The sequence below is a fragment of the Chrysemys picta genome, chromosome 4, assembly GCF_011386835.1.
Source record: "Chrysemys picta bellii isolate R12L10 chromosome 4, ASM1138683v2, whole genome shotgun sequence".
Taxonomy (NCBI): domain Eukaryota; kingdom Metazoa; phylum Chordata; order Testudines; family Emydidae; genus Chrysemys; species Chrysemys picta.
Genome location: NC_088794.1, coordinates 54044134 through 54105081, shown reverse-complemented (window position 1 = coordinate 54105081; position 60948 = coordinate 54044134). Strand labels below are relative to the sequence as shown.

At 48.7% G+C, this 60948-nt stretch overlaps 3 protein-coding genes and 1 long non-coding RNA gene across 6 annotated transcripts in view; all 4 read right to left on the bottom strand.

Moving 5' to 3' along the window:
* Positions 1 to 3306: 3306 nt before the first annotated feature.
* Positions 3307 to 25559, bottom strand: LOC103307006 (myosin-11-like). 3 transcript variants are annotated; one of them, XM_065592275.1, is made up of 6 exons: positions 24758 to 25559; positions 11964 to 12580; positions 11088 to 11241; positions 9130 to 9250; positions 8889 to 9012; positions 3307 to 4527 (listed from the first exon to the last, which is right to left on the bottom strand). In XM_065592275.1, exons 1-5 carry the CDS (start codon positions 25067 to 25069, stop codon positions 8894 to 8896), a joined length of 1323 nt encoding a protein of 440 aa, XP_065448347.1. In that variant the 5' UTR covers positions 25070 to 25559; the 3' UTR covers positions 3307 to 4527; positions 8889 to 8893. The 3 variants fall into 3 exon arrangements, with proteins under 3 accessions (XP_065448347.1, XP_008175125.3, XP_042700036.2); XM_008176903.4 differs by lacking the exon at positions 8889 to 9012 and having other exon boundaries at positions 24758 to 25553; XM_042844102.2 differs by lacking the exons at positions 8889 to 9012; positions 9130 to 9250 and having other exon boundaries at positions 4156 to 4527.
* Positions 25560 to 29373: 3814 nt separating this feature from the next.
* LOC135982736 (uncharacterized) lies at positions 29374 to 32022 on the bottom strand. Its single transcript, XR_010600281.1, has 2 exons — positions 31815 to 32022; positions 29374 to 31070 (listed from the first exon to the last, which is right to left on the bottom strand). It is a non-coding gene; the product is annotated as an uncharacterized LOC135982736 (long non-coding RNA).
* A 10137-nt stretch (positions 32023 to 42159) lies between these two features.
* IGFN1 (immunoglobulin like and fibronectin type III domain containing 1) lies at positions 42160 to 49049 on the bottom strand. Its single transcript, XM_065594066.1, is given in 6 exon segments — positions 42160 to 42686; positions 42688 to 42776; positions 43441 to 43569; positions 44493 to 44683; positions 46376 to 46694; positions 48830 to 49049. Coding segments are annotated over 6 exon segments (1200 nt in total). The 3' UTR covers positions 42160 to 42434.
* Positions 49050 to 60531: 11482 nt separating this feature from the next.
* The window catches only part of LOC135983385 (glutathione S-transferase 3, mitochondrial-like), a 4033-nt gene continuing 3616 nt past the window's right edge, over positions 60532 to 60948 (bottom strand). Inside the window, exon 3 of the mRNA XM_065594967.1 lies at positions 60532 to 60631. Coding sequence (XP_065451039.1) covers positions 60547 to 60631 — 85 coding nt within the window. The 3' untranslated portion in view covers positions 60532 to 60546. The remainder of the gene's footprint in view (positions 60632 to 60948) is intronic.

The following is a 60948-nucleotide window of genomic DNA, read 5'->3' as shown; positions in this document are numbered from 1 at the left end:
GATGCAGATACCAATTTTGAATGGGCGCAGGGCTCAAAGGGGATTCAGGGCAACGCAGCATGCAGGCAGTTATTTGAGAAGAGAAGCAGTTTGCTAGCCATACAATTGGTGTTATCAATGCTGAGCTCAGTTTTGCACTACGGGTACACAGCAGTAGGACAGCAACCTATTTATGCACTTAGCAAGACAGCCACATTCAGCCTGCTCCTGTACCCCAACTATACAAGGCCTGATTCAATACAAAAACATCTAAGTACTTGGTCCTTACAGCAAACCTAGGTGTGCATCAATTCTCCTCTCACACCCCTTTAAATCAGGAGCACCCTCACTGAGGGCAACCGAGTTCCTGGCACACAGAAGTATGAGATCAAAATCAGGCCCACACTAAGCAGCCTAGCCCTTCACTTGGCTAGGCAATTGTAAGATGTTTGGCTGGCTGGCTTCAGCCCTTAACCTATCTCAGGCCCAGTTTGCAGCCACATAAGTTGAGACAAAGCCAATGGGAAGCACAAGCTAAAAAACTGGCTCAGAAAGAGAGGAATTTGATGTACATGCAGCAGCAGCTCCCACGGCACAGGACTTGAATACAGCCAGCTCTGCTGCATTCAGCTAGTGACTTTAGTTTTCTCTTAAAATGTAAAATGGAAACAGACCCACTCCATTAGATATAGCAAATGCAAAGACATTTAACTTTTGGGTTAGATGCTGCCTCAAAGAATCTGTGCATGGACAAGCCTTGCACCAAAAGCAACTTGGCATTTGCCTACACCCAGCCGTTGCACTGGTTAATTATGGTTAAACTGGTAGAAGACTGTGTGGGGTGGAGGCGCAGGCACTGGCATCAGTTTAAACCTGGCTTATAGGGGTTCTGTTTGCACCTGCAAGTTAGGTCCGTAAAAACTAGGCTAAATGGAAATGGGACACAATCCAAAAACCAGAGGGTCTCCACACCCAGCCTGGCCCAAGAACCACCACCCAGTTAGTTTCTTGGGTGCCAGCTGGGCCCTAGGACAGCAGGGTTTTAAAGCTGTACCAGACTTACCCCACCTTTGGCTTTCCTGCTTTTTATTCAGTATTTGCAGAAAAGCTTCAGCAAAGGACTTTGCTGGCCTTGCCAGCACGAGAGGAGCCAGGGGTCTGATCGGAGCCAGGCTACATACGTGGACATTGTAGAGCTACTCGGAATTAACGTTAGGCCAGATTCCATGTTCCCCACAAACTTGCTTTGGCTTGCTTTGTTACAGGCTCAAGTACTTCACCCTTAGGCAGGGGAACCCTATGGCAGGAGGAGCAGCATGCCAAGGAGGGTGGCCGTGGTCCCAGAGGCTCTCAAGCCCAGGAGAGGATTGATGGTTTGCATACAGCGCTCCCTGTTCTGACCCACCAGTTTTTTTCCCCCCCCATTCCATCCCACAGAGCAGCCAACGGGGCCTTGAAGTTGGAAGGTGTCTTACTTTGCACTCCGCCATTTCAGGGCAAGTGCTTCCATTTCGCATGAAGCCATGCGAGCCCACACCTGAGCAGAAAACCGGTTTAGAGCAAGGCACGCTGGGGACGAGGCCAAATATTGCACTGCCAACAGAGATCCACCCGAGGGAGGTTTTGGTTTGTGCCCATTTGCTCAGTTTCTAAAACAACTTTGGCAATTCAGCACTTGCGGCCTCCTGAATTGGCAGCCAGCTCCGTGCCAGAGGCTGAAGCACACGGCCCACAAACCTCGAGGCCTCCACGGGGCTGAGTCACAGACGTGATTCCTGCAGCTCAGGCATGAACGAACAGCAGCAGCTCTTTTGCCTATGGACAGTCACAGAGCAGCAGCTTCCCCCTGGACAGGGGAAAGTCTGCAGTTACATTGGGCACATGGAAGCAACTGGAAAAAACCCATCATTTCCTGTCTGACTCTGGAGGCATTAGATGTTTTGCACAGAATCCCACCACCCTTCCCTCTCTCCTTGGAGTCCTCAGGCGCTGTCAGTACACCCTCTGCTGAGGAGGGCTGAATACACACATGATCAGCATGGGTGTGAAGAAGCAGCAGGCACTGCTCAGGCTCCCAGATCCCATTGCCAGAAGTCACTTCAGAGTCTTAGTTGTGTCCTGTAGCCTGTCCTGAGAGTTCTGGATGTCCCCACTCATCCAGAGCGGAACATCTGCTTTGGCCCCTCTCTCTGCCCTCCGACAGCCTGAAGATCCATTTGCCATCCCCCCCACATCATACGACTCCTAGCTCGACCTTTCAGTGCACCGCCTCCTTTTCTGCAGCCAGCATCCTGGTGAGCCGGGGTAGCAGCAGTCTCGTCAGCGCAGTTCAGATGATGAGACAATGCTGGAATGTTCTGGATCCCTGCGGGACACTTCAGGCATTATGGGAAAGCATCTGCCATGTGTCCCAGCTGATGGCACCAAGTGAGCTTAAAAACTGTAATTGGCACTAGAGATGGTCATTGGAAAATAGGTTCACGCACACAGAAACTTTTGATTTTTCCACCAAAAATAGACCCAAACCCCAAAATATTTTGACTGGTAAATGCAGCCTCATATTCCCTCTATAGAGGAGAATGGGAACAGACATCTGAACTACAACTCCCATAAGGCAGGGCAACCCCATTTCCAAATGACAGCGTTTCAGTTTGCAGAATCTGCTTTTTCAGGGGAAAAAAAATCTCTACAGTTTTCTGCAGACAGCAGGCATCGCTTGGTACTTTACAAAGGCCAGGTGCAGAGGGCAAGCCACCTGCCAACGTGTGGCAGAGCTAGGAACAGAACATAGATTTCCAACATCCTAGTTCTGTGCTTTAACAAGATTGTCCTTTCCTCCTTTCAGTCAGCGCAGAGTGAACGTGTGGAGGAGAAGAGGACAATTTAGGCAGACTGTCTCCTGTGACTCTAGAGTGGAGCTATCCTAGCACCCAAGTCACTCCAAACCCCCACTCCCACATTAGCCAGCAATCTGGGGAACACTCCCCCATATTCTGACAAGAAGCCTCTGTGTTCTAATCTTCAGCCACAGAAGGCACTATGCTCAACCCCAACCCTGCCAAATTTGAGACCCACGCATCTCCATGGGGTACATATGTAGCACTAGCTGAGTGTCTTTCTCTACCCACCACCACAGGACACAAAACCTCCAAACTGGGATTATGGGGGTGGAATTGCACACACCTCCCATCTTTGCAAGGTGTCTCATGGTGGACCCATAACCTGCTTTGCAGGCCCCTCTCCCACCCTGGGGCCTGCTGTGTTGAGAGCTCCAGTGCATCTTCCAGTGATTTTGGGGGGGGCGGGTAGGAAGGAGAGGAGAGAGAATAGGGGAACAAATGTATTGTGCATAGGTCAGCAGGCTGGACAAGCCATTAGCAGCCCCAAAGCCTTCTTCTGAGAGAGTTGTATACATTAAAATACAGCTGCTTCCCTTCCGCAGAATTAGACAGACAAGCAAGCACACCCAGTCTGAATGCTCTGGTGTTTCACTTGGTGAGATAGGTCCAGAGAAGGCCAGTAGTCTTAACCCACCTTGCAACACCACAAGAAAGCTTAGCATGTCTGTCCATCTCTTCCAGGGTAAGGCTCAGCGTAGACGCCATAGCTCTGTGAGGGATGAGCAGCCCTGACTAGCAATGCCCTCTGCCATGAGAAACTGGCTCAGCCAGGAATTTCCAACTGGACACACGCACACCTCCCCTTTGGTCATTTGGCTGCATCCAGCCATTAGCATCATCTCTGCATAAGTTTTAACACTTCTGACATGCAAAGCACTGGGTAGAATCCTAAATGGGCAGCAGGAGAACATTCCAACTGTTGCTACTGAAAATAATAAAACCAAAAAATTCCTAAATAAAGAGGTTTACAGGCCAACTTTCCAGACCCAGGTGCTCAACTTCCCTCACAATTAGCCTTGTGGTGCATCTTTTCGTGCGAGTGAGACACACATCTGCAGATGCAGAGTGGCTGAACGCAAACAAACAGTTGCACGTGCATATAGCTGGTGGTTCAGTTTAGGCGCTTAGGTTTGGAAGTTTAAGACAGATCTTGTCAGTTGCACTTTCCAGGAGCCTTCAGCAAGGCCTGGGGCTGTTCAGCCTGCCATTAAATGGGGATACACAGCTCCCAAGAAAGGGGCTTATTCATTGGGATCCCATCTACATGGACTCCTTGTAAGCTGTAATTACTTTAAAGAAAACCAAAGCACACCACAGTTGTGTCCAAGTAAAGCAGATGCCACCAGCTCAGTAACCCCTGCCCCAGGGGCCGCATCACAGCTTTCCATCTAGGCACACAGCATCCAAGAGACCCTGGCACTGGTCAGGCTCTGGTTGCCCATGCTGGCGATGTGTATTTTGAAGCCAGAGTCCGTGACGTCCACAGCTCTCACCGAGATGCCCACAGAACCACGAGCGCTCAGCCCCACCAGCCCCAGCATAATCGCGGGCTGGGTCGGGACACGGTGCGGGAAGCTGATCTCGTGCACATGCGGCCACCCACAGCCATCCTCAGTCTCACAGCGGGTCTGTACTTCTCCTGAGAGACCTGGTGGGGGCGGGGGAGAGAGAAGGGAAACAAGAGGTTAGTTTCCTTTCCTTCTGTTGAGGGCATCAAGCCAGTCTTCCCACTGACCCAACACACCGTCCCATTGCATGATCCATTTCTGTATATCTTCTGTCACCATGAGAGGCAACCCATAACTGCAGAGCCAGAGTTAGGCAGCTGTACAATGCCCTGGAGGAAGATGTATCAGAGATACAGTCCCGTAGCTTTAAATTCCCACCAGTCCACCACGAAAGAAATCCATATTAGTTAATAGCATTCCCCTGCAGGGGGGAAGAGGAACTTTAGGGCAGCAGGACTGTATCGTGCTCTCCGGTACGGGGCATAAGCACTGCAAAGCACAGTGCGCTGCACCCTCAGGGGACATCTCATTTTTACAAGTATCAGAGAGGTTGCCGTGTTAGTCTGGATCTGTAAAAAGCAACAGAGTCTCCTATGGCACCTTAAAGACTAACAGATGTATTGGAGCATAAGCTTTCAAGGGTGAATGCCCACTTCACATGCATCTGACGAAGTGGGTATTCACCCACCAAAGCTTATGCTCCAATACATCTGTTAGTCTTAAAGGTGCCACAGGACTCTCTGTTGCTTTTCTCATTTTTACAGGGACTGGAGATGGCCACTGCACAGATCAGAGTCAATTTCAGTGCCTTCCAGAGAGTCTCAGTGAGCCCACAGGGTGGAGAACAAGCTGGCAGAGATCTACCATGAGACTGCAGAGACAGGAGTCATTTAGCCTGGCGAAGCACCCACAAGGAGCTGGAAGGGGACAGCCCTGAGCAGAGATCAGGTATCACAGCACAAGATCAAGGGAATGCTTGGCACACCACAGGGTAAGGAACATGCCATTACTAGAGATGAACGCCCGCTCCTCCAGGAAAAGCAATCAGTGCTGTGACAATTAGAGAGACTCCTAATTAACGCACAGTGACAGGCGGCACATTCTCACCAACTAGTGTTCCACGGGGAATGGGAACCACAGCATCAGGGAACTACGCCTGGAGTGGAGAGAGGACAGGACAGGGGATGGGATCCCAAAAAAACAACCCGGGGAGAGGGTGTAAGGAGCCCAAAGCAATTCAGATCTGCTATAACCCAGGGCTCTGGAGTAGCAAGCTCTGGCTGGACTGAATGGAGCCAAACCCAGAGCAGTAAACATAGGCACCACAGCTCTAGTGTGACGGGGAGACCCAGTGGGCCTGCGGTTAGGGTCTCATCTCATTCCCTGGCTGGGTGCCTGGGAGAGGAACATTCAGCCCTGAGTGGGGCAGGAAGGCAGGCAGATGGCAGCGCCACAGGGAGCAATGTCCAGCTCTCCTCGGGTGAAAGGACCCTGCAGGCCGAGGAAGCCCTGGGCTCAGGGGACAGCCTGCCTCAGGAGGGCAGAGACCCATTTCTGCTTACCCTGACGTGCCTCACTTTGGGAGTGAAGAGGAAAAAAAACACTTGCATGGCAGTTCCCAGAGGCTCGGTGGTACAGAATGGGGCACTTCTCATCCACAGAGAACCCCTTACCCCCGCCATGTACCTGGAGAAGCCCCTAAGGACTCAATCAATCAAGGCCCTTCCTCCCATCATCAGGATTTCCAGGGACTGAGATCAGATTTGATTTTGTAAAGAAACCCCTGTGCTGTCTTCCCATGCAAAGAGCTTTGAGCACTTGCAGTCCCACAGCGCCCCCCTGTGGACATTACTGGATGATAAAATTTAGCTGCAAATTTGGATTAAGAATATGGAATGTCACCTATCTCAGATGGTTCAGAGACTCTTACCACACCCCACCCAAGCACACTGTCCCTGCAGGGTTGGCCATGTCTCGCTCACCACAGCTCCTCATTGGCTCATGGCCTGGAACATTTTTATCCCAGTTGTCTAACTGCAGCTGCTGCTCTATTGGTGCCAGTGTCTAATCCTTTGGGGGAAGTGCATTCAGCCAGTGTTGTCCTGCAACAGTGGGTCCCAAGGGTTGGTTACACACTCCATGAAAATTCCCTGTTAGCTATTTTAACATGCACTGCTTCTGAAATTCACTGGGGAGTCCCCTTATTATGCTACTGGGGAACTAGATTCCACCACCTCCCTAGGTAACCCATTCCAGTGCTTCACCACACTCCTAGTGAAATAGTGTTTCCTAATATCCAACCTAGACCTCCCCAACTGCAACTTGAGACCATTGCTTCAGGTAGTTGAAGGCTGCTATCAAATCCCCCTCTCACTCTTCTCTTCTGCAGATTAAATAACCCCAGTTCCCTCATGCTCTCCTCGCAAGTCATGTGCCCCAGCCCCCTAATCATTTTCGTTGCCCTCTGCTAGATTCTCTCCAATTTGTCCACATCCCTTCTGTAGTGGTGGGACTAAAACTGGACACAATACTCCAGGTGTGGCCTCATCAGTGCTGAATAGAGGGGAATAATCACTTCCCTTGATCTGTTAATGCTCCTACTAATACAGCCCAATATGCTGTTGGCCTTCTTGGCAACAAGGGCACACTACTGACTCATATCCAGCTTCTCATCCACTGTAATCCCCAGGTCCTTTTCTGCAGAACTGCTGCTTAGCCAGTCGGTCCCAAGCCTGTAGCAGTGCATGGGATTCTTCCTTCCTAAGTGCAGGACTCTGCACTTGTCCTTGTTGAACCTCAGAAGATTTTTTGGCCCAATCCTCTAATTTGTCTAGGTCACTCTGGACCCTATCCCTACTCTCCAGCGTATCTATCTCTCCCCCCAGTTTAGTTTCATCTGCAAACTTGCTGAGGATGCAATCCATCTGCTCATCCAGATCATTAATAAAGATGTTGAACAAAACCGGCCCCAAGCCCGACCCTTGGGGCACTCCGCTTGATACTGGCTACCAACTAGATATCAAGCCGTTGATCACTACATGTTGAGCACGACAATCTGGCCAGCTTTCTATCCACCTTATAGTCCATTCATCCAATCCATACTACTTTAACTTGCTGGCAAGAATACTGTGGGAGACTGTATCAAAAGCTTTGCTAAAGTCAAGATATTTTCACATTCACCGCTTTCCCCACATCCTTTATTGGTATCCAAAATAGTGAAACTCCCTACTTGCATTGTGAGCTCCCTCCAAGGAACAGGAATGATCAGCTCCCATTGTCTAACCTAAACAACGCAACTTTGGTAATACTCCCCTGAGCCATCAGTTTACCCATAAACAAATCTAGTGTTCTCCCTTGAACCATTGTTCTTTCTCTACAAAAACCCCTACCCATGCTCAAGTAAGTGTTCTGATGCCTGGATCCAAAATCTGCATCAGTTCCATTGGGACTTCATCTTCTCCTGACTGATCGTGGGGGGTAGGGGTGCGCTCTGCCTGTCTCCAGCACTCCGGACCCTCAGCTACCACCCCACCTGGGACCCCCAATTGATTCAAGCTTCGTGGAGTGGTGAGAACCCAGCTCTCTCTCTAGGTGTAGCCTTCTGACCCTGACTTGTGTGATCAGTTATAGTTTTCTAAACCTGACTTTTATAATCAAATGTCTGTTAGATTTAATACTGTAACTGTTTTGTTTGTTTGGCTCCCCTTGTATGGTTATTACCTGGCAATAAATAACTTCCATGATTAAGCTGGTTGCTTCTCTCTCTCCCACCCTTGTGGGTATTTTTTGGCTTCCCCATTCGCTCTGCAGCAATGCTCCTCAAAACTAAGCTACAGATCCCTTCAGTGCCCAAAAATCCTGTGGGGTTTACTCATCAAGTGGGTTACTACCTGGGATATATGAGGGTGGCAGCTTGGACGTGCTGTTCGACTCAGCCTGCTGAGTCCAGGGGCATAGAAGGGGTCAGCTGGGGAGTGCTGCTTAACCCGGTCAAGAGAGAGAGTGTGTGAATGTGTGTACAAACCCAGCCCTGGGGTACAGAGGTCCTGCAGGATAGCTCCATTGGGTGGGAACTTGCATCAGGGAGAAGCAGAGCTCCGTATGAGAACACCAGTGATAAGCAATACATTGATGGAATTACAGAAACCCCCCTCTCCCCAGAAGAGTAACCTTAATAAATGAGTGTACCCCAGAGTAATGGACAAATCTGGTAACAATGGACACGTGCAATGGGGACCTGCTCCACAAACACCCTGTTAGACAGACAGTGACGGGAGCAGTGTGGGCTTAGACAGATCTCAGCATCTTCTCTGCTAGTCAGAAATCACTCCAATTGGGTGTTTTGAGGGCAGGGGGTGGGTTAAACAGAGCCTGTGCAGGGATAGCCAGAGGGACCTGCTGGGCTGGCATCAAAGCTCACGGACAACCCGACTGCCGCAATAACAGTGCGCTCTATAGTCTATGGACTTGCTTCCCCTCCCCCACCCGGGGGCGAACATACCCCAATCACTTGGGCCATTGAAGTCTGCACAAGGTTGAGCCACCCAGCACTGGAAGAGAAGAGACAACTGGCTTCCATCTCTGGTTCCCAAGCAGCATGCAGAGGGGTGCATGCACGTGCCCATCTGATGAGCAAGCAGAACATGCGGCAGGGGTGGCTTCCAATGCCACACCCAGTCGTTCAGTCTGTGGGTTGTCCCCCCACCCCACCCCCCTGCTCCAGGAAGGGATTTTGCTCTTACATTGCTGCAGGCTGGTGCCCAGGCTGCTCTCCAGATTGGCCATCCCAATCTTTAGACCCTGCAGCTGCTGCTCCACGACACCAGAGAGCTGTGTGTTCAGATTGACCATGCCCAGCTCCACCTGAAGAGAGAGAGGAAATCCAGGGCATGGGACAGACTCTTTGCCCCAGGCACAGCCTTCCTCAGAGAGCAGCGCATGGTGAGAGTCACGGTCACATGCCGTGACCTCCCTGTGGGGCTGGGAGCTACCCCAGCTTCCTACCCAAGGACACACCCCTCTCACCCTGCAAGGGGCTCTCACAGACCCTGGCAACCACATACATGGAGCTTCCCTGCTTGCAGATGGCACTGCTGGAGAGTTCCACTTCCCGCAGGGTCCAGGGAGGTGCCAGGTAAAGGGCTTTGTAGCAAAGGTCTGTGTGCGAGCACGTGGGGCGAGATCAGTGCAGGCGAGAGGCACTGGAGACTGAAAGCCTCTGCTTTTGGTTCGAGACCTGCACATCCTCCTGCACTGCAGGGAGCAGCACTGCCCACATCTGCACTCTTAGGGCTCCTAAAGCCCAGTTCTGGCGTTCCTCCTCACTGCAGGTATTTGCTTTGGTGGGTTTAGGCCCAACCCAGAAGCTCATGTGACTAACTGTACTGCAGAACCCTCTCCCCAAAGGATATCCGGGTACTGAGCTGTAACGCTTCCCCCCCATCTCCACACCCAACAGCTGAGAAATTCTGCTGGGAAGTAAATCCGGGGGATTCTGCTACCAAAATAACGTCACATTCCATGAGTCCAGCCAGCTCGCTACAAGCCGATAAACCTGCAGGGCCCAGAGCCCAATGCGGACCTGTGATGCAGAAGCCCTCACTTGTGCGTTTTGCAGGACACATCTTTAAGACCCACCTCTGTGGATGCAGACTGCCCTACACCGCTTGAAGTAACAGCATTTTACAGTGATCACAGCATGTCAGTTGCATTTGTTTTTAAATCTGCAATTCCACATCTGTCCCCCACATATGCACTGACTCTGTGGGTGCTCCAGCCCAGGAGCACCCACCAGCAGGCAGCTCCCCCTTCCTCCTCCCCAGTGCCTCCTGCCTGCCCTGTCAATCAGCTCCTCCCCCTCCTTCCCAGCACCTACAACCCGCCACAATCAGCTGTTTCACAGTGTGCAGGAGGCTCTGGGAGAAATGGGGAGGAGCAGGGATGAGGCATGCTCAGGAGAGGTGATGGAACTGGGCAAGAAGAGTCAAGGAAGAGGTGGGGCAGCGATGGGGACTTGGGAGAAGGGGACAGATGGGGGCAGAACCTAGGGCAGAGCGGTGGGTTGAGTACCCTACAGGCCTGGAGAAAGCCAGCACCTATGTGTCCCCCAACATCCCTCCAGCCCTTCCAAGATCAATAGCCAGACCTGGCCTGTTCTCATGGGTAGCTCTGTTTCCCCTCACCCTTCATCATGTAAAGGGAATCATTCTCATTCCTCGAACCCCTTAGCCAGCTTTGTATCTCATCTCTGAACTCCTATGACACCTGGCCAGCGTCTCCCCCTGGCTCTAACAGGACAGTAGAACACCAGAGTTACGAACCGACCGGTCAACCACACCTCTCATTTGGAACCACAAGTACACAATCAGACAGCTGAGCTGTACAGCAGAGTACTGTGTTAAATATAAACTACTAAAAAAATAAAGGGAAAGTTAAAAAAAAAAAAAAAAAAAAAAAGATTTGGCAAGGTAAGGAAACTGTTTCTGTGCTTGTTTCATTTAAATTACGATGGTTAAAAGCAGCATTTTTCTGCTGCATAGTAAAGTTCCAAAGTTGTATTAAGTCAATGTTCAGTTGTAAACTTTCGAAAGAACAACCTCCATTCCCGAGGTGTTTGCACCTCTGAGGTTCTACTGTACTGCTTGTTCCTCTCCCTAGGCAACAGTGGAGTGACCATAGCCTGGTGGCCCAGAGTCCTCACCTGAGTCACATGGCCCTGAAGAGCATGAATAGCCGTTTCCAGCTCTGAGATCCTACCCTGCAGCTCTCTCCTCTGGTCAGCAATGCTGTGCAGCGCCTCGCTCACCCGCTCCTGCGTGGCCGATCTCTCCATGTGCAGCTGCTGGATCTGCACCCTGGAAGGCCCAGAGAGCAGAGTCAAGACCCACAGGTCCCCATGGAGCTGGCTCACATGCCACTGGGCACTCACACACACTGAGCAGCAGTCTGAGATACAAGCCTGCAGTGAGTGCAGAGAGGTGATGCCACGAAGCCAGAGGAGGAGGCAGACTGCTTTCTAATGGCCTCTGAAGAATGCTACCGTTCACTCCAGCTCTTCATTCAGCTGCACAAGCTTCAGAGTGGGCTAGCAGACAGAGCCCCAGTGGCTTGTAGTCTGGTTGCTAGGCTGTACTGAAGCCTATCACTGGATCTTCACTACTGTTACCCATGCTAACTAGATTAAGCTAGCACCAGCATAGCCACCCAGTTTATTTGTGTGTGTCCCAAGTGATGGCGTGAACACCATCTCCCTCCAGAGGCTTCTCCAGGCAGGTCTCACTGTCGGGAAGCCTCCCTTGTATTCAGGGCAAATGCTCCTGCTCTGAATTGCAACCCCTTGATTTTAGCCATGTCCCCTCAATAACTCCACCCCTGCTTTGGTGTTAAGCCTTTCAGACATGGCACGTGGCTCTGCTCTCTGTGACAAGGGCTCTGCAGGGCTCCGCTTGGCCAGATGTGTTCAAATCCCATGCTCCGGGGCAGGGACCATTTGTACTGCACCTAGCACAATGGGGCCCGGCCTCTCAGCGCTACCGCAATACACGTAACAAACATCAGCCTCAAGTGGCCATCATACCTGAGGTTCTCCAGCTGCCGAGGTTCAGAGCTGTCGCTCCCGCTCTGATTTGCTGCCACTTCCTGCAGTCCAGCCAGAGCCTTGCTGTTCTGCTCCAGCTGCAGCTGCAGGGCGCGTGCCAGCAGTGTGGTGCGGTTGAGGCTTCCCTCCAGGATGAAGGTCCGGGCTGACAGGGAGCCAATGTTGTTCTCCAATCTCTCGCCAGCCACCTTAGCGTGCTCCGCTTCCTGCTGCATGGCTTGCAGGCTATGAGCTTTCTCTTCCAGGCTCCTCTGGGCACTGGTGAGGGAGCCGGTCAACGAGGCCACGCTCTGCTCCAGCCTGGAACCCGACGACAAGAGCCCGGCCACCTCTTGCCTCAGCATCTCCAGCTCGGTGGTTCTCAGCTGCTCCAGCTGGCTCTGCAGCTCAGCCAGCTCGGTCCCGGAGGGGAGCTCTCCTCTCAGCTCGCTGATGGCCTGCTTCACTTCCGCCTGGAAGGCGGCAAGCTTGCCGATAGGGTCAGAGGCCACGATGCGCTCAGCAGCGACAGAGGCTCGCTCCAGTTTCTGCCTAGACAGCATCTGGGCCAGCTCCAGGTCAGAGAGTCGCCGCTCCAGCTCTGCCGTGTTAGACAGCTTGAAAGGAAAGAAACAGTGTGAGGAGAGTGTTCTGGAACCTGGGGACAGCCAGAGACACAAGGCCAGGCCTGAGACACCTGCCACTGGCCACCAATAGGGAAGGCACAGGGTAAAGCCTGCCACATCCTCCTCAGTGGGAAGAATGGGTCGAGAGAGAGAGCAGGGACAGGAGGAGAGGAGATCCCAACCCCTCCAACTGCAGCCAAGTCCTGAGAGGAGGAGTAATAGGCACCACAGCACCAAGAGTCTGCTGCCCCTGCCCCCCTCCAGTCACAGCAGCTGCTCATGAACAGTGTCTCTCTAACACCTAGGCCGAGAGAGGTCAATCGGAACGTGAGGCATTTGGGCCAGGATTAGCCTGGTCCTAACTACAAGGGTAGTAAGTGTTAATCGCAGGCACTTGTGTGGGTCCCCCAACACCACAGTATCCAAGCACCTCACAATCTGTAACAGATTTGCTGTCACACACACCCTGGGTGGGGGCAGGTGTGGCACAGCGGGGAACTGAGACACAGATCTGCACCGGTATTAGGTACCTAAAGGTGCAAAGAGACACCTCATGGGGTTCAAAACTCAAAACCGGGCACCTCGCCTGCTTCAGGAGCTTTTGTGAATCCCATGAGGCACCTAAGTACCTTCGATGATCCGGCCCTGGGACGTGCCCAAGATCAAACAAGAAGATGGCGGCAAAGCAGAAAACTGAACCAGGTCATCCGAGTCCTAGGCTAGTGCCTGAACCACTGGCAAAACCAGCAGAGCAAGCTTAACTGAGAACCAGAAATTTCGAGAGCAACTTTGGCTGCCCATCTCAACGGCAATGGCCGGCTCGCTGCTGCCAGGGTCACATCCCTGGTTACTGGGAGCGCCTTAAAAATTATATATAGCTTGCAATAAGGATTTTGCAAGTGTGTGTATGTCTAGACATCAAAGCAGCAAAAATGCAGTAAGGGCCACTTCTAGAAGTTTTATTGATCCTGTCTGCACAACATGGGGATCCACTGAGCACACACTAACTCTGGCAGCCAGCGTTTTCAAGAGAGAGTGGTGACACCTTTTGAAAGCCAAATCTCACACCCCACCGACTTCCTGCCAGAACTGGGGGTGCTCAGCACCTCTGAAAATCAGACCCTGGTGTCTCAAGCTAGGTACCCAAAATGAATGTGCTGCTTTTGAAGCTTTGGCTGAAACATCCCATCACAACATGCATTAGACCAATGTCCACCCCGGGAAGGGTTCTCTGGGGCCCTCTTCTACAGTTGTTCCAGAGTCACAGGCAGGGAGCTGGAGGGGTCTCTGTAGAGCAAGTGCTCAATGGAGCCATCAGCTTAAAACTTGTTTGTAAGCAAGTTCCTTCATCTCTGCATTAACAGTCCCTTAGAATGATCATTGGATGTGACACTGTAAAAATCCAGCGCTGCCCCTGGTTCCCTCCACTTGGATAACAAAACAAACAGTCAGTTTTGCTTTTACAGGCCACGTCCTTTCAGACTCTCCCCGAGGTTACATTTGGTTCCCAACAAGCAGGGAATATTTAGACATTTAAAAAAGGGATTTTTTTTTTTTTAATTGTGAAAACATTTTACAAAACTACAGACAAATCAACTAAATATCAAGCCAGATTTCAGTGTGTCCAGCCATAGTACAAACACCCTGCAGCCAGCCAGGCTATCAACCCTGCATCTTGGGAGGCGTTAATCCACAACCTGTGCCACTCTCTCTCTGGTATTGATACTGAAACAAGCAACATACAACAGGGTCCAAAAAAGATGCAAATAAGATGCAAGGGGCTGCTCAGTCAGGAGGCTGTAGCTGCTGGGGCCAGTACACAACATTCAATGTCAGGTTTCATTTACAGGGTTTAGGATTACACCGGGCAAATCCCAGAAATGAGCTGCAAAAGACTTTAGCAGCCTGTCACCACTCACTAGACCAAGCTATGGCTCTATAGATAATTGTAGGCTCTAATGGACTCAATTTTTTCCTAAAATAGAGCTGCCCCACCTTAGCACAGACATCTATATTACCATCTTGCAGGGCTGAACGCTCATTAAAAGCAAACCTGTCAGGAAATCAACAGATTTTTAAAAAGTCCCCCTGAGAAGCAGTTTCTGTTTGGGGTTAGCCGTCCCCTAGGAGGCTTGCTGCTCTTTGCTTCCGTTTCAAGGTTCTCGTGTGCAGGTAGAGGCTATTCTCAGGGCAGGAGCTGCGGGAAACACACAAACACTCAGCATTAATGGGGGAAATTGAAGGGACCTCAAATTAAAAACATACCCAAAAACCTAAACTATTTTTAACCTGCTATCAGTACAAACAGCCAGGAGCACCAGAACCAGGGAACTCTAGCTTTCAGTGGGCTGACTTTGGCTATAGATAAAGTGCTGTCAGCTGCACAGCATCTCCATCTTGTTTGGATGGGTCACCAAAAAAAAAAAAAAAATAAACACAAACCCACAGAGTCCTTGCTTGTTAAACTGGAAAATGAAGATTTCCCTTTAGTTAAGCAGTGGAAGTGCATTTTCCCACACTAATACATCTCAGTCCTACCCTGCAGGGAACTCCTCTGGGGTTTGGCTGCCTGGTGGTCTATTGAGTTTTCAGCCTCTATGCAGAAATTGCCAGCAAAGAGGCCAGTTTAGGGAGTCTACCTTGGTAACATCATGGTGGTATCCCAAGGCCTTGCTGGATTCTTTTGGGCAGATCTGCCCACCCGGTCCTGACCTGGCCCCCTCACACATTTCACATATGTGAAAGCTGAGAGCTGGCAATCACTTCTGGTCACTACTGATTGAGAATGGAAGACATTACCGAACTGGCTAGTCCTTCCTGTCAAACTGATAATCTGTCTGTTTTTAGGTGGGAGAGATCTCCCATCCCATTGTAACACTGACAATCAAAGCAACTTTGCAGATGACACTAAACTGGGAGGAGTGGTAGATACGCTGGAGGGTAGGGATAGGATACAGAGGGACCTAGACAAATTGGAGGATTGGGCCAAAAGAAATCTGATGAGGTTCAACAAGGACAAGTGTAGAGTCCTGCACTTAGGATGGAAGATTCCCATGCACTGCTACAGACTAGGGACCGACTGGCTAGGCAGCAGTTCTGCAGAAAAGGACCTAGGGGTTACAGTGGACGAGAAGCTGGACATGAGTCAACAGTGTGCCCTTGTTGCCAAGAAGGCTAACAGCATTTTGGACTGTATAAGTAGGAGCATTGTCAGCAGATTGAGGGACATGATCATTCCCCTCTATTCGGCATTGGGGAGGCCTCATCTGGAGTACTGTGTCCAGTTTTGGGCCCCACACCACAAGAAGGATGTGGAAAAATTGAAATGAGTCCCGTGGAGGGCAACAAAAATGATTAGGGGCCTGGCGCACATGACTTATGAGGGGAGGCTGAGGGAACTGGGATTGTTTAGTTGCAGAAGAGAAGAATGAGGGGGGATTTGATAGCTGCTTTCAACTATCTGAAAGGGGGTTCCAAAGAGGATGGATCTAGACCGTTCTCAATGGTACCAGATGACAGAACACGGAGTAAAGGTCTCAAGTTGCAGTGGGGGAGGTTTAAGTCAGATATTAGGAAAAACTTTTTCACTTAGGAGGGTGGTGAAGCACTGGAATGTGTTATCTAGGGAGGTGGTGGAATCTCCTTCCTTAGGAGTTTTTAAGGCCTGGCTTGACAGAGCCCTGGCTGAGATGATTTAGTTGGGGATTGGTCCTGCTTTGAGCAGGGGGTTGGACTAGATGACCCCCCCCTTCCAATCCTGATATTCTATGAAGCTGCTTCTGGTAACACTGCAAAGTGCCAGTGACCAGACAACAGGCTTTCAGATTAACAGTTCCCACCAGCTGGCCCACTTCTCCTTAGCCTTGAGCCCTCTCAGAAAGGAATTCAAGAGGGGGCTGCTGGAGCAGTGTTCAGCCAGTGTCCAACAAGTTATCTGCTAACCAGGTTCAATGTACTGTATAAGGGTTATCACCCAAACCTTACCCACAGCAGGAAAAGCTCCCTTAATAAATATTTAACTAGCAAGGGAAGCAAGTAACCGTGTTGGGACAAAAGACTGCATCGACAGAAAGAAACAGAGAGCAAGTGAAAGCCCTGTGGACAGGTCAGAAGTCAGCTAGCTTATCTGTCCTCCTCCCCCAGTATGTCACTGACTGTGATAAGCATGCAGGGATGGAATGTAGAGTTATGCAAGGGAACAGCAGCAGAAGTAGCACATCTGGGGTTGATTTAGGACACTTTTGTGCAATGTGCATTTCTAAACAAACAGGAATTCTTATAAAGGGACAGGAAATTCCTCTGAGAACCTGCACTAGTCCTTAAAGAAAGGCCTCAACAAATCTAAACAGCTGAAGGCAAATGCTTTCAGTGTCCAGACCAGAGAACTTAGTTCATTTTAGTTACATTCAGAACAGTGCAGCTGGCTGGAAAGTTACCGGTGTACTCTCCAACCACAGAGAGGGGTCAAACCACCACCATACAGAAGTCTCTAGTAGTTAAACTAGGGAGACCACAAGTCAGGATTGAAGGGTTTTAATCCCAGCTCTACCACTCCATCTAGCCTTTGGCTGAGTGACAAGGGGCCACTGATTTTGGCTGGGGGGGCGGGGTGGGAACAGATCCCAGGGATCTCAAGTTGGGCACACAAAAAAAATCAGTGGCCACTTGGGAACACATTGTTCTAGCCCTTTCCCCAGGTATAATACGCTACGACAGCAGCCCAGAAGCACATTGGGCTGTGCTCCAGGGGTAGGATACCAGGAAAAGTGAATGTAAACAGAGAATTGTAGGTGCTTAGTTAAAATGATGGACCACTTTGGAACTGATTATGTGCCAACTGTATTCACTTTAATTCTGTGTAGGCATTTGTCATAAACATACAGCTAATCCCTCTTTACCCTGTAAAGGGATAATTCATCTTTTACCTCTAAAGGATTAAGAAACTCAGATAACCTGGTTGGCACCTGACCAAAAGGACCAATAAGGGAAGAAGATACTTTCAAATCTGTGGGGGGAAGGTTTTTGTTTGTGTCTTTGTTTTGTTCTCTCGGAGTCAGCAAAGGAACCAGGGCAGGGTAAATACATCTCCATAAGCCATAACTGGACTAAGCATCGCGTATTGCAGAAATAGTAAGTAACAGCAAAGAAATGCATTAGATTCTCTTTTGTTTTAGCTTGTGAATTTTCCCTGTGCTAAGAGGGAGGTTTAACCCTGTTTTTGTAACTTTAAAGTTTTGCCTAGAGGGGAAATCCTCTGTTTGGAATCTTTTTGTTACCCTGTAAAGTTATCTTCCATCCTGATTTTACAGAGGTGATTCTTTTATCTTTTTTTAAATAAACTTCTTTTAAGAACCTGATTGTTTTTCAGAGTCCTAAAGACTTAGGGGGGTTGATCTGTGTTCACTTTGTAACCAATTGGTTAGAATATTATTCTCAAGCCTCCCCAGGAAAGGGGGTGTAGAGGCTTGGGGGGAATATTTTGGGGGAGGTAGGGCTCCAAGTGGCCCTCCCTGAACGTTTGTTTAAATCACTTGGTGGTGGCAGTGATCAAGGACAAGGTGGAACTTGTGCCTTGGGAAAGTTTTAACCTAAGCTGGTAGAATATAAACTCAGGGGGTCTTTCATGCGGGTCTCCGCATCTGTACCCCAGAGTTCAGAGTGGGGAAGGAACCCTGACAGCATTGACTGGTTATGCAGAGTTACGCAAATACAACTGCGCAGTCACTGCTGGATTGCTTTACATTCCAGAGTTTTGGTGAAACTGAACAAGCAGATGGATATTATTAGTAACCAACAGCCACTGAATGGCAGGAGGTTGAAAATATACTTCTCTCCTCCCAGGCATGAGCGGGGCTTTCCCACGCAAGTTTCAGAAGAAGGGGAAGAGGTTACATTCTGTTGTCCCGATGCTATGATTTTGGAGTCTGTGGCCAGCATACCCCATCGCCATCTCAGGCCAGGGGGGATGGCTCTGAAGTCTCTGATTCAGCTGTGAAACATCTTCACTTCTGGAACTACAGGTTCACATCCCAGCAGGACCAACTCTGACCAGTCAAGATAGATAAATACAGTTCTCGGTAGTTTCCTGCGCGTTGGGCTTTGAGTGGAGACCAAAGACCTGTCTGAAAGCAGGAGTTTGCCCCACTGGTCACTGGATAATTAATATTCCTCCCACCGTCTCAGCTGTGTGATTGACTGTCCACTAGTCAATTGCTATCCTCTACCCCAGGTGGCGCTGCATTCTGGCAGTGTTAGGTGCAGGTAGTTCGCTTTGGATTAAGGGAGACCTATAAATGCAAGATAACAGCATGGTTACATTCACTGAAGAGTCCCCGCAGACACTGGGGAGCGTGCACGGTGCTGGGCTTTTTGAAAAGCCCAGCAGCTCCCACGGTGACATTTACGGTTACATTTTCAGGAGATCTCAGCTCCCAATATGCCAAGCTCGCCTGAAAAACTGGCCCCAGTTGTGGGTGCTTCTGCCTTTCTGCAAATTCTAGCCACGTGGCCTATCAGTGAGGAAGAGTGCTGCCCACACACCCACACAAGCATAGACCCCTAGTAACGCAGAGTCACGCCACAGGGATTAGACCTGCACACTGCTGTGGATTCATCAGGCACACGAGCAGTCACAGAGCTAATGAGAATGGGTTCATGTTTGGGTGCCCGCCCCTTGTTAGAAAACAACATGGCACAGCTCCCAAGGGCTGCATCCCTCCTTCCAGCATATTCAGAGACTTGGATAGACAGCTGTGAACAATGGCCCAGATGTGAAATTTCTCACAAGCATGGTGCATGCACACGAGTCTAATCACACATGGGCTGGGTGGGGGGAGAAGAGGGTCTGGCACAATGACACCCCCCTCAATATGGCAACTAGCACCAGACATACACCTTTCATATCTGTTGCCTCCTCTATTGTTAGAGATTAGCTGTATTACTGCAGTGTCTAGGAGTCCCAGGCATGTCCTACTAGGCACTGTACAAAACAGAACAAAAAACGGTCCCTGCCCCAAGGAGAGAGAGAGGCAAGCTGGGGGGGGGGAAGGAGGGGGCTGGTAGCACAAGGAAACAATATCAGTCAGCATGTCATTCCGTGGTCTCCATTGCCATTTTCCTCCCCATGGCAACTGTGGGCCAGGCCATAACAACCTTCTGACAGAGGAGGACAAGCAGGGGCAACCCCCACCCCCGGCTCACTCAGCAACTCTGCTCAAAGCTTAGCAAGGGGACTCATTACTGATCAACAGCTAGCACTTCTTTCCTGACCCTCTAGCCCAGCCGCCATGTCCAACCAACTGTCAATACACTAACAGGATTAAAAAGAAGAAAAAAAAAATTATTTTTATATATATATATATATATATATATATATATATATATAAAAAGAGAGAGAGAGAGAGAGAATTAATCCCACCTCGCCCTTTGTGCTACCAAAGTCTAAATGCGGTGTTTTTAAAGGTGGGGGGGGAGAGGAGAATAGGCCTCTGGGACTCAAGTTGCAGCATTAAGAAAATAACGTGTCTTTAGCTTGTGCTTTATACATTAGCCAGCAACCTGTAAAGTCTTCATAACCGGGGGCCAGGGAGTTGCATGGCTGTTCTTGAGTCACTAATGGAGTCCTTCCCATTACAGAAAGGGAGGTTTTAAAGAGAGAAGACATCACTCCTAGATAAGAAGCCAAAACGGCAAAGTCTGCCAGTACGTTACACTCGTAACCACTATAAAGCAGTAGCCTACATCCAAACAGGAAGTCGAGAGAGGATTTGGGTCTTCATTTTGTAGCCAACAAAGCTCCCTTCAACACCAACACAACCAACAAAGCAAGTAACAGGTTTCTCCAGCACGGTCCTCTGAAGCATAAGGCATTGGACACTTTCAAAAGCAGGGCAGAGGACTGGTCTTATTCAATCAGAGCACTGGCCTGTCAATGCCTGCCTACCAAGGGTGAAACATCCCCTGTGCTGGGGGGTGGGGACAATACCTAAGTACCACGTTGTGACGTTACCTCCCATAAGGCTTTATGGAAATATGCTTAGAATGTGTTTTATGCTACATATGCCATGTAACATATCTCCGTAAAGGTTATGATCTACTGAATGTATTAATCAAGTTTGTATGCATGTATCATTCTTGTATTCGAAGTTATAAACATTATGAATGTTGGCTGTGTACTGGCTTAATTTCTAAATAACCTTAGTAGAGCATTTGGTCAGTTCCTGGAGAAGGAATGTTGAAATTAAGTACCTAAATCAAGAAACACTTAAGGACAATGGATCTTGGAATGCTCCAATCCACATAAGAAGTCTACTTGAGGACGTTCAAGGTAGCATGTAAACAATGGATGCTCCCTGTAAAAACTGAGTCATGCATGGACATGTGACTTGCCCAGGTGACTCCTAAACTCCATTTTGGAGCTGGACTTTGCATAGGAGTGAGGAGGGGGTCTCCACCCACAAGAGAAAGTCTATTTAAACCCCTGGGAGACCCCTCCATTTTGTCTTCATCTGGCTAAAGAGAGCCTCTCCACCCTCCCAGGATACCTGAAAGAAATTGGAACAAAAGGACAGTGACTGCAAGGGGTGTGAGTGATTGCTGGACCCAGGCTAGAAGGAGATTAGTCTGTAAAAGGGAGCATTTCGGAACTGGTGAGGATCTTATCTGTATTCAGTTTGATTAGACATAGATTTGCGCATTTAATTTTATTTTGCTTGGTGATTTACTTTGTTCTGTCTGTTATTACTTGGAACCACTTAAATCCTACTTTCTGTATTTAATAAAATCACTTTTTACTTATTAATTAACTCAGAGTATATATTAATACCTGGGGGAGCAAATAACTGTGCATCTCTCTCTATCAGTGTTATAGAGGGCGAACAATTTATGAGTTTACCCTGTATAAGCTTTATACAGGGTAAAACGGATTTATTTGGGTTTAGACCCCATTGGGAGTTGGGCATCTGAGTGTTAAAGACAGGAACACTTCTGTTACCTGCTTTCAGGTAAACCTGCAGCACTGGGGCAAGTAATTCAGACCCTGGGTCTTTGTTGGAACAGATGGGAGTGTCTGGCTCAGCAAGACAGGGTACTGGAGTCCTGAGCTGGCAGGGAAAGTAGTAGTCTTGGCATATCGAGTAGCAGCTCCCAGGGGGTTTCTGTGATCAAACCCGTCACACACGTAAGCCATCTTTTGAGGGCTATTTTAAAGACCTCTGCATTCACCGCAGATGAATACCAAGGACAGTGGTTCTCAACCTTTTCAGACTACTGTACCCCATCAAGAGTCTGACTTGTCTTGTGTATCCCCCAAGTTTCACCTCACTTAAAAAACTTACAAAATCAAACAAAAATACAAGTGTCACAGCACATTGTTACTGAAAAATTGCTTATTTTCTCATTTTTATCATATAATTATGAAATAAATCAATTGGGATATACTGTATTTACATTGTACAGTACACAGAGCAGTATAAACATAGGGTTACCATACATCCGTATTCTCCCAGACATGTCCGACTTTTTAGTTCTTAAATCGCCATCCGGGAGGAATTTTTAAAATGTCTAAAAACACCCGGGAAAATACAGACATATGGTAACCCCAAGTCCAAAGTCCCAGGGCTAGCGGCACTTCCAGGGGCAGCTCCCATGCTGCACCGGCTCCCTCCTGCCCAATAAGAGCTGCAGGGGCGGGGCTTGCAGGCGCAGGCAGCAGACAGAGAGCCCTCCGCCCTCCTCCCCCACACCCGTAGAAGCCAGAGGGACCTGCCAGATGCTTCCTGGGAGCCGCCCCAGGTAAGCGCCGCCAGCACTCCCCACCTCGTCCCCCGGCAGGTCCTCTGGCTCTTATGGTTGGGTCAGGCTGGGGGGGCGCGGAGAGCTCTCTGCACGCTGCCGGCGCCTGCAAGCCCTGCTCCACGGCTCCGGCAGCTCCCATTGGCGCTTTTCCCGGCCAATGGGAGCCATGGAGCGTGCGCTTGTGGCAGGCACAGCACATGGAGACCCCTCGGCTGCCCCTGATCCTAGGAGCAAGAGGGACCTGCGGCAGGAGGGATGAGTTGGCGAGCGGGGAGGGTGAAGAGGCGAGCGGGGAGCAGCGGGGGTTGAGTAGGTGTAGGGTGACCAGACAGCAAGTGTGAAAAATCGGGACAGAGGGTGGGGGGGTAATAGGCACCCATGTAAGAAAAAGCCCCAAATATCGGGATCGTCCCTATAAAATCGGGACATCTGGTCACCCTATGTAGGTGAGGGGTGAGTGGGGGAGTGGCGGGGGGATTGAAAAGGCCAGCAGCGGGTGTTGAAGAGGCGAGCGAGCCAGCGGCGGGTGGGCAGGCGGGGATGAGGAGGCAAGAAGCGGCGAGCCAATGGCAGGCGGAGGTTCTCGGGGTGCGCATGGGGGTTTCTGGCAGGGGAGTGAGGAGGTGAGTGACAGGTGGGAGGAGGTGAGCGGTGGGTGGGGGACTGAGGAGGGTCGCAGCGAGCCAGGGAGTGAGGAGGGGTGCGGTGGCAGGGCCAAGCGGGTAGGGGGGCGGGACCTGGGGCAGTGGGGGTGGAGCGTGGGAGGAGGGGGGTGGACTGTGGGCGGGGCTGACACCCCCCATGGAGTGTCCTCTTTTTTGAATGTTCAAATATGGTAACCCTAATAAACACATCATTGTCTATGAAATTTTAGTCTGTACTGACTTCACTAATGCTTTTTGTGTAGCCTGTTGTAAAACTAGGCCAATATCTAGAGGAGTTGATGTACTCCCTGGAAAACTTCCGAGTACCCCCAGAGGTACACTTACCTCTGCTTGAGAGCCACTGACCTAAGTCACTGCACTTGAAATAATTTCTGGTGCATACGCCAAATGTGTCTAAAGCTTGTGTCATATATAGACACCACCCGTCCTTACATGCAGCCCAAGCACTTGATAACAAACAACAATAGATTCTGCTTCCTTCAAACACGTGATGGTCTCAGTAACTTCAGTGAAGAAATGTAGGGCTGGACCATGATTACAGAGCCAAGAACAAGGGACTGTGAGGAGCTGCACTGCCCCAGAGGGAGACCCAGGAGAAGAATGTGTCCCAGATGGGTAGAAGCTCTGCCCCAAGAGGCACACAGCCATAAATGAATTTCAATGCCTGCAAGAGCAAGAATTGAATAAAACCAGTAACAGTCTTACTCCATACAGTAATGCCAGCTCCCCTCAACCCGATACCCTTCCAGTCCTATGCCCCAGTGCATCTCACCCTGGACCTGGCAGTCCATCCTATACCTTGTAATAAAGAGACTGACAACCAGGCCAGAGTTCCTTTGTTCATGCCATAAATTCACCCACAGAGGAGCCTGATACACAGACTGAGCTCATTTCCACCCTAATATGGAAGTCAGCTCTATAAACCCATTGTGTCCTGCTGCAGGCAGGTCAAGAGAAGAAACCATCCTAGTGACTCCGCTCACACAATATGCATTCCTGTCCCACTAATCCATGGATAGCTACAATTTGAGAAGCCATAGCTGTGGATTTGGGAGGGGGGGCAGTTTGGGGACTCTACCTGTGTCACGTTCATCATAATTCTCAAGTATGTCCCTGATTTTGGACCAAAATAACAGTCCTACTTTCTTTCACAAGCCTCCCTCCCTTATCCTGCACACAGTTGGGGGAGCCTCTGGAGCGGCTGTTCCTCGTTTCTCTGACCATGGGGTGTAGACAGGAAATCCAGAGTGCAGAGATAGAAGAGGACATTGCTTTAGAACAGGCCAGGAGGACACACAAGGGGCTCAGAGGTGAAGAATGCAAACTACAGCTGGGAAGAGCGAACTCCATGCCCCCCGCCCAGCAGAGTTAGTGGATCTCTAGAGCCTGGAAAAGTTTTTTGTGGCGTCGCAGGGAACCCACCCCCCAAAGCCAACAAGACTGTTCTCTGCCCCGTGCCCCCACTCAATCCCAGCCCTCACCAGGGGCGGGCAATCCCGCCTAGCAGCTCTCCAATAACAGCCAATACATGAGAACTGGAGACCCCTCCAACAGTCCCTCACGAGATGCTCTAATATAACCCCCGCCCCCGTCTTCCCGCCAGCCCTGGCGCCCAATGCAGGTAAGACCAACAGCCCCCTGCTCCCAAATCACTTACCCCCCGCTGCCGGAGCTGCGGAGCCCGGCCCACCCCCGAGCACCCCGCTACCTGCTCTCTCGTCCTTTGCACTTGCTCCTTCAGCACTTCCAGCTCCTCAAGGCGGCCCCGCACCTTCTCCACAGTCTCTCCCAGCTGCTCCAGCGTCTCCAGCTGGTGCACGAGCAGCCAACCCAGCACAGCGACCCCGGCGGCGGCCACCCCGAGCAACAGCAGCCCCAGCGCGGCTCGGCACTTCCAAGCCCAGGCTTCCCTGTGCCTGGGACCCCCGGCCTCCCTCTCTTCCGTCCGGCCCGGAGCAACGAAAGCCCCAGCATTGTTCTCAGTCCGCCCTCTGCCTGCTTTGCGCTGCTTGGCAGTCATGCTGCCCCCGTGCAATTAACCCAACTGCAGAGATTAATGCAACGGGGGGGGCACGCAACTGGTGCACTGAATGCAGCTGGTGCGAGGCATGCGACAAATGCAATTAGTGGTTGCAAAGCGAGCAAGTTTTCGAAGCAGTGCAATACATGGGAATGCAGCTAATACAAAGCATGAACTGCCCCCCGGCTAATACAATCACTGCTGGCTGCCATGCTTGCAACTACTGCAACAGCAGCACGGCATGCAGAGAATGCAGTTGATGCAATCGGTGCATTGCCTCCAGCTGTTGCAATAAGCGCAATACTGCATTGCAATAAATTCCTCGATCCTTTAGGGGGGCTTAACGGAGTCCCCAAACAGCCGCTTTGCCCACTTCAATGGCCTCCTCCGAGCTGACTAAAAAGTTGAAGCCGAAAGCCAAACTTTTTTCCTCCTCCGCCAAAGAGCAGGCAGAAAACTAGGGCAGGTGAAAGGGATTGTGATTGGTTCAAGGTAGAGCCCTGAACCAATGAGAAAAATGGAAAGCGGAGCGGGGGGGGCAGGTAAACTGAGAGCAGCCAATAGCACAGGGCCACAGGGATAAGGGGCGGGAGGGGGACGTGTAGCAATCAGTGTGCGCAGGGCAGGTGGAGGCTGTAGGAGGGTGGGTGCGATTGGCAAAACTGATGAGCGACTTCAAAAAAAAAAAAAAAAAAACCAAGGACGAGTGAGATTTTCAACGGCTGGTTGGGTTGCAGTACAAATTCTAACGCAGTGCCCCCAATCCTGCAAGTAAGAGCCCCAGGGGCTTAACTTTGCACTCTAAGGGTATGTCTACACTGCAGTGTCAGCCTGGGGTTTGAACTCAGGCTCAAGTCTAACCCTTCTTTCACCCCTACAAGTCTACACACAAATCACACTAACCCAAGGCTTGGGCCCAGGGCTCCAGGACCCTGTAGGGGGTAGAGGGGCCAAACTCAAGTCAAGCTAGAACCCAAGATGCAAGGTCTATTTATTGCTTTGGGGGGGAGGGATAGCTCAGTGGTTTGAGCATTGGCCTGCTAAACCCAGGGTTGTGAGTTCAATCCTTGAGGGGGCCGCTTGGGGATCTGGGGCAAAATCAGTACTTGGTCCTGCTGGTGAAGGCAGGGGGCTGGACTCGATGACCTTTCAAGGTCCCTTCCAGTTCTAGGAGATGGGATATCTCCATTATTAGTAATTAGTAATTAGATGCAACCCTACTGGACTTGTGCTGTGGCAGTTAACCAAAAGTATCCCATAATCCTATGGGCCAACAATCTGGATAGTCTAGTCTGATGAATAGTCAAGTTTTCCCACTCTGTGCCATGAACCAAGGGCTAGAGTGGGTGCATTTCAGGAGGGCACTAGGAAGTCTGGGATATGGTTGGCTGGACTCAGATCTGCAGCATAGATAGTGGAGGCCCAGGTTTGAAAATTCTTTACCTAGGATTAACAATCAGTGTAGATGCTCAAGCCCTGGATTCTCTAACACAAGATCCACTAACTCAATTTCCACTAATCACAGGTACCGATGGAAAAAAATTAGCAGGTGCATAGCACCCACCAGCAGCCAAGCCTAAAATCTTTAGTTTGTTTTATATTTTCCCAGTTTGTTATTTTAGCTTAGAAATATTAGGCCTTGTGTACCTGGGGAAATCGCACCATTTTAATTTAAATTAGTTTTGACTTTTTTCAGTTTCATTTAAATCTCTTTCCAAGCAACAAGCTAAACCAAAATAAGCTGCTCTTAGACAAAAATAAGAGCACCCAGTGAGGGATTTGAACCAGTTTAACTAATCCTTTTAAATCACACCTTAACTTAAACTGACAAAAAAATTTCATGTCGACAAGCCCTCAGGTAATTCAAATCTGGTTTTGATCTGAAGGATGCTCATTATGAGCTCTTAACACTTTAATTGAAGGGAGATGGAGATGATTTTTATCAAAGGTTTCCTTTATCCAAAATGTTAATTGGTCATTGAATGCAAGTAGGAAGTTAAATAACACAAATAACCAAAAAGTCTTAAACAGTCTGATTAAAAATCCTCTCTCTTCTTAACAGCTCAACTTTCTCTCTTTTTTCTCATCTTCTTACCAGGTATGCTTTTTTTTTTCTTTTTTTTTTTTACAGTCATAGAGCTTTCCCGCCTTGACACCATGTGAATTTCTTATGTAAAAATGAACAGGAAATAAAAACCCCACCCCTTTCAGGCCTTCTTTGTGCACCATAAAGCGACAAAAAATGGGCACAAGGCCAATTTTTCCCCGTCACGGATCATCTTCAAAAGTTGCCTTAAAGTTAACCTGCAATATTACTTAGCCCTTTAATTAGACCTTTATAATGCATAGCTCTGAGACTGTTTCATTAAGAAAGTTCAGTAGGATCTTATCCCAGTTTTATAGACTCCTACTGGATAATGACAGAAATAGTGTGTTTATTATTATTATTACTTCTTCTGAGCATTACATTGTGGTTCCAAGAAATAGATTAGAGGTCTGAAAGTCAGGATTCCTGGGTTCCTGTCCTATCTGTGCTACTGACACTGTGAATTTGGGCCAGTCGCTTCTCACTTTCATCCTCTGTGAAATGGAGATGAGACTAATACCCACCTTTCCAAAATGTTCTGAAGTCCAGGTGAGATGAATAGTGCTATGTAAGTGCAGAGTATTAGCATTACACAATTCAGTATCCTTCAGGAGCATGTAAAAGCTTCTCTGGGAACTAAGCCTGTTTTACAGTTCACTGGTCTGGAAAGGGTCATGCCCAAGCTTTCCTCCCATCTGGTCTGTTCATTTAAGAAATGAAGCACTGAAGGTGCTGCTCATGCTGGAGGAGGCAGGGGCCAATGATTGCTTTATAAAGAATGTGCATGTGGACCCTGCTGTATTTAATACATAGATCCAAGCCCTTGTACAAACATATCCCCTAAAAGTTTGAGGTTTTCATAGGATGGAGCCAGGGTAGTTTGGGAACCTCAGTCCCAAAGCGCAAGGATGGCCTAGTGACTGGGACACTAGCTGGAGACCTGGGTTCAAGTCCCTATTCTGCCACAGACTTCCTGTATGACCATGAGCAAGTCACTTAGCTTCTCTGTGCCTCAGTTTCCCACCTGTATAATGGGGATAATAGCACTGCCCTGCCTCACAGGGATGTTGTGTGGTTAATTACATTAAAGATTGTGTGAGAGAGGAGAGACCTTTTTCTCTCTGGTCACTAGGTATCAGTTGCGAGGATTACACCTGAAGAGAGAAGGGGAACTTCGTTGGTGTTTATATTAGGGTGTGTAAATGCATTTTCTGAGTCAATGCTAATGGAGCTAAAAGACATTTCCAGCCTAATCTTTTTCATGCAGTTGGGGGGGAATAGCTCAGTGGTTTGAGTAGTGGCCTGCTAAACCCAGGATTGTGAGCTCAATCCTTGAGGTGGCCATTTAAGGGTCTGGGGCAAAAATATGTCTGGGGATTGGTCCTGCTTTGAGCAGGGGGTTGGACTAGATGACCTCCTGAGGTCCCTTCTAACCCTGATATTCTATGAACTGCAACCTGGTTCATTGTTGTTGGTTTTTACTTTGTTTGATGTCAGACCTGCTAGAATCTCACAGCTTCGCCTCTAAGCCACCCTTATTTTACCAGAATACCTCAACCATCAGTACTTTTACAAGTGCTGTAGCATAAACTCTGGGACTGCTTAACTGACATGCACCAAGCCCAAGCAGACTGTCCTTCCCATGGCAAAGAAGAAACCATGATGGCAGTTGGGAAACCATTATAATGATCTCTCCGTTCTCTGTCTATGAGAAGGACAAATACAGGAATTTAGGGATTGGCAGACTGGATCAGATATGAGGCCCTCCTAATCCAATATTTTATCTCTGACAGTGGCTAGTACCAGCCACTTCAAAGAAAGGTACAAGAATTTCCATAGTGGAGAAATATGGAATAACATGCCTATAGGGGACATTTCTTCCTGACTGCATCAGTTGGTGGCTGGTTTATGCCTTGAAGCATAAGGGTATGTATCCCTTATATTTTCTCTGTATCTACTTTGTATAAGCATATGTAAATTAGACTTTCCAATCCATCATTCTGCCACTGCCTCATAGGTGCTCAGATACTACAGTTATAGGCAACCTTATAGAAACCTAGATGTATCTGTTATTCCATGAAGGTTTGGCAAGAATCTCAGCAGGTATGATAGAATGAAGAGGTAGCAATTCATACACAAAAAAAGTGGTTGTAGAGTATGTGAAATCAACATTCAGGAGCTAGCTGCTATTTTTATTTTGAAGACAGAATCCCACTTACTCAATGTGGTTTTTATTATTTCATTTCATCTTGACCCACCAGTGCCATTTCTGTACATCGTTAGCACAAAACATTATCAAGGAAAGCCCTAACAGGAGGGGAAACACTTCAATAACATGAGCTTCCATGCAAGCATTTGACTGGCTGTCTGAGGCTCCAATGGCCACCAGTTTCTGATTCTTGGCTCGGCCCTGCTTCCTATGAATCCAACACCCAGCAACAGCTCTAGCACAGAGTCTATGATGCTTTCTCTCTGTGCTTTCATCAGAAACTGTTGCTTTCAGTTCTTCATCCCCCTTTCAATGACCAAACCATTCAACCAGTGCAAACTCAATGGACTCAGGTGTATTCTCATGCCAGGCTTTAACCCTCTAACTGCACTGTATCAAAGGTAGTATAGAGATGGTAGGAGCCAGGAAGAAATTATATTTTCAACATTAATTTGTTGGATTAAATATATTACATCCTGGTTAGTAGCACTGAGGACAGGAGCATAGTGCAGAGAAGTGCAGCACGGCTCTACCCATGTACCTTGATCCTTGCTACTCCAGTCTTGGTCTCCCACTTACCTCTGCCAGTGCACCTTAATGCTGACATACAGCATCCCCTGGAGAGACTGTCAACTTTGTGGCTGTTTTGTTTTTATATAGACAGATATTGTTTTCGGCCTGGAGGGTAAAGAGCATAATACATATAACTTCTATTGACAATGAGATAAATGCAAAACTGCTGTTAGCTGAATGGGGACCTTTGGAAGCCTGGTGTAGCTTGTTACACACCAGGCTAAAAACAAATATCTATGTACATCTTAGATGTTTGTCAGGAGGCAAAGGATTGCATTAAAATCTCAATATTTCTCCTGGTTTTAATGACTTCTTTTCATGCTGGATGGGATGACTGGGGTTAATCTAATTTGAAATCTGTCCCAGCCTTGCTGCTTTGCATCGAAAGCTTCTCGTACCTCAACCCTCCAGAGGCCAAATATGGGACCAATGGGACCCCTCAGGGAGGAACAGAACTCACTGGGCAACTCCCACCAGCCTGGAAGCCCTTCCTCTGAGGACCCAGGAACATGCCACCTTTTCTCCCCACCACGACCTTTAAAGTCATGCTCCCCAGTTCTTCGGAGATTTTAAAACAAAGGGAACAAAACAATGCCGAACCATGTGAGACAGGAGATCAGAAATCCAGATCCAAGCAGGTCGGCTTCAACGAGCTTTTCCAGCAAAGTTTCTGCTTCCAAGAGATTTCTCAGCCACGGTTCATGAGTAGGTAGAATTAGCCTCTTGGCATTGCAGGATGATGTCTCATGCCTGTGGTGTCCATGGAAAGTTCACTCATGGCCAACTCTACCTACCTACAGTTCTCCCTCCACATTCACCTTCTGTGTCCTTTAAGTTTCTCCTTGCTTTGGAAGGCCATCTTTCCCCCCTTTGGAGGGCTGTTGTACAGAATCATATGTCCATTCTGAAAAGATTTTGCTGTTCTAAAAGCTTTTGTTTTCTCCCACACACATGCAGCACAATGCTCAAGCTACAGCCAACGGGTCAGAAAACAAGAGACAACCTGAGACTGTCAGCTGGTTATAAAACTAGATTTGTAACTTTTTGGTACTGTGTCAGTTCTACATAAAAGCTTTGTCATTCGGATGGCTGTGCAGAGCTGTCCTCAGGCAGGTCACATTAGAAGGAGGGATCTAAAAGTGAGAGATAACATGATGAGGGTCATCAATATTAGAATGGAGACCGTTTGGAAGGCATACAGAGAAGAGCAACCGAAAATGTTAAGGGGCTGGAAGGAGTGATTTATGAGGAAAGATTACATTATCAAATGAGCCCACTTCTTCCCTGGTGTAATCTCACTGAGGTGTGTTGAATTGCACTAGGCATTAATTTAACCCAATACATATAGATTGGCTAAACTATGACTAAGGGGAAACATGATGTTAGAAGGTACAAGCTCCTCAGTGTATGTCTACATTGCAAGCAGGAGGTGTGACTGGATCACACGTAGGCATACTTGAGCTAGCTTTGATCTTCTCCACCCTTCTTTCTGGTACTTCTCAACTGGGATCAAGCCAGCTCGCTGAAAATCGCAGTGTAGTTGCAACAGCCTGGCTGCTGGCACAGGCTAGCTGCTCATGTACAGACCCAGGCTCTGGGACAGGTTTGTACTTGTGCAGCCAGCCTGTGCTTCTCTGAGTGCCACCATCACTTCACTGCTATTTTTAGTGAGCTAGCTCCATCAAAGCTAGCCCAGTGTAGACATACCCAAAGAGGAAGAGGCATTATTTAGGGTGTCACAAAGGAGTGTAAGTAGAAGTAACAGGATGAAATCAACAAAGGGAACATTTAGGCTGAATATGAGTAAGCTGTGTTAGGCTGTGGCACAGTCTCCCAATAGAAGTGGTGGGAGATCTACTTGGGGCATTTATAATTACCTGGAGAATGTACTGTAGAAAACACCCAGGCACTGGCCCCTAGGGGCATGGTCTAGTTGTGACCTAATTGATCTTCTCATCTCCAGTTCTTCAGTCCTGTGAGACTCTGTGAGAATACTATGTTCTGGGAATACAGGTACGGTATGCTCAAGGGCTCGCTTGACATTTGATCTTCTTCATTCAACTTTAGTACTTTAAACCTGTGGCTGAGTGAAAAGCAGGGCCGGCTTTAGGAAGTGCGGGGCCCAATTCGAACATTTTCGGCGGGGCCCCGACAGGGATTACTTTAAAATAAAAAACACGTAAAAAACACCTTTCATTTCTTCCATGTATTATTTACTTTCCATAATTATATAAATAATAAAATTATATATTACATACATTGCGTAATGTATGTGGATGCATGCTAAGCCTACCTAAAGTTATTGACACACACCCCGGGACCCCTGCCCCATCCACCCCCCTTCCCTGTCCCCTGCCACCCCATCCAACCCTTCCTCTCATTCCTGATGGCCCACTGGGACCCCTGCCCCATCCAACCACCCCTTCTCTCTGTCCCCGACTGCCCCTGGAACCCCTGCCCCTGACTGCCCCCCACCGCCCAACCCAACCCCTGCTCCTTCCTGACTGCCCCCCCAGGACCCTTGCCCCCATTCAATCCCCCTGTTCCCTGCCCTCTGACCGCCCCAACCCCTATCCACACCCCCACAACCCTCCGAACTCCCCTGTCCTCTTCCAACACCTGCTCCCTGCCCCCTGGAGCCGCTCGGCCGGGTCCGGGTCTGGGCCGGGTCCGCTTGGTCTGGGCTGGGTCCAGGGCTGGGTCCGGGCCGGGTCTGGTCGGCCCGGGTCTGGGCCTGGGCCGGGTCCGCTGGGTCTGGGCCTGGGCCAGGCCGGAGCCTCTCGGTCCGCGCCGGCGCCGCAGGGCCCGAGCTGAGCCGGGCCAGAGCCGCTCGGCCAGGTCCACGTCCGGGCCGGGGCCGGGCCCGGGGCCGCGGGGCCGGGCCGGAGCCTCTCGGGCCAGGCCGGCGCCACTTGGCTGGGGCCGGCGCCGCAGGGCCCGAGCCAGGCCGGAGCCGCTCGGCTGGTTCTGGGTCCGGGCCAGAGCCGCTCAGCCGGGACCGAGACTGGCGCCGCAGGGCCCGAGCCAGGCCGGGCCAGAGCCACTTGGCTGGGACCGGGCTGGGGGTGTTCGGCCGGGGCCAGACCGGAGGGAGCCGCGTGCTCGACCTGGGCCGCACTGAGCCCCCCTGGAACTCTCCTCCACCCCCTGCTTACCTCCTGCCTGCTGCTTGTTTCAAGCTTCCCGCGAACATCTGATTCGCGGGGAGGAGAAGGTGGGTGGAGCGTTCAGGGGAGGAGGGGTAAGTGGGCCGTGGGCCGGATGGACAGCTGCGCGGGGCCCTCTAGGCGCGGGGCCCCATTCAGGGGAATCGGCCGAATCGGCCTAAAGCCGGCCCTGGTGAAAAGTAACAGCAGGCCAACTTAATCTCTGCTGTAAATCAGTGGAGTTGCACCACAGAGGAATTGGTCAGTCTGTCCATACAGACAAGATTGGAACTTAGGAGGCTTTCCCAGCCCAGGATTTCTCTGTGACTGATGCAAGTAACCTAAAGGCTGTATAAGTGTTAGAAGCAGGTAGAAAATCCAATGATTTCCCCCAGGATCACTCTAGCCTCAAAATTTTCTTATTTTATTTTGTGGAGTACAAATATCATGGCTGAGATGCTGAATATGCTTTGCAGAAGTAAAACAAAAGTGTCTAGAGATTTCTGGAGATAAAGAGTCTCTTGAGAGACTAACCTGTTCTGTGATCAGGGCACCTGGCCTAAATTTATGCATGGCTCTTCCAATCTGCAAGAATGACTTGGATTAATTTCATGCCTGTTGTGAGTTGTTGAATCATGTCATGGTACCATGAGCTATTATTCACAGCAGGCCAGATCCTGAGGTCTATTCATGCATTCTTTAGTCACTGATTCCAGTAAGAGCTCTGCCTGAATGCACTGAGTTAGAAACTGAGTAATGTGTGCTGAACGCTGGTGCCTTCCTTTTCCTACCCATACATAATCCCTTCCCAAGACCGGCTCCAGGGTTTTTGCCACCCCAAGCGGAAAAAAAAAAAAAAATCCGCGATCACAATTGCTATCGGCAGCACTCCGGCGGCAGCTCCCCCACGCCGCTTTCTTCTTTGGTGGGAATTCGGCAGCAGGTGCTTCCTTCCGAGAGGGACCCACCGCCGAATTGTTGCTGCCGAACAGCCTGACGTGCTGCCCCTTCCCTTGGCCGCCCCAAGCACCTGCTTGCTGGGCTGGTGCCTGGAGCCGGCCCTGTCCCTGCCCCATCACACCCATTCTCAAACAACTCAAGTGGCTTTCTTTCATTTCTGATCTGGATCCTGAATTATCCCCTTGAGGAACTTACTCCAGCCTAGCTCATGTCCTTCCCTCTCTATGCTCACCTTCTCATCTGCTTTGTCCATCTAGCCCCAGCTTTCTCCCTATTGCTTCAGCCAATCTCACTATGGCTGGTGCAAGAGTCTTCTCTCTTGCAGCTTCTGCCATCTGGCAGAACTACTTTGTGACTCTACCTCATTAGATCAACACTAAATGTCTCTTTCTAAAAAGATATGCTCTAGCCCAGCCAGAAGTTATGGGCTCGACACAGGCAACACTGGCTGTGTAATGACCTGTGTTGTGCAGGAGATCAGATTAGCTAATCATGATGGCCATTTCTAGCCTTGAAATCTATGAATCTCCATCTATTTTCCAGTCTCAGCTGAAAGCCTCTCTCCTCTCCTCTGCTTCTTAATTTCTATTTCTCTCTGTCACTCTTGGTCTTTGTAGATTATTGAACTCAGTAAAGCACTCTGGGTAAACACTACCCAATATAAAGTTGTATTGAACTGGCAAATAATGCCCCATGGTAGCCATTTGCAAGATGCCCTGGTGGCAATGAAATGCTATCTTACATCACACACACATGGGTGGTGCACAGAAGATGATGTGCCAGGAGCCATCCATAGGGTCAGAAGGGACCACCAGATCATCTAGTCTGACCTCTGGCATATCACAGCCTGCTACCAGCACCCACGCATTACACCCAATAAGTACCCTGGGATCTCTAATAACCATGAGCAGTCGGGACCTTGGTTTTCTCTCTCATCTGATGGCTGCATCTCCAGCATCACAGGCCCTCTAGCACAGCACTGGGGCACTGGGATCAGCACAGACTGAGTGTGCCCCTACTGAGCCCACCACTCTGCTCCCTGTGGCACCTTGTTTTTTCTTGGAGTCTCCCATCTGAATACGGACCATCCTTCAATAGATTCCAAATTTGCCCCATCACCACAGTATCGGAGCTCTTCCCAATCTGTAGTGTGTTTATCCTCACAACCTCTCTGTGAGCCATTATCTCCAATTTGACAGATGCAGACTGAGGAACAGAGACTAAGAGACTTGACCAAGGTCACTTTACCTTTTATGATAAGCATGGCTTTGCTGACCGCATGGCCCAATTCATTGGTGGCTTCCACCTTGTACTCTCCTTCATCTCTCTTCGTGACACCTGGGATCACCAGGCAGCAGACACCAAAGTCATTTGTGCTGAAGAAGGTGGGGTCTTCTGAGAGATTCCTGCCATCCTTGTACCAGGTGATCTTAGGTTTTGGGTAGCCACTCACTGCACAGCTCATGTGACAATCATATGCTGTGGTCACCACGTGGGGCTTAAATTGGACGAGGAATCTTGGGGGCATATTTTGATTCACCCTCCTGTATTTGGGTAGTCTGACTTTAAACTCATCTATAAGAGACAAATACACACTCAGCAACTGCTCCAGAGGACTAAAGGCTGGGTGCAGAAGCAGCCTCCACCCATCACACTTAATAATTGCATTTGGCATCCACCCTTCAAAATTGGCAGGGCCTGGCTCCCTAGGTCAGGGTTCATGGCTCCTTCTGTGAGTTGCCATGCAGTGGCCATATGTGTAGAGCCCTGCCTTTCTCTGCTGTATTATGACCCCAGTTACTGTTACTGGGAGTTCCTTTAATCCAAGCATTGAGACTCAATAAAAGGGGACAGAACTAAAAGCTTTGTTGATCCAGTCTGTGCTGCATGTAGCACCCAAAAGTCCTCTCCTAGAATGCAATAGGCTCAATATAGAGCCTGAGCTGTATTCTCTAGGAGTAGTTTCCTCTTAAGTTTTCCAAAGTCCCAGTCAGGAATCTGGAGGGGATCATTAGGTCTTTGGCATATGGACAAGGCCATGGCTCCTTCTACAGATCATGAGGATTACACAGTACCAGTCTAGCGCCTGCAGGTCACCTGGTCCTTCCCAAATGGGGTGGGGTCCTCAACTCCTGTAGGTTGGATTCTGTGGCTCCTTCTTAAAATTGCCAAGTCCTCACCATTGAGGTCACACCCCTTGGCTTCTGTCGAATTCATCTAATTTCAGAGTTTGCTAGGAATTAATTCTCTTGGCAGCTCTTACCCATATGAGTAATACGAGCCGGTATATTGGTAGGAATGGAGAAGCCCAGCTTCACTGTTCCCACTGATCTGTAAACATTCATGTCCGGCAGGGGACATCTTTCCTTGCCCAACAGTATTTCTTGGGGATATCTCAGTGGGCTCTCATCTGAGCAGACAGCATACATATGGGGACTGGGACACACTGACAAGGATTTATTAATGGGATAGTTTGACTGAGACCCAACAACACAGGTGCACTGATAGATTTTTTTAAAAAGCCTTTTTACCCTTTTCCTTTTGCATGATCCAGGGCTGTGCAGTTTCAGATGGATCACTGGTTCCCATGTAATTTTTGGCCACAACTCTAAAGTAATACCCCCGGCCAGGGATAAGTTTGGTGATGGTAAACTTGTTGGTGTAGATCAGGTCACCCACCACTTGCCATGAGCCCTTGTTGGAGTCACATTTCATGACCACATAGTACAGGTTACTTTCCCACTTCTCTGTCGGCGAGGGCTCCCAGATCACTGTCACCGTATTAAGGACTTTCTCTTGCAGAAGAATAGGGCCGGGGGACTGTGGGATATCTGCAAAGTGAAGACAAATAGTATGGAGGGAGTAGAGAAAGTGGTAAGTTTAAGATGTTATAACAATTCTGCAACCCTATAAACTTCATGGAGATCAGATATTTTGAGCATTGTGGCCAGCTAAACTTGATGGTCATTAGTGAGAAATGACCTCTGATTCCTTTGCTCCAAATATACAGGTCCTCCCATTTGGATTAAGGGAAATTCAGCATTAACTGGACTGGCAATAGTGACACATCTCTTTCCCTTCTATTGGATAGCTGATACAGCTGTGTTTTTATAAACTGTTAGTGAAGGAGCTGAGAGGGCTATAGAGTTCTTATGGTTGGACACGGATACTTTGTTCCATTTGCTAACTGATATTCACAGAGCCCTGTCATGGACTGAGACACCTGGCTGTGTTATGGACTGTATAAGTTGGCTCTCTGATAGCTTGTACTACCCTAGTCCGCTCAGAGAATACAGCTGTCTCTCTGTTGGTGGTACCTGGCTGGGTCTTGGATTGTAATGTAATCAGTGGATGACAGTATTCTGTAGACCTGCCCTAGACTATAGCACCTGGTCTTTGGAGTGTCATCTCATGAAAGACTGTATTACCTAGCCCTTTCCTTGTCCACAGTGCTTAACCCCATCAAAACTCACAGTCCTCTACTCAGTCATGGACTGGATCCCCTCTCTTAGCATTTTATTCTCCACCAAACCTGCTATGCATGTTACCTGCGACTTGCACGTGGAAGCTGAAGGATTCTTTTTCCCCCCAATCGTTTTGAAGTATGATGGTATAGAGCCCACTGTCAGAAAACTCAGCTGATGGAATCAAGAGTTGGCTGAGGCCATCTCTGGTGCTCACTATGGCCCTGTTGGGTAGAGGAAGCCCATCCTTTAGCCAAATCACCTCTGGAGTTGGGGATGCCTATTAAAGATAAACACCAGTTATAAGTCAATCTGCTTTTCCTTTGTATGTGTATCCTGTGGTAGCTTCCTTGCTTTGTCTTCAAATGTTTCCTTAGCTCTAACTTGTTTCTTTGCCCCTGTAACCATGGCCAACAAAGGGTGTGTTGCCCTAAGCTGTTTCAGTATAACTAAGTCAGAAAATATTTATTAGTTCACAAGTTGTAGTTGACAGATAGGCAAGAGTAGCCCTATTAAAAGCATCTGCTGCTTTTTGGAGGGAAGAAGACTCCTGTCTGGGTGATCGTTCCATTTTTCCTTCTGGTCCCCCTCCCTCCTGATGTCACATTGCAGTGACTTTCTTTCAGCCTAGGTGAGCTGGATGCAGCTCCCTGTAGAGCTCATCAATGCCACCTTGAGATCAGCCAGAAGGTTTGCTCCCCTTCTCTTCAGTAGGGACCAAACACCAGATCTCACCCATAGTGCTCCCAGCCTTTGCCAACCTGCAAGAGTCAGAGGCTAGATCTTGGAATCAAACCTGTGCCTTTCACTAGGGTTACCATACGTCTGGATTTCCCCGAACATGTCCGGCTTTTTGGTTGTTAAATGGCCGTCCAGGAAGAATTTTTAAATATCTAAAAAAAGTCCGGGTTTTTCGATATTTAAAAATCCTGGCCGGCCGGCATATGGACGTATGGTAACCCTGCCGGACCAAGCCTCTGAGCGCCCGTCCCAGGGACTGCAGGGCTCGGAGAAGTTCTTTGCCGAGGAGCCACTAGGGGTTCTATTGAGCTCGGCGGCACGTTCACAGCTGGGCGCTCCTTGAGCCCGGACCCATCCAGGGCCCTCTGGCCCCAGCCCTGGGTGGCAAGTGCCAAGGCCCTGACACGCTGCCCTGCCCGAGCTGCAGCCGTGCTAGGGTGCGTCCGAGGGCTGCAGGCAGCGCTGGAGCCGACGGGGCTGCCGGAGGATGAGTCGGAGCTGGCCCCGCACCAGCGGGCTGAGCGGGGAGTTGTCCCAGGAGAAGTTTCCCTGGGCACCCAAGCCCATAACTTCCCTCCCTGCGGCGGTGCCAGCTCGGGCACCATCGGGCTCCCAGCTTTCTGCTGGCAGGAGCGGAGCCTGCAGGGAAACTTCTCCTGGGACAACTCCCTGCTCAGCCCGCTGGTGCGGGGCCCGGCTCCGACTCATGCTCCGGCAGCTCCTGCAGCTCCAGCGCTGCCTGCAGCCCTCAGACTATCCAGCGCAGCTGCAGCTCGGGCAAGGCAGCGCTTCAGGGCCGAGCCCTCACAAAGGAGGCTGCCTGGCGAGGGGGGCGGAATGGGGGGTTTCCTCCCCTCCCCTCCGGCTGCTGCATCGCGCCTGCCAAGGCTGCGAGCGGGACAAGGGAGCCTCCCGCAGCCAAGGCAGGAGGGGGGGAGATTCCAGGAGTGGCGGACACTGCAGCTGCTAGGGCCAGGTGCAGCTCCCCAGCTGGAGCGGGAGGGGTTGCACCAGTGACTTCAGGCGGGGTCGGGGCTTCCACTCCCTGGTACCCCACACAAGTCAAGAGCAACTTTCCCCTCCCCCCTTCAGTGAAGCAAGGGTAGGGGGTAAATTTAAAACTGGATCCTGCCATATCTTGTGCGGTGTGGGACCAACCCTCTGCCCCTCCGCTGTCTGGACCGAAAACATGGTGGGGGCTGTTAGGGTGGGGGGGTCTCAGGAGGGGGCAGTCAGGGGACAAGGAGCAGGGAGGCTTAGGTAGGGGGTGGGGTCCTGGGGGGCAGTTAGGGGCAGGGGTCCCTGGAGGGGGCAGTCAGGGGACAAGGAGCGGGGGGAGGGTTGGGAGTTCTGAGGGGGGTGGGAAGTGGGAGGGAGTGGACGGGGGCGGGGCTAGGGCAGGGCTCCCCCGTCCTCTTTTTGGATTGCTGAAATATGGTAACCCTACCTTTCACGTGATACAACCAAGGTGCACCACTCCTCTTGCTGTTTAGTTGGATGAACATACTCAGCAAGGCATTGTCCATTGCCCTGGGGGAGTATGTTCATCCAAATACTAGGGGGGGAGGGATAGCTTAGTGGTTTGAGCGCTGCTCTCCTAAACCCAGGGTTGTGAGTTCAATCCTTGAGGGGGCCATTTAGGGAACTCAGCTAAAAATATGTCTGGGGATTAGTCCTGCTTTGAGCAGGAGGTTGGACTCAATGACCTCTTGAGGTCCCTTCCAACCCTGATATTCTATGAATTCTCCTACCTTCAGCCCTCACAAGGGAGGGGTAGGGGGAGTGATTAGTTGACAAAGCAGGTGCTAATATTTTACACTTCTTGGTGCCTTCCATCATCAAGGATCTAAAGTGTTTTACTTTACACACCTTAATGAATTATCTGAACTTCACAACTCCCCTCCCCCATGAAGGGAACCATTACTATCCTGATTGTACAAATGGGGAATGTATATGAGGTGTAAACCAATTAGATGACTTGCCCAAGATCATGTGAAAATTCTGCAGCAGAATGAAGAACAGAACCGCAGTTATTGTAGTTATTTTTACAACATGGAATCGTATGGAGGATATCTTACAAACATGCTTCAATGCTTACTTCAAAGGGCATGTGCACTCGGATACAACTTCCCGCTTTTATAATCATAAAGTTTTTCATAGTGTCATCTCTTAGGAACTTGGGACTAAGTGGAATGCAAAAAATAGTGAACACAATTAAAAGCTGCATCTTGTTACAAAGTCGCTGACAGATTTTAACTCACGTACACTCAAAATAGCATGTCCAGTGTTCTAAAGTTCTCTCCTCCTGCTGGCTGCCTGACGTATCTCTGGCAGCATTATGTCAATGGAGCTCTTTCACTGAGTGAAAAAGTGCCAGAGCACTCGCTGAGCATCAGCTTTCTGTATTTATATAGTGTTGATGACTTAAAAGGGAAATACTGCAAAAAAGGTATTCACAAATGTTTGTTTGAATAGAAACCACAAAATCTCATCAACAGCATCTGTGACCCCTCTGACTCACTTTTCACAATCATGCAAATGAACTTTTGTTCACAGTAATGTTTGTGGAAAAGGAAAGTGTTGTGAACACTTGTTCCTATGTCTGTTCACAAGAGCATTGACTTCAGTATTCATCTGGACAGCATTTTGAGGGCTTGGGAGTCATCCAGTCAGCTAAAACGATATCATGCAACCTGGATGTCCAACAACACACTGCAAATAGTGTATTAGAAACAGTGAATAGTCAAAGCAACAGCCACAGCAAGCAAGTTCTGAGTGACCCATGGGCTGAAGCATGTTCACAGAAACCATTGTTGAATCATTTCAAACAGCAAACAAATTCATACAAAATCAAAGCCAGTTTGCCGATAATTTATGAACAGAAAATGAGTAAAATTCACTGTTTATATTGTTTGCTGCCCTCCTGAGCATGAAACCCCATTGCTGTCTCTGCAGCAGGAGGGAGAGAAATAGCTACTCAAGTATAGACCCACTTTTCCCCTATCTCCTAGTGTGTGGCACAGGGGCTGAGTCACAGAATCATTTTGAAGAACTTTAGTCCATTATGTCAAGAGTGAAACCCCTCACCTCCCCTTTTAACTGGGCCATTATTTTCCCATTTATTTTTTTATATTGTGGAGATACAACTGAGACCGGGGCTTCATTGTGCTAGGTGCTGCACATACATATAGACCCTGCCCCTAAGAGCTTGCTGTCTAGACAAGTAAGACAAAGGGTAGGAGGGGAAGAGAGGCACAAAGAACTGAAATGATTTACAGCAGGTCAATGGCACAGATGGAAAAAAAGCCCAGCTCTTCTGGCTCCCAGCTCAGTGTCCTGGACCGGATCATGCTCCCTCATTAAAAATATATATAAAACTTTTCCATTTGTCTGGGGTTTTTTTCTTTTAAAGGCTCTGAGTGGATGGCAGATCCAGCCTCTTAATGACAGACAACTGAAAGTGTCGCCTATAGCTGGCTGACTGGCAAGGACGTTACAAAAAATGTGACCCTTTTATTGAAAGTTTCCCAGCCCCAGGCTAAAAACTGGAACGAACATGGGATCTGGCATATGAGATCATGTCACTGGTCCATCTGATCTGATTTCCCTGCTTTGGCAGGGGCCAATGGTTAATGCCTCAGATAAAGGTGAAAAACCTCCGTAATACGTTAGACCAATGCTGAACACAAGGTGAAAAATGTCAGCCTGTGCAATGTAATTAAGCCAACCTAAGCCCCGGTGTAGACACTACTAGGTCAATGGGAGAATTCTTCTGTCCGCCTCTCGGAGAGATTGGTTTAATACAGCAATGGGAGAACCCCTTCCGTAGCTGTCATCTACACTGCGGCGGTGCAGATGTAGTGCTGCATCTGTGCTGCTGTAGAATTTCTACTACAGACGTACCCATAGTATCTGAAAAGGGATAATATTTGAGATGCTAGCATCACAGTGAGCCTCCAACATGAGCTGTGGTCATCTCAAATGGAACCCTCAATTTTCCTGATTCAATAAGGAATATAGGAGCGAAATTATCTGTGTCCGCCGCCACAGCCTGAGATAATCATCTACGACAGGCTCCCGTGCCCCACAATCCACAGATTGACTGGCCCCAGCTCAAGGTTCAATTTGAATCTCCAACAGTCAAAGCTGCCTTTGGATGGAGAGCCCATGATTTGTACCTGCAGGCCTATGACATCTTTTCAGGAGCAGCATATTTTGACTCACCAATGGGAGGCGCGGCCTGGATGCAAGTGTCCAGTGCTACGGCTTCCCCTAGGCCTCCCTCATTGATGGCCCTCACGCGGAGGAAGTACATCTCTCTGGCTTGCAGACCTTTAACTGTACAGGTTGTCAAGCCTAGGGGGACAGTGTTACAATGGGTCCACTTGAGGCTGTCAGAGGATCGCTTCTCCACCTTGTAGCCCTTGGCAGACCCCCCCTTCCTTTGAATCAGGTTTCATCCAAGCCATAGTGATGCTGGTGTAGTCAGTATTGGTCACCTTAAGGTCCCTCACTCTATCAGGAGGCTCTGGAAAGGGAAAGTTTATTTAGACTTCCTTGTCTTAGGATTCCTGCCCCCACCCCTTATTCAGTGCACTGGATAATCCATCCCCAACATGCTTGCACTGGGTATCCATTCAGTCAGGCTCCCTGCAGTGTACTGGGAGTCTGTCCCCATCCCTCTGAATTGTACTGGGAATCCTGCTCCCATCCCCTCTGCAACACACTGGGAAACCCACTCCATGTTCCAGGCAGTGCAGGGGAATCTCACCCCCAACCCCTGCAGCACGTTGAGGGGCCAGCCCCACATCCTCCTCCCCAGCATATTGAGAATACCACCCCACTCCCTACAGTGAATTCCTGATTTTTTAACATTATTCAAGTATTTTATTCTCCCACACATACTTTACAGACGCTCCCTGAGTTACGTAAACCCAATGTACGCAAATCCGAGCTTACGGAAAAAATTCCGTAAGCTAGAAATAGGAGGGGTTGGGTTTTTTTGTGTGTAATGGTCGGAGATGCGTTTCCGATCTTACGCAAAATTTGAGTTACGCTTGCGTAAGTCAGGGAGCATCTTGTATACACATTGCTTCCTGGATTCACATACTTCCCCAGATTCACCTTCTTGGCCAGTTACCCCTCTCTCTGCAACCCACACCCATTGGGACAAGTGGACACAACCCACTTACTCATGGGATCTCGAGCAAAGATAGCATCTGATGGTGCACTGGCCTCGCCCGCCCCTGCGGCATTGACAGCAGCCACGCGGAATTCATACTGCAGTCCCTCCTTCAGATCTGTCACCATCCACTTCCTGTCTGTGGAAGGAAAAGATAAGGTTCCTCAGTGAGCTCAGGCTCAGATCAGCAGTCCCCTCAGTAGGATATATTGGGACAATAGTTCTATACATTAATTATACCACATGGAATTGCACAGTATACCTGCCTAGTGGAACACATATGGAGTACCCAAATGCTGTCCCTTTTTCTCCTGTCCTTCCCCACCATTAGCACAAGTCTCTCCCATTGTATTCCTTCCTCCCTTTCAAATTAAATGCCATTTGAGATACTGAGGAAGTCAGAGAAAGAGTAAATAATGTTTTCCTTGCAATGGCAGCCCTTCTAATACAGAAGATAAGAAGATCTTTGGTGGATCTGAAAAGATCATTGACATCTATAGGTGAACACGATTTTGAAGCCCTCAGAGATATCAGTTCCATCTCCTTACCTTCCTTGTCCCTGGAATGTCCCCCCGTATGCCCAGTTCCCAGCTCCATAAGCTAAGAAAGCACTTCCACAACTGAAGAGCAAGGTGCCAGATTGCTGGCCCTCAGTTTATGCACAGAACGGCACAGCCAGACAGCAACAATGCAAATTTCTCCATTCTTTTGCAGCAGATTTTTATTCACAACCTGGAAAGGAGCCACCTCTGGAGGCAAGAAGAGAGTCCCACCTCAGTGGTTCATTCAATATTTTGGCATTGAGATACCCAACAATGGTGCCAATTGTGATTTTTGTACTAGCAACTAGGAGCTGGACTGAGATCACTGATTTGTGTCACCACACAGAAGTCACCCAACATCCATCAGACAGTAAAAACTTTTGGTCACTACCAATCTAAACCATATTTGAAGCAGTGACCCAGTGAGATGAAAGAGTCAGCATCTCATTATGCCTTGAGTCATCTAGTCTTCTTGCTTTCTTAGAGTCTTTCAGCCTGTTCCAGGCTTTCAGCTGCTTACCTGTTATTGGCAGGTCAGTGATAGGTGTCCAGATGTTGCTGCCTTTCTTGTGTTTCTCAAGGATATACCCCAGGATTCTGGAATTGCCCGTTTTGGGAGGTGCTGCCCAGGAGAGTGTTATGGACTCTTTGTTGGCACTGACAAACTGAGGAGGAGCAGGGGGGCCAAGGAAAGCTAGGAAAAGATTAGCCCTTCGTTATTAACAGGTATTTCTTTCCCATCACATGACAAGAATGGGTTCTCAAGGGTTGTTTCTTCCAGGATTCCCAAATGTGTGTTCAGATAAGACACCTTTTGAACATAGATGTGAGATCTATGACTCAGTCTTTTACTCTCCAGAACAGCTACATGCTGGGAGCCTAGAGGGGGAGCATGTCCAAACTCCTAAGGGTCAAGATATTATGTGTCTTCCATGAATGAGCCCCTCTTGCCAATGCTGAGGATGACATTGACAGTCTCCAAAGGGAGGCATATGCCCAATCTTCTTGCTGGGAGGGAAAGCCACTGTTCCTTCTATTGTTCCTGAGGGTGGAAACAGGAGTCTTGATTGGCTTCTACTTCCCTCTGCTCCATCCATTATTGGAGGGTGTAACAAGGTGTGTGCTGAGTCAGGAGCTGAGTCAACACCCTGTCTCTCCAATCCCCATCAGTACATTAACTGGGATCTGATTGAAAGTCAGGCCATTCAGAGAGGGTGCCAATTTATTGAGTAGAGACACAACTGAAGGGCTAATTGCGTGGAAGTAACCCCAGCAGCTGGGCCTATATAAGCAGACAGGAAGGAAGTGGTAAGGAGAAGAGTAGAGAGCCTGAAAAGCAGGACTGGGTGTCTGTTCCCAAGAAGCAAGTGGGGGAAGCGGACTATTGACTGTACACTGTATAAATAACATTCCAGGCTGTGGCTTGCTGAAGGGCTATAATAAAGCACAGTGGTGCTTGAGAATGCTGGGAGATATGGGGATCAGCTACTACGGCTAGAAAAGAGTCTCAGGGGACAAAACAATCAGCCATTAATACAAAAAATTGTTTTAAAAGTATCTTGGCACAAAATGCGATTAAAAGGGTGAATAAAAAGGAAGGACAGAGAGAGGGGAGCAAGGGTGGATGTTAGTGAGGAAGGAAGGAAGGATGTGGGGGAAGGGATAGCTCAGTGGTTTGAGCATTGGCCTGCTAAACCCAGGGTTGTGAGTTTAATCCTTGAGGGGGGCATTTAGAGATTTGGGGCAAAAATCTGTCTGGGGATTGGTCCTGCTTTGAGCAAGGGGTTGGACTAGATGACCTCCTGAGGTCCCTTCCAACCCTGATATTCTAAGGCAAAATGAATTAAATGTTTTCCCTGCTTGTACTTTCATGTTTGTGCCAAAAGCTGTCTCTAGTACTTGGGTCCACCAGCAGGGTTATAGAATAGAATGGCTGCTCTGTACTTAAGGAAATGAAACGATACTACTGAATAGACACAACCAATTAATGTCCCCTTGGCCCTTGGGAGACTCATTTACCTATGGAGTAAATTAAGGTAAAAGTGTAGCAGGTTCTCTTTGCAGTGACATGTGAGAACCTTTTCTTTGGCTTCAGTCCATTCATGGTTTCCACTGTGGATGTTGCTTCGAGGTTTAGGTTGGATTGTACCCAAAAAACTCAAAGCAGATTTCACTTGGAATCACCAAAACTCGCAAGAAACTTGTGGTCTCGACCTGAAACCTTAAATTGGCCCCCGAATCATATGACACCATGTTCACATTCACTTGACAATTGAGTCAGGCTTGCAAACCTTCTGTTCAAACTGGACGAAAGTATACATTTGTAACAAAACCCAAAATGAGAGTTTCACTTGATTTTGGCTTTCATAATAGAAGTCTCACATGGCTATAAGATGTGTTTACACAAAGCTCTTCCTCTTACCTTTGGTTGCAGCCATCACTTCATCTGATTCCAGCGCCTTGCTCTTTCCCTCAGCGTTCACTGCTCGCACCCTGAAGCGATAGCTTTTGTCTTGCCCCGCTTTGTTGGTCGTGAAAGTGCTGTTGTTCCTGCTGGTTTCTCCCAATGTTACCCAGGTTTTTCTGCCCACCTGCTGCCTCTCTATGATGTAGTTCTGCACTGGTGTGCCCCCATCATCCTTTGGGGGCTTCCATTGAATGGTTATGCCAGGTGTGGAACTATCCACCACCTCTATGGGTTCGATGGGTTTCTGTGGCTTATCTGAAAGGAGGAGAAAAACAGGGAGCAAAAGGTCCCACATCTGTTCTTGATATCAGAGGGGTCACTATCTGTTGCTACTCAAGATAGGCAACTCAGTCTCCGTTGGTATAGTATTTACAGGGTAGAGCAGCAGAATTAACGCTAGCAAGATTGCTTGAGTAAACATCCATTCATCTACTGATCTAGGAGAGTAGGGCAAGAGGAAAACACTTGGCTCATCCAATATGCCCTTCCTATAGTTCCGGAATGGTCAAACTTACTGACCCTCCAAGCTATACAATAATCTTCAGAAATTCTAGAGCCACAAGACACACACAACCTGCCCCGCGGAGTGGCGCCTGCTGGGGCACAGGGCTTTGGCCTCAGTGCAGCCCCGTGGGACTAAAGTCCTGAGACCCCCCTTCCCTCAGGGAAGAAGCCCCTAGTCCCACCACCCTGAGCTCTCGCCCCATCCAGTCTGGTAGGCTGAGAAAGGAGGAGGAATGGGGGGCACCACGAGGCACACTTTAACTTTTAAAGAGCCATGTGGCTCACGAGCCGTGGTTTGGCCACGGCTGCTATAGCTGATCATTCCCACGAATGCTGCATCAAAGCCAGACCTGGATGCAACTCTCATTGACTTCCCATCTCCTTTAGGAGTACTGATGGTTTCATACTGGAACCATTTATCAACCTCACCCCAAACGTGGGGTGTTCAGGCAAGATGAGACCTGGACCCGATTTACTTCCACTTTTGGTTTGCAAAAAAACAAAACCCAATGGAGACTCTTCCAAACCAAAGCCAAACACACCCTTGTTGAGTTCCATTTCTGAATCAAATACAAATGGATGAAACCCAGAATCAGGTAATTAACAGTCCTCTCCTCCACCCTAAATGTAGGTGATATGGATTAAATGGGAAACTAACCCGATCCTGAATTTTGGGTTTCTCCATCTTTGTTTGGGAATCTATTCCACTTTCTGGGCACATCCACCTTACACAGATATGCCATATGGCACCATATTGCAGCTGGGAAGTTAACTTGGGCCTATTATTACTGTGAATAGAATGGCAAGATTCCCCTGACAACTTTAACATTAAATTGCCTTTGTGATCAATAGAGCAGGTTGTACAAGTCAGATATTGAGCTCTATCAGCTCAGAAGGAAATGGCTTTTGCAGAATAATTTACTCTATAATGAGCCAAGTGATCAGTACAAACCAGGATCACAAAACCAGAGGAGAAGGACAGGGGAAGGAATATGAGAGAAACTGATTAATCATCTTACTGATTTATTACCCTAGTATAATTATTTGGACTTTTATAGGTGCATTTGAGCTAGTTTGCATCTTTAGTTAGTATTTTTCTTCTTGGAGAAATGTTTGTTCTTCATTTGATTTTTATATTTAAATTCCTGCAGCTCTCAAGGGGCTGTGTTTCAGTGCAAAAAGATGGATGCAGAAGTAAACTGTTGAATTCGGAAAATGAGGGAGATTATCTTTATTTGGCTACTTCACCTGGAAGTCTTTAATCTTCAGTTAATTACTAGGAATGACAAAGCTAAGTCAAGTGATGTAGCATCGTCCTTCCCCAGCAGACCACACTTCTGGTCTCATCAAACTGTTGCTCAGTTGGGAACAAATCATGTCCCTTTTTCACAGCTGCAGAGAACTCCAGTTGAAGCTAAACCAGTGCAGATCTGCTGTGCATGGTTTTCAGGTTTCAGACCCCACATAGGTAAATCAGGAGACAGGCCAGGGGTGAGCCAATAAAGGAGCAAGGATAGGACTGGTAGATTTACAACCATGTGGATCCTTTTGTCATTTGAGCCTGGAAGTCACTGAGCAACTCCTGAAGGTGCTAAGTGGCTCACATCTCATTAAAGTCCATGGGAGTTGCAGGCATTCAGCACTTTGGGAGTAGCTCAGCACCTTGTCTCCTTTTAGTTTATTGTGGATGAGATGGGAAAGAGTGAGCCCAGCCAGCTCTCAAATATTCTTACGAGCAGTGTTCTGTAAAAGCACCAATGAAGAGCTGCTTCTGTGTGTGCCTACACTAGGTCTCTCTGGAGAGTCAGGAAGAGAGATACCAAAAACAACTTACAAGGACTTCCCTCTGTGCCCAAAGTGATGGACTCATATCATGAGGCTCTCACCTATCACCTCCAGCTTTAGGCTGGCCTCCAGGGTTCCACTGTCACTCTTCAACTTCACTTTGTAATCCCCACAGTCCTTCCTGTTGGTGCTGGAGATGGAAAGCCAGGTGAAGTTGTCCGCCTTGTCGATATGGATCCTGGCATCATTCAGGAGCTCATTCCCGTCCCTTAACCATGTTGCTCTGACTGGCTTCCGGCCCTCGAATGGGATTTTGACCATGGCATTCTGCCCTGCCTTGACTATCACAGGCTCCTTCATCAGCTTTTCCAGAAGAGCCTTGTCAACATTTGGAGGATCTAAACATAAAAACTAAGCCATTCATAAATAGAATTGAAAGAGAAAAAGCTTACTTTGAGGGCAGGGCTGCTCTGAATTAACTGCTGCTGAATATTTTCAACGTTATTAACCTGGTACTATTGGACCCAATCCCAACAAAAATCACTGGATCTTCACACGTGGCAGGTGGGGCTCAGGATCTCACAGGGTCTGGATCTTCGATTTTAGTTGCATAGTTACCGTATGCTGTGTATGCATACATGCACTGCAGGGTAATTCACCCTGTACAGAACGACAACACCAGGCCCTACTTATGCCCTCAAAATATAACATAAGTGAGGCCTAGACTTTGTTCTTGCCCATGCACTGGGGTGAATTGCATCCAACATGCATAAATTCATTTGGAATTCAGTAAGCATGCATATGAACTAAGGCAGTTTTTAATTAAATCAGCGGGTCAAACCTTTGAGATAATGATACGGCACACTTAGAGATGCGTATATTATAGAGATGTATTTGCTTGTTTAAGAATGAAATTTTCTTCAATTCTTATGAGGTCTTTTGGGTATAAAATTATTCACTTTGTAATGGCTAAATCTACCGCTAGCGAGTGCCTGTCATCTTTTTTTTTTTCTTCATTTCCCCGCTTTTCTTTATAGTTTCCGCCTTTTTTTCACCCACCTCCTCTTTCCTTTACAAACGAAAACCTGGGATATTAAATGCAATAAACTTTGTTCATGCAAGATTAAGGCTCCTCTATAGATTTGCAATTAGCTAGGAAATGCACAATCTCCTTGTAACCACACAAACAGCCCCTGCTCCCAATTCCCTACTTTGGGTGTACTGAGCATGCTCACCCGAACTGAGCATGCCCAGGAGGGTTGCTATACATGTCACACCTGTAGCCCTGGACATGACTTGCAGACCCCCTGGCAGGGCCATCCTTTGGCATACGCAGAATATGCGGCTGCGTAGGCCACCTGAAAATCTGGGGCACTCTGGGTCTTAGTGTCCACCCTCCCGGCTCCCACAGCTGGTTGCTGCAGCCTGGTGACTCTTACTCTGGAGGGGATCTAGTAACTTAAAAGTAAAAAAGTCTTCCAGCCTGCCAGGCCTATTAGCACATCATTGAAACCGTTAAAGAGCCATTCAAGTGGTAATGAAGCCATTTAACAAGCATTTGCCAAACCCCAGGTATATATTGTCACTTTCTGAATTTACTGACAAAAACAGTTGTTCATTACTGTAATATTTACTCAGAACATGTTAGTCTACAGGTCCTTAGTTTAAAATTTACTTTAAAAATATTTCATTGGTGAAGATTATAAAATCACATCTCTAAAAAATCCTTGCATAGATTTTTAGATGCACAATCATCTTTAGCCTTAAATGCTTAGATCTTCAGATATACAGTTTTTTAAATAAATCCTTCAAAAGACCTCCCTTATCTAAAATACACATTTTAATTTTAATTACTATAGTAAAAAAAAAAACTTGCTTCCAAAGTCTTCCTGTCCATCCCTTTCTCTCTTCATACACCCCTCCCCGCCGCTGAAGAGAGCCCTTAAAGGGACAACACCTCTTTCCTTCCAGATAGCTGGAGTTTCCCTTTCTTTACTTCTGACTATCTGATGAACTAGTTTTACAAGAACCCGCCAGCAAAATCAGTACCTTAGTAACATATAAAATCCTTTGTTATGCCTAAAATCTTTGGAAACATATTTTATAAAGTTGCTGAAATTTCATATACATGTCTATTGTTATGGCGATCACACAAAATAAATTAGTGTTCCCTTTTTCTAAAAGCAATGACACACTAAACCTCTGTGACTGATAATTTAAAATAATGTCTTTGTTTCAGTGAGTTAAATATGTAGTAATCTGGAATGATTACTTTATGAAGGCTTAAGAGTACATTTAAAATATAAAATTGTCTTAGAAATACTGATTAAGAAAATGTAAAACAGAGAACAGCTGCATCCAGGGCCGGCTTTAGGCCGATTCAGCCGATTCGGCTGAATTGGGCCCCGCGCCAAGAGGGCCCCGCGTTGCAGCTCTCCACCCCGCCCCCAGCTCACTTCCCCCTCCTCCCCTCCCCTGAACGCTCCGCCCCCTCCCCTGCTTCCCGCGAATCTCTGATTCGCGGGAAGTCTGAAAAGAAGCAGGGGTGGGCCAGCAGCACAAGGTAAGCTGGGGTGGTGGGGGCGCGAGAAGGGATCCGGGGAGGCGCCGCCCGTTCCCGCCGAGCACGCAGGCCCCAGCGGCTCTGGCCCGGCTCGGGTCCGGTCCCCGCGGTGCGGCTCTGGCCCGGCCACGGCCCGGTCCCCGCGGCGCAGCTCCGGGTCAGACCCAAGCCCGGCAACCCCGGCCGGAGCGTGGCTTGAATCGGGCCCCGCTCTTGCTAAAGCCGGCCCTGGCTGCATCATGTATTCCATTATATTTAATGTTGTATTCCGCAGGACAGCTGACTCACCCTTACTACAAAGTTTTTGCAAATAAATCTCTGACAAACTTCAGGACATATCAAAAAACCTGTGACTGACATTTTTTATTCCCAAATTTAGTGCTTTTAATTAGGTACCTTCTCCATGTTCATTCTGCATGAGGTAGAGGGTACCTGGGTCTCTGGGGGAACTGTGACTCTCCGCCACAGTGAGGCGGACCGGGCATCTCGCTATCCGTTGCTCCCTCGCTGGGGGTGGGCCCGGAGCATTTCAGCACTGCCCTGTAACCCCACCTCTAGCTGGTGCTGCCTCGGCATGTGGGCAGGGACGCAGTCGTGCCGGAAGTGACGTTAACTGGAGGCGGAGCGCCCGCCAGATTTGAAAAAGTGACGTGACGAGTGGTGTAGCGGCCCCACTGCGTGGGCTCCGCTGTGTGAACCCCACTTCTCTCGGGTCAGGTGAGCGGCGCGTGCTGGCATTCACCCCTCCCCCACACCCTGCGGTGCGACTTGCATACTTATTCAAAAGATGTAATTTAGAAGTTACTCACCCTGCAGTCTGTATTTCAGGCAGATATAAAACAACACGGACAAGGCCTCACTTGCAAAGACTGCAGCAGTGGTACCAAGGGACAGCTGCTTCTCTGAGAAAAGGGATCACAGGATTCAAGGGGCTGGGCTAAGGGCCACCTTTGGAGCAGAGGGGCCAGAATTTCCCACTTCAGCTGCTTTGTTCCTTTCCATTGCTCTTAAATGCTATAATGCTGCTTTAACTGTAGGCAGCAGGATGAGATCTTGGTGATAAGTGTCAGTGATCCTGCTTTTATCTAGTTCAGCTAGCACTGCCTGCAGCAGAAGCTAAGCCCAACCCAGGAACCAAGAACTGGGTAGTGATGCTAGGCCGACACCACTGTGGGCACCAAGTGATGATCCTTGTGCCTGCCGCTCCCTATAGGGAAAGGAAGAAACATCTTCCTGGCTGGGACCTGGACACAACTCAACCTTTTCTACTCACCCGCCCAGAGGAGTCACTTGCTGTTGGAGATCAGATGCTCTGAGTGAGCATTCTGTCTGTACAGTCCTAGCACACGGATGGAGATGGACTAGGAGGCCCAGTTTGATCTCTCATGTGTCAGGTCAGTTTACTGGACTTCTGTATATCCCAGTATGTAGAGTACAGGCTTTTTTTCCAATCCCCCTCTGTATTATTGCCCAGGATTACTATAAAGAGCACTTTTACCCAAGATTTCAAGATGAAACCTTTGACTTTTAATTAGGAAAAAACTAGTTAAGTTGGAAATTAAGTTTATTATCCAAAATCACCTTTCCCCCCCAAAAAACCCCAACACTCTACACCTTGGAGATTCTCCAGAAAGCTGTGAAGGGGGATGGAGGCTGGCTACTCAGTGGAAACCCACTCGAGGTGCTGGACGGCTGAGTACAAAGTGTTCCCCACCAATCCGATGAGTGCAGCCGAACCAATGGCCCCTCTGTTTCACTTTCCAGGGTCTGTAGAAAGGGATGAGAGAGCACAAAGACTGAGCTAGCTCAGCAGCGCCATGTTGCTCAGCACTATCCCATGCTGCAAGGAGGTTTAATACACGTTTAACAAGGTAGCACTTGAGGGAGTGGGGGTGCAGGTCAGGGCCCAGCTTGCTCCAGAGAAACTTTGTTCTCAGCTGCCTAGTTGGTTCATTTTTGAAAGGGAAGTCCAAAAGCTTTTATGGAACGTGGCCATTTAAAAGCAAGTGGGTAAGACTGTTGCAGGCTGAAACCTCCATGCTCAGCCCTACAGATCCCTTAAGGTCTGTCAAGGCTGTATCCGCACTTTGAACTTTAGGGTACAAATGTGGGGGCCTGCATGAAGACTTCTAAGCTTAACTACCAGCTTAGTTCTGGTCCGCTGCCACCATTCCCAAAAACTAATTCCCTTCCCTGGGTAGCCTTGAGAAACCTTTCACCAATTCCCTGGTGAATAAAAATCCAACCCCCTTGGATCTAAAAACAAGGAAAAATCAATCAGGTTCTTAAAAAGAAGGCTTTTAATTAAAGAAAAAAGTAAAAATCATCTCTGTAAAATCAGTATGGAAAATAACTTTACAGGGTAATCAAACTTAAAGAGCTCAGAGGACCTCCCTCTAGCCTCAGGTTCAAAGTATAGCAAACAAAGGTAAACACTCTAGTAAAAGGTACATTTACAAGTTGAGAAAACAAAGTAAAACTAAGATGCCTTGCCTGGCTATTTACTTACAAGTTTGAAATATGAGAGACTTGTTTAGAAAGATGGGGAGAACCTGGATTGATGTCTGGTCCCTCTCAGTCCCAAGAGCGAACGACTCCCAAACAAAGAGCACAAACAAAAACCTTTCCCCCACCTCAAGATTTGAAAGTATCTTGTCCCCTTATTGGTCCTTTGGGTCAGATGCCAGCCAGGTTACCTGAGCTTCTTAACCCTTTACAGGGAAAAGGATTTTGGAGTCTCTGGCCAGGAGGGATTTTATAGTACTGTACACAGGAGAGCTGTTACACTCTTCCCTTTATAGTTATGACACGCCCCCCCAAATCACAGATAGTGTTGGATATCCGGTTCCACACTGGCTGTGATTTCTTCCTGGAGCTCTAGGAGAAAACAGAGTTAATAAGACACATGCACCTTTAGACATAATACTGATTATATAAAAACTAACAATATGTTCCACATTCTAAGAACAATTTTTAACCAGTTGATTCTGGGAAACTTTCCCGGGAGAGTGCATCAGACACTCTGTTAAAAGCCCCTGAAATGTGTTGTATTTCAAAATCAAAATCTTGGAGAGCTAAACTCCACCGAAGAAGTTTTTTGTTATTCCTCTTGGCGGTATGAAGCCACTGTGCGCAGCATGGTCTGTTTGTAGTTGGAAACGCCGTCCCCAAACATATGGGTGTAGCTTTTCCAGCGCGTACACAATGACGTAGCATTCCTTTTCGCTGATTGACCAGTGGCTTTCCCTCTCAGACAGTTTCTTGCAGAGAAACACAACAGGATGGAATTCTTGATCCGGTCCTTCCTGCATTAAAACTGCTCCTACGCCTCGCTCGGACGTATCTGAGGTTACTAGGAACAGTTTGTCAAAGTCTGGGGCCCTTAGCACAGGGTCAGACATGAGTGTCGCCTTAAGCTGGTGAAAGGCCTTTTGACACTTATCAGTCCACTGAACTGCATTTGGCTGTTTCTTTCTGGTTAGGTCTGTCAGCGGGGCGGCGATTTGGCTGTAGTGGGGTACAAATCGCCTATAATATCCGGCCAAGCCTAAGAAGGATTGGACCTGTTTCTTTGACTTTGGAACCGGCCACTTTTGGATAGCATCCTCTTTGGCCTGTAGGGGATTTATAGTTCCTTGACCCACCTGGTGCCCCAGGTAAGTCACTCTGTTTTGGCCTATTTGACACTTTTTAGCCTTAACAGTTAGCCCTGCCTGCCGGATGCGCTCGAAGACTTTTTCCAGGTGCTCCAGGTGTTCTGTCCATGAATCAGAAAAAATGGCCACATCATCGAGGTAGGCAACTGCAGATTCTCCCAATCCCACTAGGAGACCATCTACAAGTCTTTGGAAGGTGGCGGGTGCATTTCGCAACCCGAAAGGGAGTACATTGGATTCATACACCCCTGCCTGGGTGACGAAGGCTGACCTTTCCTTAGCGGGTTCATTTAGTGGTACTTGCCAGTACCCCTTGGTTAAGTCTAAAGTAGAGATGAATTGGGCATGTCCCAATTTCTCCAATAGCTCATCTGTGCGTGGCATTGGATAGTTGTCAGGATGAGTTACAGCATTTAGCTTACGGTAGTCCACGCAAAAGCGTATTTCCCCATCTGGTTTGGGAACTAGAACCACTGGAGATGCCCATGCACTATTAGAGGGGTGGATTATACCCATCTGTAGCATGTCCTGGATCTCCCTTTGTATAGCAGTTTGGCCATGAGGTGACTCCCGGTAGGGTGGGGTTCTAATTGGGTGAGCATTACCTGTGTCAATGGAGTGGTATGCCCGTTCGGTCCGTCCTGGAGTGGCTGAGAAAATTGGTGCAAAGCTTGTGCACAGCTCCTTGATCTGCTGTCGCTGCAGACATCCAAGGGTCGCAGAGAGGTTCACCTCTTCCACGCCACCATCCCTTTTTCCTTCGTAGTAGACACCTTCAGGCCACTCCGCGTCATCTGTTTCCTGGGCTGTAAAGTGGCAAACGTTTAATTCTCTGGAATAAAAGGGCTTAAGAGAATTAACATGGTATACCTTAGGCTTTATGTTGGAGGTGGGGGAGGCTATGAGATAGTTAACAGCTCCTAGGCGTTCCTGGACCGTGAATGGTCCTTCCCACGACGCTTCCATTTTATGGGCCTGGAGCGCCTTTAAGACCATGACTTGGTCTCCTACTTTGAAGGACCGTTCTCTGGAATGTTTATCATACCAGGCCTTTTGCTCTTCCTGAGCATCCTTTAGGTTTTCTTTAGCAAGGGCTAAAGAGTGTCGGAGGGTGCTTTGTAGGTTGCTTACAAAGTCTAGAATGTTAGTTCCTGGAGAAGGCGTAAACCCCTCCCATTGCTGCTTCACCAACTGTAATGGCCCCTTAACCTCGCGGCCATACACAAGTTCAAATGGTGAAAACCCTAAACTGGGATGTGGTACAGCCCTGTAGGCAAAAAGCAACTGCTGCAACACTAGGTCCCAATCATTGGAGTGTTCATTTATGAATTTACGTACCATGGCCCCCAAAGTTCCATTAAACCTCTCCAGCAGGTCATTGGTTTCATGGTGGTAAGGGGTGGCAACCAAGTGATTTACCCCATGAGCTTCCCACAGGTTTTTCATGGTCCCTGCCAGGAAATTAGTTCCCGAATCGGTAAGGATGTCGGAGGGCCAACCTACCCTGGCAAAAATGTCTGCTAATGCCTGGTACACACTTTTAGCCCTGGTGTTGCTTAAGGGTACTGCTTCCGGCCATCGGGTAGCAAAATCCATGAAAGTCAGTATGTACTGCTTTCCTCTGGGTGTCTTCTTTGGGAAAGGACCCAGAATATCCACAGCTACTCGCTGAAATGGGACCTCAATTATGGGTAGTGGCTGGAGAGGGGCTTTAACCTGGTCTTGGGGCTTTCCCACTCGTTGGCACACCTCACAAGACCGGACATAATTAGCAACATCCTTGCCCATTCCCTCCCAGTGGAAGGACTTCCCCAACTGGTCTTTGGTTCTGTTCACCCCAGAATGGCCACTGGGATGATCATGGGCTAAGCTCAAGAGCTTTACCCCGATACTTAGTGGGAACTACCAACTGTCTTTGAGGATGCCAGTCTTCCTGGTGTCCACCAGAAAGAGTCACCTTGTATAAAAGTCCTTGTTCTACAACAAACCGGGATCGGTTAGAAGAGCTGAGAGGAGGTGGGGTGCTCCGTGCCGCCGCCCAAGCTTTCTGAAGGCTGTCATCTGCTTCCTGCTTGGCCTGGAACTGTTCCCTTGATGCTGGAGACATCAGTTCCTCCTTGGACTGTGGACTGGGGCTTGGCCCCTCTGGAAGCGATGCAGGTGCTGGGGCTGTTTCCATTGACTGTGAACCGCTGTCTGCTGGTGCACTATGTGGTATTTCAGGCTCTGGTTGAGCCTCTTGGGTAGGGTTATCTACTGCTTCCGCCAGTTCAGGCTCGCTGGTGCCCTCTGGCATTGGAGTTGTAGATGGGTTTGCAAGCACTGGACTCAGTGCTGGCAATGGTTCTGGTGCTGGTTGCGTTGCCAGTTCCGGTTCTGGGACTGGCTTTGGCTGGGTCTCTGGGATTGGATCCACTACGGCTGTTGCAGTCGTTGGCAGGGGATCCGGTTCCACCACCTTTGTTTGGGTCTCTGGTAACACAGACGGGGCCCTGGTGGACGGCTCAGGAACAGGGATGGGGGTGCAAGCTTGCTTAGCCTGGCTGCGGGTGACTATTCCCACCCTCTTGGCTAGCTTCACATGGTTGGCCAAGTCTTCCCCCAGCAGCATGGGGATGGGATAATTGTCATAGACTGCAAAAGTACACATTCCTGACCAGCCTTTGTACTGGACATGCAACTTGGCTGTAGGCAAGGTTACAGACTGTGACACGAAGAGTTGAATTGTCACTGGAGCCTCCGGGTTGATGAGTTTGGAGTCCACTAGGGATTGGTGGATAGTTGACACTTGTGCCCCAGTGTCCCTCCAAGCGATAACCTTCTTTCCGCCCACTCTCAAGGTTTCCCTTTGCTCCGAGGGTATGAGAGAGGCATCTGGGTCTGGGGATCTTTGGTGTGATTGTGGTGTAAGGAACTGTAATCGGTTGGGGTTCTTGGGGCAGTGAGCCTTTATATGTCCCAGTTCATTACATTTAAAACATCGCCCTGCTAAGGTATCACCGGGGCGATGTTGGTTGGTGGAGACTGGTGTGGTGGGGTGAGAAGGCGCCTGGGGTTTCCCTTGGGATGTGGGTGGGGCCTTGGGTTGTCCCCGGTGGTAAGGTTTTGTTTCGGCTTGCCCCTTCTGATATTCGCTCCAACTGCTACTAGCTTTTTTCTTTTCTGTCACCTCCACCCATTTGGCTCCAATCTCCCCCGCCTCGGTTACAGTTTTGGGCTTCCCATGTAGGATGTACCTTACTATTTCCTCAGGAACACCCTCTAAAAACTGCTCCATTTGCATTAGGAAGGGCAACTCTTCCATAGATTTAACATTTGCTCCTGATATCCAGGCATCCCAATTTTTCCCCAATGTGGTAGGCATGTCGGGTAAATGACACATCGGGTTTCCACCTTAGGGCTCTGAACCTCCGACAGGCATGCTCAGGTGTTAGCCCCATTCTGATTCTGGCCTTGTTTTTAAAAAGTTCATAACTGTTCATGTGTTCCTTAGGCATTTCAGCCGCCACCTCTGCTAAGGGTCCACTGAGCTGCGGCCTCAGCTCTACCATGTATTGGTCTGGAGTGATGCTGTATCCAAGGCAGGCCCTTTCAAAATTTTCTAAGAAGGCCTCAGTATCATCGCCTGCCTTGTAGGTGGGGAATTTTCTGGGATGGGAAGTGGTACCTGGAGGGGAATTGCTAGGATGGGCTGGTGCATCCGGCCTAGCCCTTGCTACTTCCAGTTCATGCTTCCTTTCTTTTTCTCTCGCCTCCTCTTTGGCTTTTTCCAGCTCCATAGTTCTCTTGTGGGCCTCCTCTTTGGCTTTTTCCAGCTCCATCTCTCTCTTGTGGGCCCCCTCTTTGGCTTTCTCTTCTCTGTCTCTCAGCTCTATCTCTTTTTCTTTCAGCTCCATAGCTCTCTTGTGGGCCTCCTCTTTGGCTTTTTCTTCTTTGGTAGTCATTTTCCTGTTTTCTTGTGCTGGGTCACACCCCTCTGCAGTTGACTGAAACTGGGATGTACTCAGCTCTGGCTGCTGCTGAGTTAACAGAGACTTTCTAACTAGCTACTCCTGAGGATGTAAAAAGAAAAAAAAACAATTCAGCTTGTAAATTCCTTTTACCAGTCGTTTGCCCATTAATTGAACCCTTCTCTTAACAAAGCACCAGAAATCAGCCTCCCAGAGGGGCACAGAGTGGCAATGCCATGAAATATAGCATGTGGTGTGTATCAGTGACACGTTAACACCCCCCAACCCCCGTCCCTTCCCCAGGGAGTACAGGGAGATACAGATGTCACCTTATGTCATAAAATTGATCCTGGTGTCATCCGTCTGTGGCATATTCCCTCTTTCTTGTCCACCTCCCAACATCCCCAGTGACCAGCCAGGCCCATGGCTCCTCGTATAGTGTAACTCTAATTTACCAGATGGTGGATGGTGGAGTTTGGTTAACCAGCAACTGTTTTCTTCACTGTGCTCCAGATCGTTCCCCTCATTCAGTGTCCTAAGCACAGTGGAGAGAGCACTACCTGGTGCAGACTTGACAGCATTAAAGGGACTATGGTAATTAGAAATGGCTAGTCCCTACAGCCACAAGTTGTTCTCTGCTCCAGGCTTGAGCCACCAGGTATGTTGAACAAAACCCAGTAGAATTATCCCTCGCTGGTATATTGCAAGTAATCTCAGCAAATACAAACACACAAGAGTGGCATTTCCCCATTTGCAGACACTGCAAATTTCCACCTAACAGCCTAGTTCCTGCTTCTCAGGCTGTGGTTCCAGTTTGCCAGACTAGGACCTCAGTTGAACCTGCCAGTGCTGCTGCCTCCAGTCCCTCTGCACCCGTGCTTGGCAAAGGACGACAATTGGTTTTTGCAAAAAGTTTGAAATCTTGGCAAGTTTTTCATGAAAGTCGTCTGGATTTTGGAAGAAAAACCCAAACCTGAATATTCTTCATTCCTTATCCCCAGCCCTTTTTGCTATCAGCAGTTAGAAAAAAAATTTTTGGTTTCTCAATGGAAATTTTTCCATGGAGATTTTCATTTCGATAAATTATTTAAAAAAATATTTTTTTTGACAGAACAGTTTTGACCAGTGATCCTGTGCATGCAGCAGCCCACCATGAAGACTGGAGGGGCCTGAGGCTCACTAGGGGTTACCATGCACCCAGGCGAGCTGGAGGCAGCAGCAGCTCCAGTTGGCCCAGCACAGGTACATGGTTCAAGTTGGGAGGCAGCAGCCTAATGTATGATGCGCTACACAGATCAGGAACCTGTCTTACAGAACAGTGTGTCTCAGCTGTGCAAGGTGATTGATGGCTCCCACCAGCACCTCCTGAGCAAGTACAATCATAGATCATAGAATATCAGGGTTGGAAGGGACCTCAGGAGGTCATCTAGTCCAACCCCCTGCTCAAAGCAGGACCAATCCCCAAAACATTCTTAGCAGGCCAATGCTCAAACCACTGAGCTATTCCTCCCCCCCCTGCACAATGGGGCTAGAGTGGAGCGTGCTGAAGATTGATCAGGCAGACTTTGCCTCTCAGGAGATCTTAGCGCATTCTCCTGCACCCAATATGAAGGAAGGGGAGAGTAGGAACAATCTCTAATCCAATAATTTCAAACCTGGCCAGGGACATGACTCACCGGGTGGAAGACTCCGCCCATGGCTAGAAAGAACAGGAAGGAGGGATAAACTTCCAATCTGAAAATAGAAGACCAAGATTAGCATTTATGACTAAACTCTAAGAAGTTTTTTGTTTCAGTTGTTTTTAAAAAGATCTTTGTGGAAATCTAGACTATCAATCCCTGTCCACCTTCCCCCACACTTCTTAGAATTGGGCAACATATTTTAGGGAACACCCTCAGCCTGTATAGAGACCTAGAGAAAGGGACTGGACTACTCAGAAGAGGCCTCCAAGCCCAGCTTTTAGCTGCCTCTGCAAGAATGCTGTGACAACCACAGTGGTGTCAACACATACTGAATGCAGAAATGGGTGCACAAGCCCTTGGGAATCCTGA

Bases quoted from the DNA above. Each gene is read 5' to 3' on its own strand.
- LOC103307006 (XM_008176903.4), bottom strand. From the start codon at position 25,069: ATGACTGCCAAGCAGCGCAAAGCAGGCAGAGGGCGGACTGAGAACAAT. The intron at 12,581-24,757 runs GTAGCGGGGTGC...TTTCCTTTCAAG, and splicing joins TGCAAAGGACGAGAGAGCAG to CTGTCTAACACGGCAGAGCT. The intron at 11,242-11,963 runs GTATGATGGCCA...TGGGCCTTCCAG, and splicing joins CGGCAGCTGGAGAACCTCAG to GGTGCAGATCCAGCAGCTGC.